The 72,089-nt window shown below is 38.3% G+C and overlaps 1 protein-coding gene across 2 annotated transcripts; it reads left to right on the forward strand.

Annotated features, from left to right (window-relative positions):
* Positions 1-39,845: 39,845 nt before the first annotated feature.
* LOC110776741 (E3 ubiquitin-protein ligase At1g12760) lies at positions 39,846-46,528 on the forward strand. Of its 2 annotated transcripts, none has more exons than XM_021981295.2 (5): positions 39,846-40,055; positions 41,036-41,876; positions 44,573-44,698; positions 44,789-45,062; positions 45,941-46,528. In XM_021981295.2, exons 2-5 carry the CDS (start codon positions 41,209-41,211, stop codon positions 46,154-46,156), a joined length of 1,284 nt encoding a protein of 427 aa, XP_021836987.1. In that variant the 5' UTR covers positions 39,846-40,055; positions 41,036-41,208; the 3' UTR covers positions 46,157-46,528. The 2 variants fall into 2 exon arrangements, with proteins under 2 accessions (XP_021836987.1, XP_021836986.1); XM_021981294.2 differs by having other exon boundaries at positions 40,036-40,208.
* Positions 46,529-72,089: the final 25,561 nt, after the last annotated feature.

The raw sequence follows: 72,089 nt of genomic DNA on the forward strand, positions 1-72,089 counted from the left end.
GCCGAACCCAGAATTCTCAAATTCGAAGCCTAACTATGACTTTTCGAAGGTTTTAGTTTTTCGAATGCAAAAATTTCGTAAATTTAAGATGTTAAATTAAATATTTGCGATTCTTGTTGATAAATCTTGAATTTTTGATTGACCTACTGCATATGTTTAACAAGTTTGAATGCCTAGTCTTGTTAATTATGCAATCTAATTTGTAATTATGATTAATTTGTTGAAAATTAGAATAATTTAGAATTAATTTGATTTTCATAATTAATTGTAATTTAATTAGAAACCTATGATTAAAAACCACCATAAAATTGTAAATTTATGATAAATTTTAAATTTTTATGACCTAGACTTGAATCCATAACAATCGGAAATCAATTGGATAATAAATTTTCGATTTTTCGCCCTAAAATTATGAAATTAATAATATTTATTAATTTGTCATTAATTTTATAAATTTTAAATTTTTTATGCGATTCGTTCATATAACTTGCACGCACAAAGCAATGGACGCTTCGTGTTACCCTTAAGGGGTGTTGTATAATGCGGGCATGCGACGACGAGCAAGGGAGCTCGTCGCCCGTGCGGCACGAATGCAATGAGCAAGGGCGTAGTGCACGAGCACAAGGCAGCAGCCCTGCCTTGTGTCGTGGGCCACGAGCAATGGACGAATGGGCATGGGCGAAGGGCGAGCCAAGGCAGTCGCGTGTGGGCAGCAAGCGAGCTGCGCCACAACGCGCACTGCCTCGCGCAAGAGCGCGCAGCCTCGCGCGCAGCGAGCGCAAGCTCGCGTGCCACGAGCGCTGCGCCCAGCGTTGATCGCGCGCAATTGCTCGCGCACAGCGAGCGATGGCTCGCGCGCACAGCGAGCGATGGCTCGCGCGCACAGCGAGCGATGGCTCGCGCGCACAGCGAGCGATGGCTCGCGCGCACAGCGAGCGATGGCTCGCGCGCAGCGAGCGCTGGCGAGCGCGCACAGCGAGCGATGGCTCGCGTGCGTCGAGCGCTGGCGCGCGCGCAGCAAGCACCACAGCGTGCGATGGCTTGCGATGGAAGATGCAGCAGCTATGCGACGAGCGCATGGGCTGCGCGCACATGGCCAGCGATGGCTGTGTGCGTGCGGCCCATGGGCGTGCAATGCGTAGGGTGTTTGCGTTACGATTAGATCGTTTTGAATGTTTAATTTGAAAATTTCAGTTCACGTAATTATAATTAATTTTAAAATAATAATTTAAATTATTTTCTTGGATTTTAATTTTGAATATTGTAATTATAATAAATTTTATTTATTCTAATTATTTTACTAAAATTAAAATCATGAATTAATTTAAACACGACTGAAATTAAATTAAACTTTTGGATTCAATTATAAATTCATATGAGCTTTAAATTTTAATTAAATTTGTATGTTTCCGGTTAGACTAGAAATACATTTTTATGTTTAAAATTAGTAAAGCATATGAATTTATTGGTTTAAGTGGGAGCGCTTTTAGTCATAAACTCTTGATTAGGTCTACAAATCCTTAAGGTTAAAACAACTTGATTAGAATTAATAAGGACTGAATAATTGGTAGATTATTGGTGCCCTTGATTAATTGCTGCAAATATTTACGTGATGCATAATGTGTTTTACTAACCAGCTAAGTGGGCCATTCATGATAATGAATGGGTGAATGGTATATATTGTATATGTACTGTTTTGCAGGTTATGAAGTGACTAGTATGGCCCAAATAGGATAGAAAATATGGTCTGCGTACCATTAATTTGAATGTAATTGGTCTAAAGTACCAAAGTTATTTTTCAATTCAAATATGGTCTGCGTACCATCAAATAGTTGTAATTAGTTATAGCTTATCCTATTTGAAGAAAATGGTGCCTCCCACGGAGATTTTCAAGACGGACTTTGAAGTTAAAGCTTCAAGATGAAGTCGGGCCATACTAGATCACAAATATCTTATGCATGTTTTAAGTTATTTATTGCTTTTAAATATGTCTTAAAATGCATGAGATCAAAAGCTTGATTATGTTGCATGATTAAGGATTTTAGTTCACTTAAAATCTAACCAACATAGTAAGAGCCTTAAGTTCCAAACTTAAAAATTGAGTTAAAAGGTGCCATGCCAAAATATACACTTGCTTGGATATCCTTTACATCAATCTAGTAATAGTTTTCGCTCAGCGAGGTGTTACTTATTGGTCCTAAAGGGGCAAGGTACACAAATAATTGTGAGTACATGTTAGTTTTGGTGAAACTCAACGATATAAGTAAGGAGTCCTTTTATGTCGTGGCAAAAATCGATAGGTTTACCTAATAAGTTCTTAGACGTACCTATCAACCAAGAATAGTTTCTAGACTATTAGCAAAAGGCTTTTGCTTACCTAAGATGTTCTAGGATTAAGTCGACAAACTGTGCTTAGTTCTTCAATGATTTTAGGATCTTGGAATCATTTTATTCACACCTGCCGGAACACATAATTTGAATAAAATGCTTAATAAACATTGAATTATGCATGTATGCTAGAATTTAAGTTTATTAAGAGAAACTGTGAATGGTTATTTATTTGTTTATTCTTTTCAATTGTAGTTTTTAATATGGCAAACAACAATTCATTCAACATTCGATCAATTCTCGAAAAGGAGAAGTTGAACGGGAAAAACTTTCTTGACTGGCAAAGGAACTTGCAAATAGTTCTTATGCAGGAAGAAAAGGAGTATGTCCTAGATGAGGCGATGCCCGAAGCTGCAGGCGACGGGGTCACTCAGGCAGCCCTCAATCGTTGGATTGATGCCAACAAGGATGTGAAATGTCTAATGCTTGCCACCATGAGTGCGGATCTGCAGAAAACGTTCATCAACTCAGATGCTTTCACAATCATCAGTGAGTTGAAGAACATGTTCCAAGATCTGGCTCGAGTCGAAAGATTCGAGACTCATAGGCAAATTCTTGAGACCAAACTTAAGAAAGGCGAGCCCGTAAGTCCACATGTTCTCAAAATGATTGGACTCATTGAGAATATGAGTCGGCTGGATCAGCAATTTTCTCAGGAAATGGCTATAGACACCATCCTCCATTCTCTTCATAGCGGGTATGATCAGTTCAAACTGAACTACAGTATGAATAGTCTGGACAAAACGCTCACTGAGCTTCACGGTATGCTGAAGACCGCTGAAAAGACGCTCAAAAGTGATAAGCAGGATGTGCTTATGGTGCGTGGGGGCAAGTTCAAGAAATCTGGAAAGAAGAGGAATGCTAAGAAAGGTGGAAACAAGGCCAGCCCAACTAAGCAAACTGGCACCAAATCTCCAAAGAGGAAGGTCAGTCAACCCACTTCTGAATCCGAATGCTTCTACTGCAAGAAGAAGGGGCATTGGAAGAGAGATTGCTTGAAGCTAAAGGAAGATCAGAAGAACGGAACAGTCGTTCCATCTTCAGGTATTTTCGTTATAGACTGTATACTTGCTAATTCAACTTCTTGGGTATTAGATACAGGTTGTGGCTCACACTTATGTTCCAATCCACAGGGACTAAGAAGAAGTAGAAAGTTAAGCAAGGGTGAAGTCGACCTACGAGTGGGAAATGGAGCACGGATTGCTGCATTAGCTGTAGGAACTTACTATTTGTCGTTGCCCTCCGGGCTAGTTTTGGAACTGGAAGAATGTTTCCATGTTCCAAGTCTTACTATAAACATCATTTCAGTTTCTTGCTTAGATGCTAAGGGATTTTCTTTTTTAATAAAAGACAATAGTTGTTCGTTTTATTTTAAAGAGATGTTTTATGGATCTGCTAGATTAGTCAATGGACTTTATTTATTAGATCACGACAAACAAGTATATAACATAAATACCAAAAAGGCCAAAAAGAATGATTCAGATCTCACCTATCTGTGGCATTGTCGATTAGGCCATATAAACTTGAAACGCTTAGAAAGACTTCAAAAGGAAGGAATTCTAGAACCATTTGACTTAGAGGATTATGGTAAATGCGAATCATGTTTACTTGGCAAAATGACAAAGCAACCTTTCTCTAAAGTTGGAGAAAGAGCAAATGAACTATTGGGTTTAATCCATACAGATGTATGTGGACCAATGAGTACAAATGCTAGAGGTGGTTTCAGCTACTTTATCACTTTCACTGATGACTTCAGTAGGTATGGTTATGTCTACCTAATGAAGCATAAGTCTGAATCCTTTGACAAATTCAAGGAATTTCAGAGTGAAGTAGAAAATCAATTAGGCAAGAAGATTAAGGCACTGCGGTCTGATAGAGGCGGTGAATATCTGAGCTATGAATTTGATGACCATCTGAAAGAATGTGGAATTCTATCAGAATTGACTCCTCCTGGAACACCACAATGGAACGGTGTGTCGGAACGGAGGAACAGAACCTTGCTAGACATGGTCAGGTCAATGATGGGTCAGGCCGAACTTCCATTAGAATTTTGGGGACATGCACTAAATACAGCTGCACTCACTATAAATAGAGCTCCGTCTAAAGCTGTCGAAAAGACTCCATACGAATTATGGTTTGGAAAGCCTCCAAATGTGTCTTTTCTTAAGATTTGGGGATGTGAAGTATACGTCAAACGATTAATTTCAGACAAACTTCATCCAAAATCTGACAAATGTATCCTTGTGGGCTATCCAAAGGAAACAAAGGGGTATTACTTCTACAATACATATGAGAACAAAGTGTTTGTTGCTCGAGATGGTGTCTTTTTGGAGAAGGATCACATTTCCAAAATGACAAGTGGGAGAAAAGTAGACCTCGAAGAAATTCGAGTCGAACAACAAACTCTAGAGAATGCTCAAGATGACATTCAGGATGAAACTCAAAGATCTTTAGAAGAATCTGGTGAGAATCATGGTCAATCTAGAAATGTTACCCCGCGTAGATCGCAAAGATATAGATCTCAACCGGAAAGGTACTTAGGTATTTTGACGAACGAGAGCTATGACGTTCTATTACTTGAAAGTGATGAACCTGCGACTTACAAACAAGCTATGACGAGCCCTAGCTCCAAGCAATGGCAAGAAGCCATGCAATCTGAATTAGACTCCATGTCTGAAAACCAAGTATGGGATTTGGTCGATTTGCCAGATGGCTACCAAGCCATTGGAAGTAAATGGGTTTTCAAACTGAAAAAGGACAAGGATGGGAAACTTGAAGTTTTCAAAGCTAGATTGGTTGCAAAAGGTTACAGGCAAGTCCACGGTGTGGATTACGATGAAACCTTTTCACCAGTTGCAATGCTAAAGTCTATTCGGATAATGTTAGCAATCGCTGCATATTACGATTACGAAATATGGCAGATGGATGTCAAAACTGCTGTCTTAAACGGCGTTTTAACAGAAACTGTGTTTATGACACAGCTTGAAGGTTTTGAGGATCCAAAGAATGCTAAAAAGGTATGCAAGCTAAAGAAGTCAATCTACGGATTGAAGCAGGCATCCAGGAGCTGGAATATACGTTTTGATGAAGCAGTCAGTGACTTTGGTTTCATCAAGAACGCAGACGAATCTTGTGTATACAAGAAGGTCAGTGGGAGCAAAATTGCTTTCCTAGTATTATATGTCGACGACATATTACTTATCGGAAATGACATTCCTATGTTGAACTCTGTCAAGATTTGGCTTGGGAAATGTTTTTCGATGAAGGATCTAGGAGAAGCACAGTACATATTGGGCATCAAGATTTACAGAGATAGATCTAAAAGGATGATTGGACTTAGTCAAAGCACTTATATCAATAAGGTGCTTGATAGGTTCAAGATGGCGGACTCCAAGCGAGGCTACCTACCCATGTCTCATGGAATGACTCTAAGCAAGACTCAGTGCCCAAAAACACTTGATGAGCGTAGACGAATGAATGGGATTCCATATGCATCATTAATTGGTTCAATAATGTATGCTATGATATGTACACGCCCGGATGTTGCGTACGCACTCAGTGCTACGAGCAGATACCAGTCAGACCCAGGAGAGGCGCATTGGACTGCTGCCAAGAATATTCTGAAGTACCTGAAAAGGCACAAAGATGACTTCCTGGTCTATGGTGGAGATGATGAATTAATTGTTAAAGGCTATACGGACGCAAGTTTCCAAACCGACAAAGATGATTTCAGATCACAGTCTGGGTTTGTCTTCTGCCTCAACGGAGGAGCAGTAAGCTGGAAAAGTGCTAAGTAAAGCACCATTGCGGATTCTACAACTGAAGCGGAGTACATTGCTGCACATGAAGCAGCAAAGGAAGCTATATGGCTAAGGAAGTTCATAGGTGAACTTGGTGTAGTCCCCTCCATTAAAGGACCAATAGCCCTGTATTGTGACAATAACGGAGCTATTGCACAGGCAAAAGAGCCTAGACACCACCAGAGAGTCAAGCATGTACTTCGTAGATTTCACCTTCTACGAGAGTTCGTTGAAAGAAAAGAAGTCGAGATAAGCAAAATTGGAACTGATGACAACATATCAGATCCATTAACTAAACCTCTGCCGCAGGCGAAGCACAACTCGCACACTGCAGCTATGGGAATCAAGCATATTGGAGAATGGCTTTGATGTCTCTGTTTAATGTTTTAAAGTTTTATAGTTTAAATCTTTGTAAAACATTTTTGGTTAATCATTCACAATAAATGAAAAGAATTCATTTTTCCATTTAATTTGTGGTTTATTAAATGATGAGTCCCTTCAATTTGACGATATATTCAAGATAGACTGTCAGGACCAGTCCTGTGACTAAGAAATGTCTATCAAGTGAACTTGAATGTCAAAGGTTGAAAATGGTCCCTAGTCGGAGTTTTCTATAAAATTGGACGCATAGAAAACGTTAGACGATTAGAATGCAAGATGACTAGTAGTTCTGTTTCTTGAACTATGTGGACATGGCAATGTTATAATCATTTGCATAGATACTTACTTTGGGAAGACTAGTATCGGACAAGACCTATGAAACTTTACTGTAAGAGATGAAAGTCTGTCATAAGTAAATTTCATTAAATTATTAGACACTAAATCCTCAATACCTGAGTGATTTGAGATTACTTGTTTGAGAACTGGTTGCTTTGACGTTGACCAACCGTCGCACCGTAAAAGGAGGCTATAAAGGCAACGCTCAGGTAATCACCTATCAAACGAAGTCTAATCTCAAGATCGCAAGATTGGGATTGTCCTCCCATAAATCGGGATGAGATGCTTAAAAGTTGTACAAGGCCACTCGGAGAGCTAGAAACTGTGAAATGCATGGCCGTGCTCGGATGAATCATAGGCTATGATTATCTGTTTATTTGATCAGTTGAACTCTGAAACCGAGGAACACCTCTGGACATAATAAGGATGACAACTCTTACCTTATGTTCAAGAGCAAGCATCGAGCGACAAAGGAATTAGGAAATGCACACTTGTCCCTAAGGACAAGTGGGAGACTGAAGGAAATAATGCCCTTGGTCCAAGTATGCATTCTATGATAAGTCTAATAAATGCGGTTCAGTATTAATTAACAAGTTAATAATTCAGTGAGATCAAGTGAGCTGAATGCCTAGCTAGAGGCCGCTTCAGTTCAAGTGGAATTAATGATATTAATCCACAGCTTACTCTTGACTGAACCCGTAGGGTCACACAAATAGTACGTAAACGGATCAAGTATTTAATGGCATTAAATACTCTATCTATGGATATTCGGAATCGACGGATCTTGGTTTCAGTGGGAGCTGAGATCGTCACAGGCAAGAAATGAATACTCCGGAAACGATGATATTACCGGAAACGGAAATATGGATCGTATCGGAAATATAAATATTATCCAAGTCGTAGATGTTGCCGGAAACGGAAACATGGTACGTATCGGAAAATATTATCGGAAATGGAAATATTACCAGAATCGGAAATATTGCCGGAAACGGAAATATTGTCAGAATCGGAAATATTACCGGAATCGGAAAATAATTCCGGAAACGGAAATATTAAATATTTGTTCGAAACGGAAATTAATTCCGGAATCGGAAATGTTAAATATTGTTCGTATCGGAAATGAATTCCGGAATCGGAAATTTAATCGGAAGCGTATCGAACGAATAAGCATCGGACGAGGCCTGCCGGACGAGGGCCCAGCACGAAGCCAGGCCATTGCCCAGCAAGCCAAGCGCGCCACACAAACAGCCACGCCAGGCCCAGCGCAAGGCCAGGCCCAGCAGGCCGTGGCAGCGCGCACAGCGCGCGCAGCGCGCGCGGATGCTTGCGTGGGCTTGTGGCTCGCGCAGGCCTCGCTGCGTGGGCTGCTGCTCGCACGCACGCATGGGCGGCCCATCGAGGCTGCCGTGTGTGTGTGCGTAAGTGTTTGTGTTCGTGCACGTTTCCTAAAACGTGCAGAGTTCGGTTAATGATTAAATTCCTAATTCTATTTGATAAATTAATTAAATTAGAGTTCTTGTAGGATTCTAGGTTTAATTAATTTGTATCTGAATAGGATTCCAATTCCCTTTCCATAACCCTATAAATATGTGGCCTGGGTTCACAATTTATAACGAGTTTAAAAAGTATTCAAAGTGAGTTTTTGAGAGAAAAATTCAGCCACACATCTTGCTCAAAAGTGCCGAAAATTCTAGTACCTTAAGGGCGATTCTAGTTGGTCAATCTTAAGGCGGATCCGGACGTGCTGTGGACTATCTACGGAGGGACGACACTTGGAGTCCTAAAGACTTGTTCTTGCTCGGTTCGGGCGCAGCTAGGGAGGGCACGCAACAAAGAGTATGCATCTAAATTATGCTATATGATTATGTGTAAATAATATGTAATCCTGGGTTAATGGTTGTTTCCGCATGATTTATGTAATATCATATGTATCATAACCTAACACTTCTATGGGTAGTATTTGCGCCGGCTCGGTACCGCTTCTATCGCAGATCCAACACATGCCCCGGTCGAGGTAGTGCCTTCAACAAATGAATTTCGCCCAAGAGGTCAATCACGATGTAAGCCAAGGGGGCATGCACCAATGAGAGGGACCTAGTGGGTGAGCGATTGGGTTTGGGACGGGTGTACTACTAGCGAAAAGTGCCGAGTGGACAACATTCGAAGCGTATGCACCCCCCGGTTGGCGATGGGTATCCTTAGTCCCAACTCCCGAGATGAAACATCCCAAGGGAGCCAAGATTCGTTATGCGGTTTTGTCCGTTCACATTCATATGCTGATTTTCAGGTCGTCCCAACTTGCTGGGGAAATAAAGGCGGGGTAGGATTGTTTCACCCTTCGGCTATTTTGATTACCTACGAGCACGAGTATTTCCTTCACTATCCCCAGTGGAGTCGCCACTGTGAGGGGGGTCGAAAAAGAACGAGGCTAATGCGTGACCTCGTCCCTCGTGGCGTGACGTTTCTTTTTGTCAAATCAAGTGTAATTGGATTTCCTGTGAGTTTACACCCAATCGACTAGTAATATAGGAGTCGCCATTCAGTTTTTAACGACAATGAGAAAAACTTACAAAATCCGGTTATCGTGACATAAAGGGAGTGCAATTATGTTTGACCACGACGGCCATAGGTTCCCTTGTGATCCCTGGTGTGGGGATCGCTCAACGTACACCCGCAGGGTAGAGATTGAGGGTTCGGGGGACTGTAACTACCGAGAGGAGTACTCGCTCTTCGATAACTCCAGAGGCAGGATATCCTTACTAGCTCAGCATAAATAATTGAAGGGACATGCGTTAACTATTAAACTAATCTGAATTGATTTTAGCAATATGCAACACATAATACTAGATCGATCGTGATTATCTTGTTTAGATTGATTTAAGGGACCTAACATGATAGTTCAATTTCCCAAGATATTATCTTTATTAGGCGTGATAGAACAATCAGATTTAATAGTTTAACAGTTTTATAAAAGGGCGAGGAAAGCGATTAAATCATGCGAATGGACACATTACGACGCACCCTTGAGAGGTGCGTCATGGTTCTTAGAAAACTAACCACTTTGGCTTTGCTATTTCTCCTTTTATTTAACAAATCTCAAGTTTCTGGGCTTAATTCTTCAGCTACAAGGGACAGGATACGTTCTGTTCGATTTTTGGATCGATTGCGACAGAACGAGAGATCAATTTCGCAACGTGAGGCTTAGGCTTAGGGGTTGGAGTCAATACTCGGAATATGAATTGTGTGTTCTTTTCACGTCGAATTTGGGGCTGTATTTATAGGGAAGAGTTCGTGGAAAGATAAAATTTTAGAGCTCTAATCCAAGGAGAATTAGGAGAGAACACGTACCCAGGTAATTTCAGCGCCCAGGGCTGGGCGCCGAAGATTTCGGCGCCCAGAGCTAGGCGTTGAAAATAGGGTCTGGGCCGTATTTCCTTGTCAGATTTGGACTCGTGGAATACGGAGTCTTTGAGACTTATCCGAGTCTTTTAGTGCTTATTAACTTTAGGACGGAATGCGTCTGGGCCCGTTACGAACTCTAGGCTCGTTAGGATTTTAATTGATACGTAACTGTTTATTTTTGAATTATACTAGGAATATGATTCCTCTTGCAAATTCTATCTCTTTTAGGATTTACGTTGGAGTGCAACACCTAATTCTGACAGGTTTCTATCTTTTATGTCTTGCCACTTTTAGCAACTACCCGTTACGGCAGTTACTATTTTTAGCAGGTTTCTATAAATAGCAGGTTTGGGTGAAATGAAAAGGGTGATCGAGATTCGTTATTTTATATGAGATGCGTTGCCAAGTGGAGATTTTATGTTCTCATCATCGAACCTTCCCTTTCGGGAATGGGGACAAAAGTAGCTAGGTGTCTACACCATCACATGGGGCGCGTGCACGCATGGCCATGGATGTTGGGTCGTGCCATCGTGCAGTGCGCATGTGAGCTTGCCTCGCCTAGCGTGCTTTTCGCCAGGGTTGGCTGGGGGGATGCTTGGCGCAGCGCGCACGCGAGCTCCCTTGCTCAACGTGTCGCTTGCCTAGCCCTTGCCTTGCTCGTTGCTCACTCGCACATTGCACACACAACACAGGCCGTAGCCCCCGCATGCTCGATGCAGCAGTACCACATGTGTGACGAGCTCCCTTGCTCGTCGTCACATGCCCACACCATTGTAACACCCCTTAGGGTAACACTAGGCTTTCCATTGCTTCGTGCTTGCAAGTTTGTGAACGATTTTATAAAACCAAATTTATAATTTTCAAAATTTTATGACAAATTAATAAATCATATTAATTTCATAAATTAGGGGAAAATTTGAAATTTTATTAATTAAACAATTTCAGATTACATAAAATTAGGGGTTGAAATTAGGGTTCATAAAATTTTAAAGATCCATGCTTTAAATTTTAGGTAGTTTTTAATAATAGGATCCCAATTAATTTATCTATAATTAAATAATCACATAAATTTGCAATTAGTTACACGAAAATAATTCACCCCTTTAGTTCTTTGCAAAATTATAAAATTTAATCCATGTTAATATAATTTATTAAGAAATTAATTAGAGGCCAGTGATACCACTGTAGGTTATAAACAATCTAATTGCCTGTGGAAAACCCATAAATTGCAAGAATCCAAATTAATTGCACATAATCAATTAGCATAATTTAGCTTACATACTATGTGATGTGTGCCTTCCCAAGCTGCTCCTGAACCGAACAAGCACAAGTATAGATCTCCAAATGCTGCCCTTCCATAGATAGTCCACAGCACGTTCAGATCCGCCTTATGTTCAACCAACTAGGATATTATCTAAAATATTATAGAATTGGGATCTCACTCTATGTGATAGGAAAATACAACTGATTTAGAGTGTATTGAAGTATGTTTGAAACTTCTGACCATGGGTCATATATTTATAGGAAAATAGGTAGTTGAATCCTCTTAGAATTAGAATAAACCAAAACACCTATGATTATGAAGTTTAGGATACTCACAAACTCTTAGGGTTTAGGATAATCCCAAACTCTTAGGTTTTAGGATAATCCCAAACTCCTTAGATTTTAGGATTAGGAAAACCGGCTATCTTATGGCCCAAGTTATTTGTCGTGAAAGTAGCATTGGCGCCCAAGCCTTGCTTTCCGCAGACACCAAGCACGTTGGCCAGCCGTTGGGTGTTGGGCATGGCGTTGCCGCTGCGCACGCTGGATAGTGCCTTGCGCGTCGCCGCTGCGCTTCGTGGGCTAGCTCGTCGAGCGATGGGCCGACCTTGCTTGTTGGCCTGTCGCTCGTCGTGCTTCCGATTTATTTTGCGATTTCGAAATTTATTCCTAATTTGGACAATATTTCCGTTGCCGGTAACATTTCCGATTAACACAATATTTCCGATTCCGGCAATATTTCCGATTCTGGTAATATTTCCGTTTTCGGTAATATTTTCGATTCCGGCTTTTCTATTCCGTTAATAATTTCCAATACGGACCACATTTTCGTTTCAGGTAATATCATTGAATTCGATAATATTTTTGTTTACGCCATGAACCATATTTTCGTTTTCGTCAATATCTTCATTTCCGGAAAATATTCTTTCTTTGCCGTTTGATGATTTGTTTAGCTCACACTAGAACCAACATCCATCATTTCCAAATATCCATAATTAGAGTATTTACTGAATATTAAATCCGCCTATATACTTGATTCGTTCACGTACTATTTGTGTGACCCGGGTTCAATCAAGAGTAAGTTGTGGCATTAATATATTAATTCCACTTGAACTGAAGCGGCCTCTATCTAGGCATGCAGATCATTTGATCTCACTGAATAATTAAGTTTTTTAATTAATAATGAACCGCATTTATTAGCCTTAACATTAAATGCATTAAATGCAAACTTGAACCAAAGGCATTATTTCTTTCAGCAAGTCTTTAAAATTGAGTTTTGCTGACAAGTGATATGCTCCACCTGATCATGTCAAGACAACACCATTTATAACGTTGCAATGGATGAGTGATAACAAAGTCTTAAATTGAGTATTGAAAATCAAACACTCAACTTAAGACTCAATGTGTGAATGAAATAAAATAAAATAGCATATAAATTTAAAGGTCTTAAATGAATTTGAGGGACGGGAAGGCTCCGTTCTATTGGACTTATTTTGACTGAACTTATATTATCTGAACTTATCTGAACTTAACTGAACTTATCTAAACTTATTTTATCTAAAAAAAACTTATTTTGTCTGAAATAAACTTAATTGTGTGTGAAACTGTGTGAAAAAAACTTATTTTTGTTGAACTTATATTATCTGAACTTATCTGAACTTAACTTATCTGAAATAAGTCAAAATAAGTCGAATAGAATAAGGCCTAAATCAGATTGAGTCTTATGGAGTCTTAACGATACCTTAATAAATTATTTTTATCAACGGAATGGTGACATGACATATGACGAAAGTATTAAGACAAAATTCTCTTGATCTTGCTCTTATACACCTTATTTCATGAACATATTACTTACTTTTATTAAAACCATATTAGATCAAAAAAGGTCTTGCACGCACCTACCCAGTGTACCAATAAATTTATTGTTCATCGGGATAACGTGTACCCATAGTTTGGTAACTTTTAACATGTTTTGATTAAATTTTATATTATGACAAAAAATTATGGACAAAAATTTTAAAAGGGTTTACATGGTTACCTTTATACATTATTATTGATTTTTAAGGGAATTTGTTTATTAAAGTGAAAATTTTTACCACTGAAAAGTAGATAAATTTTGTATTATATTGTGTTAACTTTTAAGAAAATTAAGTTCACTTTGACTACGATGTACAATATATTTTATACACCACCTTTATATAAGAATTTGTGATTTGATCAAATCTTCAAACTAGAATCAAAAAGATCAATTCAAATAACTACATAAATATTCTCATTTACGTTTGCTTATTGACAAACCTTTTTACTCCCTTCGTCCCGTTTTTCTGTACGTTTGGTATCATGCAGGCGAATTAACAAATAATTAATGTGAGCAATGATTCCTTTAAACATTCTAAATTATATTTATTAATACTAATATTTTCACTTTTATCCAAAATTTGACATTTGGGAAAATGAGAAACATTTAGTGGTCTAATAGAAAAGTGTGAGAGATTTAATGGGCTAATGAATTTGATTGGTTTAAATAATTACTTGGCATAATTTTCGACAGCATATTAGAAACTTTTTTTGATAAGGAAAGAAAAACCAGGTTAAACCCTTTGAAAGGGTCCACCTATAGCATCCTTACAGATGATGAGGGAGAGGGAATGTTCAAAAGACGAAAACCACAACGACATAAAATTAATAGAAGTTCCTTTTGCCGCTATAAAATCTGTCGCTTGAGTATCTTCCCTGTAACAATGGTTGATCATAAAACATTCGACCTTGGCTAGGTCAGCCGATATATCCTCTATGAGGCCACTAATTTCCCAAGGTACCTGCCAAACTCGTTTCGCGGAGTTGATGACCACCAAATTGTCTCCTTCAATGATCATTTTTCTGTCACCCAAAGCTAAAGCACACTCGAGCCCTTCTCTTAGAGTCGACACTTCTGCAAACAAGATGGAGGCATCTGGGTGTAAAGCTTTGGCTCCCGCAAGTTTAAGCTTCCCTTTTTCGTCGCGGATGACGAAGCCCAAACTCGTGGAAGTAGTACATTTTTTTGGCACCATCGAATTTGAGCTTTACATAGTTTGAGGGTGGGCATGCCCAAGGAACCTGCTTTGAAGAACCACTATTTTTCTTCTTAAGCATTGTTGTAGAAGACTCTTGATCATTTGTACTAGAATGTATTTGCAAATGGTAACAAAATGATTGTAGCTTTCCGTGATAGTAATGGACCCATTGCGAAATATCAAAGCGTTTCTTGCATACCTAATATGCCAGCATACAGTGGTAACTCTTGCTGCATCTTCCCCACCTAACGAATTTTCCAGTGGAGAAAATTATCTAGAATAGAAGAGTTGGGCATTGGCGAAAAACAAGGCCAACCTTGGGAGAGTGGAGCTTTTGAAGCGGATCTACTCCATAACGGCAGTGGAGAAATAGATGAGAGTTATTTTCAATGTGGTGAAAACTATTAGGAACTTTTATGTTATAATATAAAGGAAATATTACAAGTATAAATATTAAAATAGAAACTAAATACGGAAAGATTAAAGAAAAAAAAGGACGGAGGAAGTATAATATTTAAACAAATCTAACAAACAAATAACCCATTTCCCCTAAAAAAAACCTCATAACCCATTTAATTAACGTCCGAACTAATCAGTCTACTTCGAATTCAAAACATGTATGGAGTTCTGTATTATAACATTATGATGAAAACTAATCATCTTTATTGTATAACTGAAGAAGGGGGGTATTTCGGTAACACCAATTTTGGTATCCCTCTAGGATAAGACTAAATTACCCTCTAAAATTTCACAATTAAATTCAATTAAAAACCTAATTATTTATTGATTTAAAATTATGATTATATATTGATATTAAAAACTGAAAATTAATAACAAATCAGGAAATTTTTTTGGTGCCAACATTATGGGATAATCCCCATACATGTAAAATTTAATGGCCTAATATTTGGAGATCTTTGACTTTCTATAAAATTAGGAAATTATTATGGCATTTATTTTCCATAAGAATTGTAAGATATTATTATGTAGAAAAGACTATAAGAGTATAGTTGCACATAGTATGTACAAGATCTTTGCTTACGCCCATACATTAATATTAAGTAAAAATACAATTTTGAATTTTTAATAATTTCGCATGCATTGCGTGCATATAAGATATATATATATATATATATATCTATTTTATAAGGGAGTTTATGAGGTCATTTTAGTAAATGACATGTTGTGTCCCCTTATGGAATAGACTATAATACCCTTTGATGTGGCCTAAAAGAACGCCACTTGGCTGTACCATTAAAGCCCAGAAAGAAGGCCCAAAAGCCCATTAGCGGGCAAATCTCAAACTCACAGGGCCAAGGTCCATCAGTGGGTCGTGGGACCCACCTACTCAAGAAGGAGCCCATTCTGCTATTCCCCAAGGAATAAGGCCCAAACACTTAAGAGGCCCACTTGGTCTAAACCAAGTCTCCAAAACTTAGCAGGACACATGTCCTGATCTTGCATAACACCCAATCATGCAGGACCAGTTCCCGAGAAACCCTAGCACTATAAATAGTGCAGATTGTTAGGTTATGATTCATATGACAAAACATAAATCATGCGGAAAAACCATAAAGCCAGGAAAGCATATTATTTACACATAATCATTTAGCATAGTTTAGATGCATACACTTTGTTGCGTGCCCTCCCTAGTTGCGCCCGAACCGAACAAGAATAAGTCTTTAGGACTCCAAGTGTCGTCCCTCCGTAGATAGTCCACAGCACGTCCAGATCCGCCTTAAGCTTGACCAACTAGAATCGCCCTTAAGGTAGCTTAAGAATTTCGGCTATTAGGTGCAAGTGTATGGCTGATTTTTCTTCAAAATCTTACCTTTAGAATACTTCAATTGTGTCTATAAATTATGACCCTAGGCACCTATTTATAGAGGTATGGAAAAGGAATTATAATCCTACTAGTATTTGGATTTATTAATTAGAATCCAACTTGAACTCTAAATAATAAATATAATCTTATTAGGATTAGGATTTAATCAATACACGAATTCCGATAGGATTAGGATTCGTTACGAACATGAGCATCGTAAGGCCACGAGCATCGCACCACCGGCGCAGGCCTTGCGGCCCACACGAGCAGCCGTTGCTCGCAGCCCAACAGCACGCCTAGCGTGCGCGCGCCAAGGCCTTGCAGGGCCTGGCCTTGCGTTGGGCTTGGCGAGGCGTGGCAACTCCATGTTGGGCGCTCGGCTTGCTGGGCGCGGGCCTGGCTTTGTGCTGGGCCTTCGTCTAGCAAGCCTCGTCCGATGCTAATTCGTACGATGCGCTTCCGATTAAATTCCCGGTTCCGCAATTCATTTCCGATTCGAACAATATTTAATACTTCCGATTCCGGAATTAATTTCCGTTTCGAACAAATATTTAATATTTCCGTTTCCGGAATTATTTTCCGATTCCAATAATATTTCCGATTCTGACAATATTTCTGTTTCCGGCAATATTTCCGATTCCGGTAATATTTCCATTTCCAATAATATTTTCCGATACGTACCATGTTTCCGTTTCCGGCAACATCTATGACTTGGATAATATTTATATTTCTGATACGATCCATATTTCCGTTTCCGGCAATATCATCGGTTCCGGAGTATTCATTTCTTGCTTGTGACGATCTCAGCTCCCACTAAAACCAAGATCCGTCGATTCCGAATATCCATAGATGGAGTATTTAATGCCATTAAATACTTGATCCGTTTACGTACTATTTGTGTGACCCTACGGGTTCAGTCAAGAGTAAGCTGTGGATTAATATCATTAATTCCACTTGAACTGAAGCGGCCTCTAGCTAGGCATTCAACTCACTTGATCTCACTGAATTATTAACTTGCTAATTAATACTGAACCGCATTTAGTAGACTTAATATTATATGCATACTTGGACCAAGGGAATTATTTCCTTCAGTCTCCCACTTGTCCTTAGGGACAAGTGTGCATTACCTAAATCCTTTGTCGCTCGATGCTTGCTCTTGAACATAAGGTAAGAGTTGTCATCCTTATTATGTCCAGAGGTGTTTCTCGGTTTCAGAGTTCAACTGATCAAATAAACAGATAATCATAGCCTATGATTCATCCGAGCACGGCCATGCATTTCACAGTTTCTAGCTCTCCGAGTGGACTTGTACAACTTTTAAGCATCTCATCCCGATTTGTGGGAGGAAAATCCCAATCTTGTGATCTTGAGATTAGACTTCGTTTGATAGGTGATTACCTGAGCGTTGCCTTTATAGCCTCCTTTTACGGTGCGACGGTTGGTCAACGTCAAAGCAACCAGTTCTCAAACAAGTAATCTCAAATCACTCAGGTATTGAGGATTTAGTGTCTAATAATTTTAATGAAAGTTACTTATGACATATTTTCATCTCTTACAGTAAAGTTTCATAGGTCTGTCCGATACTAGTCTTCCCAAAGTAAGTATCTATGCAAATGATTATGACATTGCCATGTCCACATAGTTCAAGAAACAGAACTACTAGTCATCTTTCATTCCAGTCGTCTAACGTTTTCTATGCGTCCAATTTTATAGAAAACTCCGACCAGGGACCATTTTCAACCTTTGACATTCAAGTTCACTTGATAGACATTTCTTAGTCACAGGACTGGTCCTGACAGTCTATCTTGAATATATCGTCAAATTGAAGGGACTCATCATTTAATAAACCACAAATTAAATGGAAAAATGAATTCTATTCATTTATTGTGAATGATTAACCAATAATGTTTTACAAAGAATTAAACTCTAAAACTTTAAAACATTAAATAAGGACATCAAAGCCATAATATGCTTGATTCCCATAGCTGCAGTGTGCGAGTTGTGCTTCGCCTGCGGCAGAGGTTTAGTCAATGGATCTGATATGTTGTCATCAGTTCCAATCTTGCTTATCTCAACTTCTTTTCTTTCAACGAACTCTCGTAGAAGGTGAAATCTACGAAGTACATGCTTGACTCTTTGGTGGTGTCTAGACTCCTTTGCCTGTGCATTAGCTCCGTTATTATCACAATAAAGGGCTATTGGTCCTTTAATGGAGGGGACTACACCAAGTTCACCTATGAACTTCCTTAGCCATATAGCTTCCTTTGCTGCTTCATGTGCAGCAATGTACTCCGCTTCAGTTGTAGAATCCGCAATGGTGCTTTGCTTAGCACTTTCCAGCTTACTACACCTCCGTTAAGGCAGAAGACAAACCCAGACTGTGATCTGAAATCATCTTTGTCGGTTTGGAAACTTGCGTCCGTATAGCTTTTAACAATTAATTCATCATCTCCACCATAGACCAGGAAGTCATCTTTGTGCCTTTTCAGGTACTTCAGAATATTCTTGGCAGCAGTCCAATGTGCCTCTCCTGGGTCTGACTGGTATCTGCTCGTAGCACTGATTGCGTACGAAACATCCGGGCGTGTACATATCATAGCATACATTATTGAACCAATCAATGATGCATATGGAATCCCATTCATTCGTCTACGCTCATCAAGTGTTTTTGGGCACTGAGTCTTGCTTAGATTCATTCCATGAGACATGGGTAGGTAGCCTCGCTTGGAGTCTGCCATCTTGAACCTATCAAGCACCTTATTGATATAAGTGCTTTGACTAAGTCCAATCATCTTTTTAGATCTATCTCTGTAAATCTTGATGCCCAGTATGTACTGTTCCTCTCCTAGATCCTTAATCGAAAAACATTTCCCAAGCCAAATCTTGACAGAGTTCAACATAGGAATGTCATTTCCAATAAGTAATATGTCATCGACATATAATACTAGGAAAGAAATTTTGCTCCCACTGACCTTCTTGTATACACAAGATTCGTCTGCGTTCTTGATGAAACCAAAGTCACTGACTGCTTCATCAAAACGTATATTCCAGCTCCTGGATGCCTGCTTCAATCCGTAGATTGATTTCTTTAGCTTGCATACCTTTTTAGCATTCTTTGGATCCTCAAAACCTTCAGGCTGTGTCATAAACACAGTTTCTGTTAAAACGTCGTTTAAGAAAGCGGTTTTGACATCCATCTGCCATATTTCGTAATCGTAATATGCAGCGATTGCTAACATTATCCGAATAGATTTTAGCATTGCAACTGGTGAAAAGGTTTCATGGTAATCCACACCGTGGACTTACCAGTAACCTTTTGCAACCAATCTAGCTTTGAAAACTTCAAATTTCCCATCCTTGTCCTTTTTCAGTTTGAAAACCCATTTGCTTCCAATGGCTTGGTAACCATCTGGCAAATCGACCAAATCCCATACTTGGTTTTCTGACATGGTGTCTAATTCAGATTGCATGGCTTCTTGCCATTGCTTGGAGCTAGGGGTCGTCATAGCTTGTTTGTAAGTCGCAGGTTCATCACTTTCAAGTAATAGAACGTAATATATCTCGTTCGTCAAAATACCTAAGTACCTTTCCGGTTGAGATCTATATCTCTGCTATCTACGCGGGATTACATTTCTAGATTGACCATGATTCTCACCAGATACTTCTAAAGATCTCTGAGTTTCATCCTGAACGTCATCTTGAGCATTCTCTAGAGTTTGTTGTTCGACTCGAATTTCTTCGAGGTCTACTTTTCTCCCACTTGTCATTTTGGAAATGTGATTCTTTTCCAAAAATATACCATCTCGATCAACAAACACCTTGTTCTTAGATGTATTGTAGAAGTAATACCCCTTTGTTTCCTTTAGATAGCCCACAAGGATACATTTGTCAGATTTTGGATGAAGTTTGTCTGAAATTAATCGCTTGACGTATACTTCACATCCCCAAATCTTAAGAAAAGACACATTTGGAGGCTTTCAAAACCATAACTCATATGGAGTCTTTTCAACAGCTTTAGACGGAGCTCTATTTATAGTGAGTGCAACTGTATTTAGTGCATGTCCCCAAAATTCTATTGGAAGTTCGACCTGACCCATCATTGACCTAACCATGTCTAGCAAGGTTCTGTTTCTCAGTTCCGACACACCGTTCCATTGTGGTGTTCCAGGAGGAGTCAATTCTGACAGAATTCCACATTCTTTCAGATGGTCATCAAATTCACAGCTCAGATATTCACCGCCTCTATCAGACCGCAGTGCTTTAATATTCTTGCCTAATTGATTCTCTACTTCACTCTGAAATTCCTTGAATTTGTCAAAGGATTCAGACTTATGCTTCATTAGGTAGACATAACCATATCTACTGAAGTCATCAGTGAAAGTGATAAAGTAGCTGAAACCACCCCTAGCATTTGTACTCATTGGTCCACATACATCTGTATGGATTAAACCCAATAGTTCAGTTGCTCTTTCTCCAACTTTAGAGCAAGGTTGCTTTGTCATTTTGCCAAGTAAACATGATTCGCACTTACCATAATCCTTTAAGTCAAATGGTTCTAGAATTCCTTCCTTTTGAAGTCTTTCCATGCGTTTCAAGTTAATATGGCCGAATCGACAATGCCGCATATAGGTGAGATCTGAATCATCCTTTTTGGCCTTTTTGGTATTTATGTTATAAACTTATTTGTCGTGATCTAATAAATAAATTCCATTGACTAATCTAGCAGATCCATAAAACATCTCCTTAAAATAAAACGAACAACTATTGTCTTTTATTAAAAAGGAAAATCCCTTAGCATCTAAGCAAGAAACAGAAATGGTGTTTTTAGTAAGACTTGGAACATGGAAACACTCTTCCAGTTCCAAAACTAGCCCAGAGGGCAACGACAAATAATAAGTTCCTACAGCTAATGCAGCAATCCGTGCTCCATTTCCCACTCGTAGGTCGACTTCACCCTTGCTTAACTTTCTACTTCTTCTTAGTCCCTGTGGATTGGAACATAAGTGTGAGCCACAACCTGTATCTAATACCCAAGAAGTTGAATTAGCAAGTATACAGTCTATAACGAAAATACCTGAAGATGGAACGAATGTTCCGTTCTTCTGATCTTCCTTTAGTTTCAAGCAATCTCTCTTCCAATGCCCCTTCTTCTTGCAGTAGAAGCATTCAGATTCAGAAGTGGGTTGACTGACCTTCCTCTTTTCAGATTTGGCGCCAGTTGGTTGCTTAGTTTGGCTGGCCTTGTTGCCACCTTTCTTAGCATTCCTCTTCTTTCCAGATTTCTTGAACTTGCCCCCACGCACCATAAGCACATCTTGCTTATCACTTTTGAGCGTCTTTTCAGCGGTCTTCAGCATACCGTGAAGCTCAGTGAGCGTTTTGTCCAGACTATTCATACTGTAGTTCAGCTTGAACTGATCATACCCTCTATGAAGAGAATGGAGGATGGTGTCTGCAGCAATTTCCTGAGGCACCAAAGTTATTACAAACGCCTACGGCGTCATTCAAACCAACCACGAGAAAAGCTTCTCAAGGATGAGGGGCAATAGAACTCCCGTCCTGGACGTCTTGGCCTTCAGGGGAGTTCACCTCGTCTTCCTCCATGTCCTCCTCCCCGTCACTAACGAACTCAGGGGGATCTAAGTCTAGGCGCCTAGCCGTCGAAACGGCTATCTGGTAGGAGATACGGCGTTTGAACCAGGAAAAGTCTTTCCCGTCCATAGACTGATCCCACGCCTTTTGGGCACTCTCCAAAATGGACTCCTCGCCCAACGTGAAAGAGCTTGCAGCCTCCTTGCGCACTGCCTCAATCTTTTCCTGCATGGCCTTGAGCTGACCCTCAAGGACGTTCACCTTGGAAGAGAAATTAGTCACCCGCTCCGAGACGGAGGAATACTCCGTTCTCAGCACGGCCAGCCTCTCCTCATGCTCCAGCAACTTCTCTTTATACTTCTCGGCGTCCTCCTCGGCCTTCCTCAGAGCTTCTGTCTTCGATTTGATCTTCTTGTCCGTGTCCAAGTTGATCAATCTGGCCGTCTTCTCAGCATACTGCTCATGATTCTCAATCTGGTCCTTGTGCTTGAGCATCTCATTATGCATATCAAAGCGTAGTTCCTACTCTCGGCACAGCGAATGAAAAGCTGCCGAAGACAAAATAGAGTTAAAAAAGTATATATAATCATAAATACAGAGATCCAGGAGTAAATGTCTCACATCAAGGACGAGGGACTGAATGGACCCAAAGAATCCCAAGTCAATCCCGGGGAGTGACCTCACATATTCCTCAGGGATGGCCGCATACACGTCCGCAAGGATCTTATCCTTCGCCTCTGAGCTAAAACCGTCAGAAGGGGGGATGCTCGCCACCTCGGCCCGCCGCGTCCGCTTAAATATCTTGAAAGGTTATGATTCATATGACAAAACATAAATCATGCGGAAAAACCATAAATCCAGGAAAGCATATTATTAACACACAATCATTTAGCATAGTTTAGACGCATACACTTTGTTGCGTGCCCTCCCTAGCTGCGCCCGAACCGAACAAAAACAAGTCTTTAGGACTCCAAGTGTCGTCCCTCCGTAGATAGTCCACAGCACGTCCGGATCCGGCTTAAGCTTGACCAACTAGAATCGCCCTTAAGGTAGCTTAGGAATTTCGGCTATAATGGTGCAAGTGTATGGCTGATTTTTCTTCAAAATCGTACCTTAGAATACTTCAATTGTGTCTATAAATTATGACCCTAGGCACCTATTCATAGAGGTATGGAAAAGGAACTGGAATCCTATTAGGATACGAATTAATTAAACTAGAATCCTAATAGAACTCTTATTTAATTAATTTATCATTTAGGATTAGAAATTTAATCATATATCGAAACCTGATAGCTTTAGGATTCGTATAGCACACAAACACACACACGCACGCATAGTAGCCCACGAGGGGCGCCATGCGCGCGCGCGCAGCCCGCGAGCTCGCAGCCCATTGCCACGAGGCCCACACGCTGCCGCAGCCTTGGCGCGCGCTGGGCCTGCCTTGCGGTGGGCCTGGCGCAGCCTTGGCTGGTGCGTTGTGGCGCGCTGGCTTGCTGGACGATGGCCCGACTTCGTGTTGGGCCTTCGTCTGGCAGGCCTCGTCCGATGCTAATTCGTACGATACGCTTCCGATTAATTTCCCGATTCCGGAATTCATTTCCGATACGAAAAATATTTAATATTTCCGATTCAGGAATTAATTTCCGTTTCGAACAAATATTTAATATTTCCGTTTCCGGAATTATTTTCCGATTCCGATAATATTTCCGATTCAGACAATATTTCCGTTTCCGGCAATATTTCCGATTCCGGCAATATTTCCATTTCCATCAATATTTTCCGATACGTACCATGTTTCCGTTTCCGGCAACATCTACGACTTGGATAATATTTATATTTCCGATACGATCCATATTTCCGTTTCCGGCAATATCATCGTTTCCGGAGTATTCATTTCTTGCTTGTGACGATCTCAGCTCCCACTGAAACCAAGATCCGTCGATTCCGAATATCCATAAATGGAGTATTTAATACCATTAAATACTTGATCCGTTTACGTACTATTTGTGTGACCCTACGGGTTCAGTCAAGAGTAAGCTGTGGATTAATGTCACTAATTCCACTTGAACTGAAGCGGCCTCTAGCTAGGCATTCAGCTCACTTGATCTCAATGAATTATTAACTTGTTAATTAATACTGAACCGCATTTATTAGACTTAATATTATATGCATACTTGGACCAAGGGCATTATTTCCTTCAGTCTCCCACTTGTCCTTAGGGACAAGTGTGCATTACCTAATTCCTTTGTCGCTTGATGCTTGCTCTTGAACATAAGGTAAGAGTTGTCATCCTTATTATGTCCAGAGGTGGTTCTCAGTTTCAGAGTTCAACTGATCAAATAAAATAGATAATCATAGCCTATGATTCAACCGAGCACGGCCATGCATTTTACAGTTTCTAGCTCTCCGAGTGGCCTTGTACAACTTTTAAGCATCTCATCCCGATTTATGGGAGGACAATCCCAATCTTGTGATCTTGAGATTAGACTTCGTTTGATAGGTGATTACCTGAGCGTTGCCTTTATAGCCTCCTTTTACGGTGCGACGGTTGGTCAACGTCAAAGTAACCAGTTCTCAAACAAGTAATCTCAAATCACTCAGGTATTGAGGATTTAGTGTCTAATAATTTTAATGAAATTTACTTATGACAGATTTTCATCTCTTACAGTAAAGTTTCATAGGTCTGTCCGATACTAGTCTTCCCAAAGTAAGTATCTATGCAAATGATTATGACATTGTCATGTCCACATAGTTCAAGAAACAGAACTACTAGTCATCTTTCATTCTAGTCGTCTAATGTTTTCTATGCGTCCAATTATACAGAAAACTCCGACCAGGGACCATGTTCAACTTTTGACATTCAAGTTCACTTGATAGATATTTCTTAGTCACAGGACTGGTCCTGACAGTCTATCTTGAATATATCGTCAAATTGAAGGGACTCATCATTTAATAAACCACAAATTAAATGGAAAAATGAATTCTATTCATTTATTGTGAATGATTAACAAATAATTTTTTACAAAGAATTAAACTCTAAAACTTTAAAACATTAAACAAGGACATCAAAGCCATTATCCAATATGCTTGATTCCCATAGCTGCAATGTGCGAGTTGTGCTTCGCCTGCAGAAGAGGTTTAGTCAATGGATCTGATATGTTGTCATCAGTTCCAATCTTGCTTATCTCGACTTCTTTTCTTTCAACGAACTCTCGTAGAAGGTGAAATCTACGAAGTACATGCTTGACTCTTTGGTGGTGTCTAGGCTCCTTTGCCTGTGCAATAGCTCCATTATTATCACAATACAGGGCTATTGGTCCTTTAATGGAGGGGACTACACCAAGTTCACCTATGAACTTCCTTAGCCATATAGCTTCTTTTGCTGCTTCATGTACAGCAATGTACTCCGCTTCAGTTGTAGAATCCGCAATGGTGCTTTGCTTAGCACTTTTCCAGCTTACTGCACCTCCGTTGAGGCAGAAGACAAACCCAGACTGTGATCTGAAATCATCTTTGTCGGTTTGGAAACTTGCGTCCGTATAGCCTTTAACAATTAATTCATCATCTCCACCATAGACCAGGAAGTCATCTTTGTGCCTTTTTAGGTACTTCAGAATATTCTTGGCAGCAGTCCAATGTGCCTCTCCTGGGTCTGACTGGTATCTGCTCGTAGCGCTGCGTGAGTACGCAACATCTGGGCGTGTACATATCATAGCATACATAATTGAACCAATCAATGATGCATATGGAATCCCATTCATTCGTCTACGCTCATCAAGTGTTTTTGGGCACTGAGTCTTGCTTAGAGTCATTCCATGAGACATGGGTAGGTAGCCTCGCTTGGAGTCTGCCATCTTGAACCTATCAATTACTTTATTGATATAAGTGCTTTGACTAAGTCCAATCATCTTTTTAGATCTATCTCTGTAAATCTTGATGCCCAATATGTAATGTGCTTCTCCTAGATCCTTCATCGAAAAACATTTCCCAAGCCAAATCTTGACAGAGTTTAACATAGGAATGTCATTTCCGATAAGTAATATGTCATCGACATATAATACTAGGAAAGCAATTTTGCTCCAACTGACCTTCTTGTATACGCAAGACTCGTCTGCGTTCTAGATGAAACCAAAGTCACTGACTGCTTCATCAAAACATATATTCCAGCTCCTGAATGCCTGCTTCAATCCGTAGATTGATTTCTTTAGCTTGCATACCTTTTTAGCATTCTTTGGATCCTCAAAACCTTCAGGCTGTGTCATAAACACAGTTTCTGTTAAAACGCTGTTTAAGAAAGCGATTTTGACATCCATCTGCCATATTTCGTAATCGTAATATGCAGCGATTGCTAACATTATCCGAATAGACTTTAGCATTGCAACTGGTGAAAAGGTTTCATCGTAATCCACACCGTGGACTTGCCTGTAACCTTTTGCAACCAATCTAGCTTTGAAAACTTCAAGTTTCCCATCCTTGTCCTTTTTCAGTTTGAAAACCCATTTTCTTCCAATGGCTTGGTAGCCATCTGGCAAATCGACCAAATCCCATACTTGGTTTTCTGACATGGAGTCTAATTCAGATTGCATGGCTTCTTGCCATTGCTTGGAGCTAGGGCTCGTCATAGCTAGTTTGTAAGTCGCAGGTTCATCACTTTCAAGTAATAGAACGTCATAGCCCTCGTTCGTCAAAATACCTAAGTACCTTTCCGGTTGAGATCTATATCTCTGCGATCTACGCGGGGTTACATCTCTAGATTGACCATGATTCTCACCAGATACTTCTAAAGACCTCTGAGTTTCATCCTAAATGTCATCTTGAGCATTCTCTAGAGTTTGTTGTTCGACTCGAATTTCTTCGAGGTCTACTTTTCTCCCACTTGTCATTTTGGAAATGTGATCCTTCTCCAAAAAGGCACCATCTCGAGCAACAAACACCTTGTTCTCAGATGTATTGTAGAAGTAATACCCCTTTGTTTCCTTTGGATAGCCCACAAGGATACATTTGTCAGATTTCGGATGAAGTTTGTCTGAAATTAATCGTTTGACGTATACTTCACATCCCCAAATCTTAAGAAAAGACACTTTTGGAGGCTTTCCAAACCATAACTCATATGGAGTCTTTTCGACAGCTTTAGACGGAGCTCTATTTATAGTGAGTGCAGCTGTATTTAGTGCATGTCCCCAAAATTCTATTGGAAGTTCGGCCTGACCCATCATTGACCTAACCATGTCTAGCAAGGTTCTGTTCCTCCGTTCCGACACACCGTTCCATTGTGGTGTTCCAGGAGGAGTTAATTCTGACAGAATTCCACATTCTTTCAGATGGTCATCAAATTCATAGCTCATATATTCACCGCCTCTATTAGACCGCAGTGCTTTAATCTTCTTGCCTAATTGATTCTCTACTTCACTCTGAAATTCCTTGAATTTGTCAAAGGATTCAGATTTATGCTTCATTAGGTAGACATAACCATATCTACTGAAGTCATCGGTGAAAGTGATAAAGTAGCTGAAACCACCTCTAGCATTTGTACTCATTGGTCCACATACATCTGTATGGATTAAACCCAATAGTTCAGTTGCTCTTTCTCCAACTTTAGAGAAAGGTTGCTTTGTCATTTTGCCAAGTAAACATGATTCGCACTTACCATAATCCTCTAAGTCAAATGGTTCTAGAATTCCTTCTTTTTGAAGTCTTTACATGCGTTTCAAGTTAATATGGCCTAATCGACAATGCCACATATAGGTGAGATCTGAATCATCCTTTTTGGCCTTTTTGGTATTTATGTTATAAACTTGTTTGTCGTGATCTAATAAATAAAGTCCATTGACTAATCTAGCAGATCCATAAAACATCTCTTTAAAATAAAACGAACAACTATTGTCTTTTATTAAAAAGGAAAATCCCTTAGCATCTAAGCAAGAAACAGAAATGATGTTTTTAGTAAGACTTGGAACATGGAAACACTCTTGCAGTTCCAAAACTAGCCCAGAGGGCAACGACAAATAATAAGTTCCTACAGCTAATGCAGCAATCCGTGCCCATTTCCCACTCGTAGGTCGACTTCACCCTTGCTTAACTTTCTACTTCTTCTTAGTCCCTGTGAATTGGAACATAAGTGTGAGCCACAACCTGTATCTAATACCCAAGAAGTTGAATTAGCAAGTATACAGTCTATAACGAAAATACCTGAAGATGGAACGACTGTTCCGTTCTTCTGATCTTCCTTTAGCTTCAAGCAATCTCTCTTCCAATGCCCCTTCTTCTTGCAGTAGAAGCATTCGGATTCAGAAGTGGGTTGACTGACCTTCCTCTTTTCAGACTTGGCGCCAGTTTGCTTAGTTGGGCTGGCCTCGTTGCCACCTTTCTTAGCATTCCTCTTCTTTCCAGATTTCTTGAACTTGCCCCCACGCACCATAAGCACATCTTGCTTATCACTTTTGAGCGTCTTTTCAGCGGTCTTCAGCATACCGTGAAGCTCAGTGAGCGTTTTGTCCAGACTATTCATACTGTAGTTCAGTTTGATCTGATCATACCCGTTATGAAGAGAATGGAGGATGGTGTCTACAACCATTTCCTGAAAGAACTGCTGATCCAGCCGACTCATATTCTCAATGAGTCCAATCATTTTGAGAACATGTGGACTTACAGGCTCGCCTTTCTTAAGCTTGGTCTCAAGAATTTGCCTATGAGTCTCGAATCTTTGGACCCGAGCTAGATCTTGGAACATGTTCTTTAACTCACTGATGATCGTGAAAGCATCTGAGTTGATGAACGTTTTCTGTAGATCTGCACTCATGGTTGCAAGCATTAGACATTTCACATCCTTGTTGGCATCAATCCAATGATTGAGGGCTTCCTGAGTGACCCCTTCGCCTGTGGCTTCGGGCATCGCCTCTTCCAGGACATACTCCTTTTCTTCCTGCATAAGAACTATTTGCAAGTTCCTTTGTCAGTCAAGGAAGTTTTTCCCGCTCAACTTCTCCTTTTCGAGAATTGATCGAATGTTGAATGAATTGTTGTTTGCCATAATTAAAACTACAATTGAAAAAGAATAAACAAATACATAATCATTCATAGTTTCTCTTAATAAACTTAAATTCTAGCATACATGCATAATTCAATGTTTATTAAGCATTTTATTCAAGTTATGTGTTCCGGCAGGTGTGAATAAAATGATTCCAAGATCCTAAAATCCATTGAAGAATTAAGCACATTATGTATTTAGACTCAATTCTAAAATCTTTTAGGTAAGCAAAAACCTTTCGCTAATAGTCTAAAACCTACTCTTGGTTGATAGGTACGTCTAAGAACTTAATAGGTAAACCTATCGATTTTGCCACGACATAAAAGGACTCCTTACTTATATCGTTGAGTTTCACCAAAACTAACATGTACTCACAATTATTTGTGTACCTTACCCTTTAGTATCGATAAGTAACACCTCGCTATGGCGGAAAACTATTACTAAGATCGATGTAAAGGATATCCAAGTAAGTGTTATTTTGGCATGGCACCTTTTAACTCAATTTTTAAGTTTGGAACTTAAGGCTCTTACTATGTTGGTTAGATTTTAAGTGAACTAAAATCCTTAATCATGCAACATAATCAAGCCTTGATCTCATGCATATTTAAGACATATTTAATAGCAATAAATAACTTAAAGCATGCATAAGATGGATGTGATCTAGTATGGCCCGGCTTCATCTTGAAGCTTCAACCTCAAAGTCCGTCTCGAAAATGGAAACTTCGTCTTGAATTTCACCGTGGGAGGCGCCATTTTCTCCAAATAGGATAAGCTATAATTAAAACTAATTACAACTATTTGATGGTACGCATACCATATTTAAATTGAAAAACAAATTTGGTGCATTAGACCAATTACATTCAAATTAATGGTACGCAGACCATATTTTCTATCCTATTTGGGCCATACTAGTCACTTCATAACCTGCAAAACAGTACATATACAATATATACCATTCATCCATTCATTATCATGAATGGCCCACATAATTGGTTAGTTAAAACACATTGTATGCATCATATAAACATTTGCAGCAATTAATCAAGGGCACCAATAATCTACCAATTATTCAGTCCTTATTAATTCTAATCAAGTTGTTTAACCTTAAAGGATTTGTAGACCTAATCAAGAGTTTATGACTAAAAGGGCTCCCACTTAAACCAATAAATTCATATACTTTACTAATTATAAACATAAAAATGTATTTCTAGTCTAACCAGAAACACACAAATTTAATTAAAATTTAAAGCTCATATAAATTTATAATTGAATCCACTTATTTAATTTATTTTCAGTCGAATTTAAATTAATTCAAGGTTTTTAATTTTAGTAAAATAATTAGAATAAATAAAATTTATAATAATTATAATATTCAAAATTAAAATCCAGGAAAACAATTTAAATTATTAATTTTAAAATTAATTAAAATTACATGAACTGAAAATCTCAAATTAAAATTTAAAACTCGACAATCGTAACATGACGAGCACTTGGGCTTGCGCCCAAGCCCCGTCGATTGCTCGGCCTGTCGCTGGCCCATGGCACATCGTAGCAGCAGCCACGCGCAAACGCAGCAAGCCAAGCTACGCTTGCGCGCAGCCTGCCTGCTCATAGCATCGCAGCAGCTACGATGGTGCTCGCTCGCTCGCGCAAGCAAGCGCTCGAGGCCACGCGTGTTGGTGCGCTGAGCAGCGGTCGCTGGGCGACCAGCTCTCGCCCTCGCGCGCGCGCGCCTCTGCTCGTGCCATGCAATCGATGTTCGCCCATCGCCCACATGCGCGCAGCACTCGACACAAGGCAGGGCTGCTGCCTTGTGCTCGCGCGCCACTCGCCTTGCTCGCTGCATTCGTACCGCATGGGCGACGAGCTCCCTTGCTCGTCGTCGCATGCCCTCACTATACAACACCCCTTAAGGGTAACATCTAGCGTCCATTGCTTTGTGCGTGCAAGTTTTATGAGCAAATTGCATAAAAATTTAAAATTTTTAATTCAAAATTAATGACAAATTAATAAAACATATTAATTTCATAATTTTAGGGCGAAAAATCGAAAATTTATTAATCAATTAATTTCCGATTAATCATGGATTCAAATCTAGGTCATAAAAATTTAAAATTTAACACAAATTAACAATTTTTATGGTGGTTTTTAATCATAGGTATCTAATTAAATTATTAATTAATTATGAAAATCAAATCAATTCTAAATTATTCGAATTTCAACAACTTAATCATAATTACAAATTAGATTGCATAATTAACAAGGCTAGGCATTCAAACTTGTTAAACATATACAGTAGGTCAATCAAAAATTCAAGATTTATCAACAAGAATCGCAAATATTTAATTTAAAATCTTAAATTTACAAACTTTTGCGTTCGAAAAACTAAAACCTCAGAAAAGTCATAGTTAGGCTTCGAATTTGGGAAATCTGGGTTTCGGCGAATTTTTTTTATTTTTGTCAAAATTTTAGAATGCCTTTTACATGCGGAATTGATACAAAAATCACTCGATTTGGTTGAGTAACGAAGAAACTGCCGAAAAACTGCGTACATATAATTAAATAAACGCAATTTGCAATTAATTAACAATTACGAAAATTAATCACCCCTTTTAATTCCTTGCAAATTTTTAATATTTAACCATGTTTATGCAATTTAGATTATGAAAATAATAAGAGGCTCGTGGTACCACTGAAAGGTTATGATTCATATGACAAAACATAAATCATGCGGAAAAACCATAAAGCCAGGAAAGCATATTATTAACACATAATCATTTAGCATAGTTTAGACGCATACACTTTGTTGCGTGCCCTCCCTAGCTGCGCCCGAACCGAACAAGAACAAGTCTTTAGGACTCCAAGTGTCGTCCCTCCGTACGCACGTCCGGATCCGCCTTAAGCTTGACCAACTAGAATCGCCCTTAAGGTAGCTTAGGAATTTCGGCTATAATGGTGTAAGTGTATGGCTGATTTTTCTTCAAAATCTTACCTTAGAATACTTCAATTGTGTCTATAAATAATGACCCTAGGCACCTATTCATATAGGTATGGAAAAGGAACTGGAATCCTATTAGGATACGAATTAATTAAACTAGAATCCTAATAGAACTCTTATTTTATTAATTTATCCTTTTAGGATTAGGAATTTAATCATATATCGAAATCTGATAGCTTTAGGATTCGTATAGCACACAAACACACACACGCACGCACAGCAGCCCACGAGGGGCGCCATGCGCGCGCGCGCAGCCCTCGAGCTCGCAGCCCATTGCCACGAGGCCCACACGCTGCCGCAACCTTGGCGCGCGCTGGGCCTACCTTGCGGTGGGCCTGCCGCAGCCTTGGCTGGTGCGTTGTGGCGCGCTGGCTTGCTAGGCGATGGCCCGGCTTCGTGTTGGGCCTTCGTCTGGCAGGCCTCGTCCGATGCTAATTCGTACGATACGCTCCCGATTAATTTCCCGATTCCGGAATTCATTTCCGATACGAACAATATTTAATATTTCTAATTCCGGAATTAATTTCCGTTTCGAACAAATATTTAATATTTCCGTTTCCGGAATTATTTTCCGATTCCGATAATATTTTCGATTCAGACAATATTTCCGTTTCCGGCAATATTTCCGATTCCGACAATATTTCCATTCCATCAATATTTTCCGATACGTACCATGTTTCCGTTTCCGGCAACATCTACGACTTGGATAATATTTATATTTCCGATACGATCCATATTTCCGTTTCCGGCAATATCATCGTTTCCGGAGTATTCATTTCTTGCTTGTGACGATCTCAGCTCCCACTGAAACCAAGATCCGTCGATTCCGAATATCCATAGATGGAGTATTTAATGCCATTAAATACTTGATCCGTTTAGGTACTATTTGTGTGACCCTACGGGTTCAGTCAAGAGTAAGCTGTGGATTAATGTCATTAATTCCACTTGAACTGAAGCGGCCTCTAGCTAGGCATTCAGCTCACTTGATCTCATTGAATTATTAACTTGTTAATTAATACTGAACCGCATTTATTAGACTTAATATTATAAGCATACTTGGACCAAGGGCATTATTTCCTTCACATCTCAACTGAACCAAACGTCAAGATTATCAAACCTCATGTAAATACCGACTTGACACAACAGATATAAAGTATAGAAACACTAACCAATTGGCAAAGCTGCAGGAGAAGTGGAGGCATTATCAGTAGAAGGAGCCTCAGCTTCCTTGCCTTTACCCTTGTCCTCCTTGAACGAGGTGGTGGCGTCAGCAACCTCAGCCTGTTCGGCTGCTACTTCGTTAGCAGCTGCTCCGGCAGCGAAATCCCTTTCGGTGTCCACCTGGGGAGGGACCTCCTTTTGCTCAGGAGGAGGAATGAACGTCTGGGTAGGAAGAACCTCTCCCTTAGCTAGGGGAGCAGACGGTTTTGGTACCGACGGCTTTGCTGCAGCATCGGCCGTACCCATCTTCTTAAAGAAGGGCCGTTTTGGCTTAGGAGCCTCCGTCGAAGATGCAGGACGCTTTTCTTTGTAGCTGGCAAAGTGGGTTCCTAAAGATGTAGGAAGTCAACGACCAAATCATAATCAGAAAAGAACACAGAGGCAAAAACTTAAAAATAATAAATAAAAATTACCTTGGCGACGTCACCAGAGGCACCCTCGTTGGACTTCTTGGAGGAGTCCTTTTTCTTGGCCTCCACGGCCTTGAGAATGTCCTCAGTGTACACCTCGGACAGCCAAGCGGGTACGTCCACTACGCCCTTGTCTTCGGAGGATAGGCGATCCATGGCAGAACCTACAAAGCCAAGGGTTAGTAAAAAAAAAAAAAAAAAAAAAAAAAAAAAAAAACGATGTTGAGTGAAAATCTATGGGAAACTACCTCTACACAAATAGGAACAAAGACCAATGGCCGAAAGAAAGACTATATTGGTGAACTGGCCGACATGGGGAAGCCAAGCATTAGGCACCCAGGCATGGCTCTTTGACGACAGCCGATACATCTCGGCCTGGAACAGGGGCTTCACTAGTCCCCACTCCCTGGACGAAAGGCGAGGGTAGGCGTCAGCTTTAGACAAATAGCGGGGCCGACGGTTCCACCTAGAAAGACGTCTTGAAAGAGAGAGGTCTTCCATTCGAACAATAGACCACTTCTTCCTCCACCAAACCCAACTAGAAGTCTTACCCACCACCGTCTTATATCCCCGACGGCTGTAAAGGGTGAACCACCCCTGGGGAGAACGAGAGGAAGGGGAAATGACTACAAGACGAAGGAAAGCAAGAAAGGAAGGGGTGATGCCGCTCAAAGCACATTTGGCAATAAATCCAAAAACGTTTGCCCAAGAGTTATGCGTCAATTGAGCAAGGCCAATGTCATACCCCTCCAAAACGTCCATCACAAAGGGATGCAAAGGAAATCTAAGACCCAACCTAAAGGCAGCAGTATAGACAGCTACCTCTCCCTGGGAGAGTTGGTCCACGGAATCATGGGGTCGAGGGCTCCTAAGACTAAAACCTGGGGGCAGAAGCATAAAACGCTCAAAGTCACGTCCCTGCTACCTCAGGTACCTCGGCCATTTCATGCTGGGAAAGATATCGGAAGGAAATAGATTGACGTCCTCCTTCCCACGGACCATAGGAGGAAGGTTTTTTGCAAACTCCTCGTCTGAAGAGCTAGAGGAGTCATCTTCAAAATCCTCGCGTGGAACGCGGGGACGGCAAGCCACATTCTTCCTTCTTCTAAGAGAATGTGTCGTTCTTATGGCCCCGTCTCCTGTATTACGGGAGGAACGGACTCCACTCCTACTTCCTTGGGACGGGTTCGAAAAAGGAACCCTATCGTCCCCCTCTCGCGGTGCAGCCCATGCACGCACGTTGGCTGTTTGTCTAATTCAAGCCATGTCGTCCTGCATAAGGGACAGGACGTCTGAATTTAGCAAAAGAAAGAAAGAGATGGGCGTCATAACCCCCAGGACGCCTCCACAGAACACTATAAACAATAAAAAAGAGGGGGCCCATAAGCATGCAGAAAACAAAAGTTTTGATAGAGAACTTACCAGAAAATGATCAAACCAATGAGAAGTCTTGACAAATCCTCTAAATCCTCAAGAACACTGGACAACGAATCCAAGAACACTCAAGCGCAAACACAAGCAGATCTTTGGCAGAACGAAATTTGCTTTCTCTCTCTAAGAAAATTGCTCTGAAGTAACAAAAGAAAAATGAAAGAAGTACTGAAGGTTTTAAAGGAAAATCTAAGCTCTGAAAAGCCCTCACACGTGGCACTCCCTCAGATCAAGCAGCCTACCCCACAGGGACAAGGGGCATCCTCCTTGAGGGGAAAATGATGTGGCCTAAAAGAACGCCACTTGGCTGTACCATTAAAGCCCAGAAAGAAGGCCCAAAAGCCCATTAGCGGACAAATCTCAAACTCACAGGGCCAAGGTCCATCAGTGGGTCGTGGAACCCACCTACTCAAGAAGGAGCCCATTCTGCTATTCCCCGAGGAATAAGGCCCAAACGCTTAAGAGGCCCACTTGGTCTAAACCAAGTCTCCAAAACTTAGCAGGACACATGTCCTGATCTTGCATAACACCCAATCATGCAGGACCAGTTCCTGAGAAACCCTAGCACTATAAATAGTGCAGATCCCTAGGTAAAAGGCAATCAATTCATTCACACCAACCTAAGACTATCTTTGCTCTGCCTTCTCTCTACAAATTACTTCTCTCTCTAGCTTATACTTACTTAAGCATCGGAGGGAATATTCCTACGGGAATATTCTTGTTTTGCAGGTTGCCAGAAGTTCGTGTCAGGTCATACTTGATACCTCCGAGGAACGCGTGCCACGTCAGCACCGTAAAAGATCCCACAACACCCTTAATAAGCTTTAATTTTATTTAATTATAAAAAACTGATAATTAGTATCATATTGTAAAAATGAATTTTCAATGCACGTGACAAACAAAAGTCAACAACAATTTAATTTAATTCCTATAGAAAACATGAAAGCAATTATTAAGGCAATTAAAAACATTGGAATTCATCCCTTCAATCTTACATTTTTTATTAGAAAATTAAACTTAGTCTTACTCTTAATCATACCCTAATTTTATATGGTTATACAAGCACTTTGAGGCAAAAAAGGCAAAAAAATGAACAAGTAAAAAACACAATCTTTTACGTTCACTTTTGTTAATTTGTTATTACATTAATTCCTAAATATATTTTATTACATATATATATATATATATATATATATATATATATATATATATATATATATATATATATATATATATTAGTTTTAAATAAATTTTCTTACATGTTTTATTACATATATATATATATAATTCCTAAATATATTTTATTATATATATATATATATATATATATATATATATATATTAGTTTTAAATAAATTTTCTTACATGTTTTAGAAAACGTACATACTTTTAAGAATGTATAGCGTGTATATAGGACTATGTTTTAATTAACAAATTAGAGAAGAAAGTCATTGAAATATTATTTTAGTTCATTATGATATCAATTATCCTCTCACTAAGTTTTCTCTCAAAAACCCTCCCAGTAAAACCTAACCCACCTCCCCCCATAGTCGGCTCGCTGGTGGTCGAAGTTCGACGGCCTCCGACGAGCCCGCTCTTGTTGTGTGTTAGCTATGATCTCGTAGGTGTTATTTTAGCCCCAAATTTCAGATATGGGGTTGGGTTTTTTGTTCATAGTTAATTAGAAGAGATAAGGAGAAGCAATTTTCAGATCATTAGCTTCCTTGTTTATCTAATTTCAGACGACGAACCCAAGAAGAAAGCCCAAGTTTTTTCAAGAAATCTTCCCCGCCTTCTTAGAGTCTCTTCACCTCTCGTCGATTATTCTTTTTCGGTGGTGCCAACCAAGCCAAGTTGTGGTGGGAGGTTCGTTCGTTCGGGTTATCAACCGCCGGCGCCTAATTCCATATCTTCCCTAAACGCTGTAAGGTTATGAACAATATAATTCATGCGGAAAAACCATAAAGCCAGGAATCCAAATTAATTTCCACATAGTCAATTAGCTTAATTTAGTATGAATACTAAGTGACGTGTGCCTTCCCTAGCTGCTCCCGAACTGAACAAGAACAAGTACATGACTCCAAATGTCGCCCCTCCGTAGAAAGTCCACAGCACGTCCAGATCCGCCTTAGATTCAACCAACTAGAATATTCTCTAAGGTTTTATGAACTCGGGAAACTCATAAAAGTGATAGGAAAATATTAAATTCTCCCTTGAATTTAATGTCTTATGTGTTGTATAAATTGTGATCATGAACCACATATTTATAGGGTGGAAATAGATAATTGTAATCCTACTAGGAATCAAATAACTAAACCCATTAGGATTCTAGTTAATTATATTTATTAGAACTCTAGGAATAATCAAATACCTAGAAGTCTAATTATTGTAGGATTAGGAAACCTATGGCCCAAGTAACTTGGCGCCTAAGTTATGTATGTGGGCATTGGGCCTTGGCACGGAAGGCTTGCTTGCCGCCCACAAAGCGTTGCAGGCCACGCTGCCTTAGCGCGCGCTGCAGGCCTTGCTTGGTCGTTGGCCCATCGCTGCCTCGTCGGCCCATCGCTGCCTTGTTGCCTACGCTAGGCGTTGGGCTTTGTGCACGGTGCTGGAGCTGGCTTGTCGAGTTCGCAGGCCTTGCTCGTCGAGTGATGGGCTGGCTCGCTTGCTGGCATGTTGCTCATCGTGCTTCCGGTTCGTTTTCCAATTCCGGAATTTATTTCCGATTCGAACAATATTTACGTTTCCGTTAATATTTCGGATTCCGGTAATATTTTCTGATTTCGACAATATTTCCGATTCCGGTAATATTTCCGATAATATTTTCCGATACGAACCATATTTCTGTTTCCGGCAATATCTTCGACTTGGTTAATATTTATATTCCCGTTATTGACCATATTTCCGTTTCCGATAATATCTTCATTTCCGGCAAATATTCCCTTTTGCCTTTTGATGGTTTTAGCTCCCACTGGAACCAAGATCCATCATTTCCGAATGACGATAAATAGAGTACTTAATGAATATTATATTCACTTAAATACTTGATCCGTTTACGTACTATTTATGTGACCCTACGGGTTCAGTCAAGAGTAAGAAGTGGATTAATATTATTAATTCCACTTGAACTGAAGCGGCCTCTAGCCAGACATTCAGATCACTTGATCTCGCTGAATTATTAACTTGTTAATTAATACTGAACTGCATTTATTAGACATATCATTAAATGCAAACTTGGACTAAAGGCATTATTTCCTTCAAACACCGCCGCCGAAAAAATTGCAGGTGAAAGGTAAAGTTTAAGGTTAGGGTTTCTATTTTGGATTAGGAAACGCTAGGGTTAGGGTTGTGATTCGGATTGTTAGGGTTTTGGCTGTTATTCCGAAGATTTCCTTGTCGCCGCCGTCTTGTAGTGTTGTATCACCCCGATCTTGACGGTAAAGGTGACTAAGTTAGGATTTCCGTTTTGGTTAATTTGCCAAATCCTTTTCGTTTGAGTTTTCTTGTCATGGTTTGGATGGTGTGGCTTGATCTCTCTCTTCTTACCTCCCTGTATTTGGTTTGTTAGTTCTTTGGGTTGGTTTTCTTTCTTTTTTGTTGTTGTGGTGTTTTATTATGGTGATGTGTTGTTTTGTTAAGCTGATCTGGATAGCTTTAGTTTGGTCTCTTTGTAATTGTGTTGTAAAGTGTTCATTTTGGGTTTTGAGTATGGTGTTCAATTGTGGTTTTTATTTGTGTGGGTTGTTCTACTATGCTCATTGTGTTGGAGGCATAAGGAAGTGAAGAAGTGGGGTTATGTTTCTAGGTATGGAAATGTTTTGATTGGTGGAGTCCTCTCCGTCTCCAAGTCTAGTGTTAGGGGTTTAGGAGGAAATGTGATTGGGAGTATAATGGAGGATTTCACCTTCTTGAATTGTGGTCTTGGAGGATGTTGGTTGACGAGAGAAGGCGTAATGAGTGTTAGGAAGGTTTGCTCTTGGGGTGTGTTTGTTGTTGGTCTTGGGGATTGACTTTTGTTAATCCTCATTTTAGGTTAGTGTTGAGGTTCATTCTCAATGCTTTCAAAACCTCTTATTTCAGCGCTCTCCCCAGTTTTTGGGGGTTCATAGCATGATATCTAAGTCATGTTTATTAACTTCCGAGACTTGTGTGCAATACACAAGGTCTCACCACCTAACCAAGTGCATTGTTAGTCTTCCGCTTCTTTTCTTGTTTTTCGAGTTCCACAGGTTATTCAATGAGCTTCCTAGTGTGTACCGGTCCGGCTTCAACTTCGTCTCTTATAAGGAAATCACAACCATTGTTGGTCATAGTCCAATGTTGCCTAGTTGGTGGTGTAAATTAAGAAGGCGAGCTCAACAACAAAGTACCAACACGAGGGCGACCGACTACCCTTAAGTTTTTCATCAATTTGTACGATTTTTGTTTAGTAGGTTATGTAATGGTCGATAAAGACCTTAGTGTGTAAACTTTCTTTATTTATGCAAATTAAGCTTATGTAAAAAAAAAAAGATAAAACTTTAGTTTAATAACTTAGCACTTAGACATCCACATAAGATATCGATAATACACTTATAAAAATTTATTAAAAAAATTATAGAACATTAGAACATACTTGCGTATATATTAAATCAGAATTTTAAAAATATCAATGCGTGCATAGAATACTAGTATAAATATAACATATCCTTCTGATCCCAAAGAAAAAACAGGAAAATGAGTAGGAGCAGAAACTTCAATGAAATTTCTCTTTCTCTTTCTCTCTCCTCGAACTTTTTTTTTATCACATTAAAAAAGATGATTTTTAGACAAAGATAATGCTCTTGAAAAAAGAAAACAAATAAATTAAAAATATGCATCTCTTGCTGACTGACACACAAAGGCAGTCCAAGTATATTCCAAAACGACGCGGCCAAGCAAAATAGGTATGCACAAAGAATAATACTGCTGACGATAATAATACTTTTCAAATTTTCTTCGATTTTTTGCCATTTGTTGCTATTTTGTAAATCTTGTAAACCCCATAAAAATCACTTTGCTGCAAAATCATTATTCTCAATTTTCATCAATCTTTAGTGGTAAGTATTTATTTGATTTTGTTGAGCTGTAATAATGGTAGGTAGATTTATGTTTGTTAAGCTGCTTTGAAAATTTGATTATACTGTATTGAAGTATGAATTGGGTCGAATTTAGTTTTGAATTTTAGTTTGAATCTGTTTAATTCTTCTGGGGTTTGATTGAATTTAATGAGGTTTGAATCTAATCAGTGTAATTTGCTTGTTGGACTCTTTCTTGGGTTAGTACTGAAAGTTAGTCAAAGTCTTGAATTTAGGTTTTTTCGAGAATTGTCAGTGATTTTTGTAGATGGGTATTTATTTATTCTAATCTACTTTTGGGGTTTTCTTCCTGTTTATGAGTTTTCTTAAGTTGCATCTGTGGATATTTTGTGGGTTGGTGTAATCATTTGGGTTTAGGCATGTGATTTCCCTTATTGTTGATATTTATGATGGGATTATAATCTTTGTGGACTCCTTGATTGCATTAGTTTTTATGTGTTATGTGAATGTGCTGACCCTTTATTTCATCTAAAATGATGGGGAATTATAGAAAACTTGAGCTCTTCAACGCGCCTTTTGCTGGGTAAGTCTGTGGGTACGGACTCGTGGGGTTATTCGAGTGGTTAGGCATCTGTTCCTTGTGATTATACAGATTAGAATTAGGATTTCATTTTGAGAAGAACTATAGCCTAAACTTGGGGGAATTTGGATACTTGCTTTAACATTATAGTACTTTTGAGGTTTTAATAGACTTCTTTCCTGCTTTGGACATCTTAAACAGAATTTTCATTTGGAGGAGAACAAGAAAATTTCAGTCTGACTGTGCTGTTTGTTGTTTCTATGAACAGAAGGACCAGGGTTAACATATCAGTGTACCTTCACAGACTGAAGTCGATTGCTTGTCATTGGTGGTATCTAGTTATTGCATTTGGCAGGTTCATTCTAGTCAACAATCAGATTTCTACGGCCTTAAATCGATTCTCCATGCATTTGTTTTTCCCGTTCCTGTCATTTGTCTTGAATGGCTATGCGGTTTGCAGAATATCAATGTAAAAGCCAATCAGACAAATACCCATTATTGATGGAGCAACCAGAAAGAAGAAATGACAATGAACATGTTATTGACATAAGGAGGAGTTTAGAAGCTTCCTCTTCTGGTGCTGCTCATGATAGGATTTCTAATGAGTTGAACTCTACTCTACCTGAAGGCAGACCTTCAAGTACTTCCAGAGCTTCGGTTTCTCAGCTGTCACTTCCTCTGTCCAACATCTCAAGTTCCAGGAATTCATCTAGCAGGAGAGGGAATGGTCACAGCCGAAGGCGCAGAAGCCCGTTAAATTCAGGGGTATGGATATCTGTTGAACTAGCTCTCACCTTAGGTCAGATTGTTGCTTCTGTCATCGTGTTGTCTTTGTCAAGACATGAGCATCCACGAACTCCGTTATTTGCTTGGATTGTGGGTTATGCTACAGGATGTGTTGCAACTCTCCCTCTTCTCTACTGGCGTTATCTTCATCGCAATCAAGCCTCAGAACAAGATTCTTCTCCATCCAGACAACCTTCTTCTAGTGGTAATCCACCTGTTGGACATTCATCTTCTCTTACTACTCAGATTCTAGAAGATGATAACCATACCACTATTTCCAACAGAAGTGCTAGTGGTCTAAGTGTTGCAATGGGAAATGCCAGGTAATGATTTGAATTTCTGACAGTGGTCCTTTGTTTCAAGTTCTATACTATTCTTTGCTATTGCTGACATGCTTTACACATTATGAACAATTATTCCTCCAGTGTAATTTATTCAGCTGACTATCTATTCATTACGCCTGCTCTTTGCTTCTTTGTCTTGCTTCCTACACTTGCCCCCCTGTAGGCCCTATTGTGGACATTGTTTGAAGTTAATGTAAAATCTAATATTCTATAGCTGACAGGCTGTGCAATATTAGTATTTAATCTTGGTCATATCGAATTGTAAGAACCTCTCTTGTTATGTTATGACCCGTGTGCATGTTATTGAAACATGAATTCTGCTTGTGAATTTAGACCAGAGATAGAAAAAGTTGGAGAGCATGAATTCACTTCAGAGGACCTTTTATTGCGGTCTGCCGGGGGGGGGGGGGTTGATGTGTGTGTAGAGGAGGAGGTGCTTGATTTTGGACCACCTTGTAAGTTGTTTAAGGTGGTTGTTAAGTTCTCTGTTAGACAACATGGATTATACGTTTTCCACTGTAAACACTTGGGTGGGAGGGCGGTGGAGGAGGACAGGAGGTACTTGATTTTGTACCACCTTGGCACCTTGTAAATTGTTTAAGGTTGTTGTTAAGTTCTCTGTGAGACACATGGATTATACATTTTCCACTGTAAACACTTGATCTCCTTGCCGCGCACCCTAGTTTGGTTAACTTGTTGAATAAGGTCAAAATGTCGGCCATAAGCCCCATAAATCGCCCATTAAGCTTCTTCTTAAAGGACTAAAATTTAACCTATATAGCTTACTCACTACAACAACTTCATGATGTTCGTGATGGTCATATAAAGCTATAATATAGATTTAGATTTATCACCCCTTAGTTTTAAAAAGGGGCCCAAGGCGCGCCTAGTCTCAAGGCACAAATCATGGCACCTTAGCCGTTGCAGGCTCATTCCCCTATAAAAGGCGCGCTCCTTGTGCGCCTTTTCTTGGGCTCAAGGCGCCGCCTATTCTTGGGCTCAAGGCGCCGCCTATTCTTGGGCTCAAGGCGCCGCCTTTCTCGGTCTCAAGGCGCAACGCGTTATGCACCTTTTCTCGGGCCCAAGGTGCAAGGTCTTATGCGCCTTTTCTCGGGCTCAAGGTGCAACGCCTTATGTGCCTTATGGTATACGGCTCCAATGGCTAGTAAGTAATAATAATTATTTTTAAAAAAAAAGGCCAAAATCGCGTGACTTTAATGACTCCCCAATAGTTAGAGATCTTAGAATTTATTCTGTGATGAAAAGAGGAGAGAGAAACCCCAAATTTCTCCCTTATTTCTTATCTCTTTTATACATCAACAAGTCATGTAAACCCCTCCTTTTTTTATTTTTAAAGTAATTTTTTTATGTAAGGTGTGGCACACTTCTTCTTAGTTCTTTGAATCAAAATAAAGAGTCGGTGACTAGAAAGTTACGCAAACCTTCCTTAGTCTTTCCGTCCCCCCCCCCCCCCCTCAAAAGGCTCTTAATTTTACTGTAATTCCTGGTACCTTTGTGATAGCAAGTAATACTACTTTGCGCCTTGGGCCTTGCGCCTACGCTCCAGGGACTTTTGCGCCTTGGTGTGCCCCGCCTTTTAAATCTAAGATTGACCCTTTGATCTCACTTTTGAAATAGCATTGTTATTGACAAGAGTAGTTGCATCACATCCCTACCCAATAAAGCCACATGTCTGATGTGTTATGAACACGAAGTGTGATACCTCACAAGTACTTTAAAGATGTAACTGCAAATGTGCAGCTGACAACCAAAGATTTTTTTACCATTCCCTCATCTCTCGTGAGAATGTATGCTGCTGTATATCTTAAAATTCAAAACCCTACTTGAACGAGAAATTAAACTGGGGCCTAGAAGTGCACAAATTTTCATCAAAGACCGAGTCTCTTCTCAATAATGCTAAAGTTTGTCATACTGATCAATTTAGCTTCCTTTCTCCAGGGTTTTCTGTGCTATGCTTCTGACAATCATGAGAATTTGTCAGTACTCCATTTCATATTAGTAGGCCATATTTGTTGAGGAATAATGCCTGCTGTTCTAGTCCATTAGTTTGCATATCACCATGTTCAACATTTTATTTGCAAAAAACATACACTTGTATATGCAGCTACTCAAGTGTAATACTTGAGTGTACTGAATTCCCCATGTATAGTGAATTGCATACCTCTTTTATCTTAAGGTAGACAACCATACCTTGACCGTAAATTTATCAAAACACAAATGGAGTTATATAGAAGATATTCTTACTTAATTTCTCAGAAGTATGTTTGGAGTGTCTTTTTCTAGCTTTTACTAAGATATGATGATGGAAAACAATTTTCAAAGTTGACAAGGATTGACCACAAAATTCATATACAAGTACGTCCTATTATTTTGGAACAAAGGACATTTTCTTTTATTTTTTATTGTGCTCTATGGTGGAACGATTCCAGCTTACGACCCCTAGATCTATTTACCGTAGAACTCATTCATAAAACTAACGAGATTATGATGTGAACTATTTTGTGGTTGGGTCCCTTATGAGTTTGATAGTTGTTCTGTTCACTCTTCAATAATAGAAGTAACTTAATTACTTGGTGGTACTTTCTGATTTCTTTGTGTTGCAAATGATACTGAAGAGGAGTATAAGAAATCATGTGAATTTCCTTGTGCTACAGGCTCAAGGTCTCAGTTGAATACTTTAAGATGGCCCTAGATTGCTTCTTCGCAATCTGGTTCGTGGTTGGTAATGTCTGGATCTTTGGGGGCCACGCTTCTTCTACTGAAGCTCCCAACTTGTACAGGTAGTGGTTATGTTTGCTACTGCTTAATCTTTAAAAAAATTCTCCTCTTTGTATAAGTCATTAACTCAGTAGAAAGTTCTCTCTTATCAGGTTATGCATAGTGTTCCTCGTCTTCAGTTGTATAGGATATGCTATGCCATTTATACTTTGCGCGACAATTTGCTGCTGTCTTCCATGTATAATATCTGTGCTAGGCTTTAGGGAAGATTTAAACCAAACCCGAGGAGCAACAACAGAGTCAATTAATGCTCTTCCAATCTACAAGTACAAGTTAAAGAAAAACAGGCACAGCGACGGTGGTAGTGAAGCTGGGGTAGTAGCTGCAGGAACAGACAAGGAACGTGTGATATCAGGAGAAGATGCTGTGAGTGCTTTCTGGCCTTTCCTTTCCATCCATGTTTCTTTTTATTTTTCCAAAGATATTTTTGGGTATTGCTTTATTTCCTTAGCAGCTGCCAACTTGTATTACATGAAAACAGAACATGGATACATGGTGAGGAAAAGCTAAGACAGAACTTTCAGGAAAAGTAGGATAGTGGAACCTTAAAAATTACAAGGCTGGAAACATTCTAACACGTTTCTATGTCAGATTGAAACCGCTTGATGATAATATAGTAGAAATTGAACTTTGGTTACATTCTATGTATTAAAAGAAAGATTGATGGAGACCAAAATCGTGTATAGATTTCCAGAGGTTTGAAAATTCCTAGAAGAACCGTGAGGTAAAGGTTGTAAATCTAGAAAAAAAAAATCTTAAGATTTTCCTCAGTATTTCAGGAACAGGGGAAATGACCTTTCGTAAAGTTTCCATGTCAACGAAGTTGTATTTAATGGTTGTTTTAGAAATGTTAACCGTATATTGGACTGTATTATGCGAGAGTCAAGTCTAGATACTTAAACTATTGGCTTTTCACCTTGTGCAATGTCCGGCTATTGTTCAATATCTTTACAACGTTAATGTTCAATATCTTTGCCTATTATACAGCTTTCATGGGATTTATTGTCTAACTTTGTGGTTATGTGGGTTTGCTATACAAGGAGGTGGTTATGTGCAAGCCATAAATGGCACTCTGCACCTTGAGCTAGCATATATCAAGTTAGAAGTTAGAGATAAACAATCTACATGCTTAACCTCAAAGTTCCAATTTCTAGCAATTTGTCTGTCCCTTCCTCCATTAATCGGGGTCATTTAATCGGTGATTGTCCAATTATATGACTTTGTCCTCTCTTCTTACCTTACAGGTTTGTTGCATTTGCTTGGCGAAATATGCAAACAATGATGAACTTAGGGAGTTGCCATGTTCTCATTTGTTTCATAAGGAGTGTGTGGACAAGTGGCTCAAGATTAATGCTCTTTGCCCTCTTTGTAAGAACGAAGTTGGTGATTCCTTGCTTAGTTCACTTGCTGGAGCAACAGCCAGCCTACGACGCGCTGAGAGTAGGGTAGTTAGCAGCTGAGGAGGCACTGGTGTTGTGATATGACAAAAACACCCCTGTTTTCTGCAACATCAGCATCGTTATATTTGTGTTCAAGTATCAGAACCATTTGCAGGTATACTTTGTAGAATCAGCCCGTCAACTGGGTCTTGTATCGTACAGTTACGCTTATATTGTTGTCATACATGATGCTTTAATTCCTGAATTAGGTCAATACGAAACCTGAAAGAATGCCAGTGTTGATAATTACTGAGTTGGTTGGAGAAAAAGTTGAAATAGGGATGATTGTAATACTATTTTATATAATGTATACACCCTTCTCTGTTTTGCTGGGTGATAATTGGCCTTTGGCCCTGTTCAAAGTTATTTTTAGTTCACCATTTTGTTATTGTATCTGCAATCTATAAATTTACATTGTGTTTGGAGCAATCAAGTGTAAAAAACTCGAGCTTTTTAAGCTTGTGATAGTTCCAAAATTATCCATGATTTCGATTCAAATTTTCTGTTTTTTTTTTCTTTTTACCAATTTGCCTTTACGAGTTGCCTTTGTTTAGACAGTCTAACCGAACATTTTTGTTCAATCGAACAAACTTCTTATTAACTTGTTTCCAGTTTTAACTTTAAAAAAAAGATATTGCTAAATGCAGAAAATAATATCTTTATGCAAAATTTAAAATAACAAAATTGTCCTCAAAAAGAAACTCGCAATTTTCATCTCAATCGTTTCTCGCAATTTAAAATTGACCATTGTTTGGTAGGATGAATATGCAAACTGGTGAGCAAAATAGAGCTAAAGATCGGAGATTCAGAGTTGCAAGAACTGGAAACAGAAGAGTAAAGATATGGAGAAAGAGACTCAAATTGTAAAATTTAGCTCTACGCATGATTTCTTAGAGGTGCGCTTTCACGGTGGTTAGAGAAATTACAGACTCAAAATGAGCCGCCGAGTTGAGGTATTCATCACAGAAGAGTGAAAAAACGAAATCAGAAAACTTCCAAGGCCTCTACCTGCATCATTCTTCCATTTTTACAAAATTCAATATTTTGTATGTATAAGGAAGATGAAGAGGAGCTGGTAAACGAAAGAGCCAAAGAGAATTTGTTTTTCTTCTATTAAAAAAATAATAAATCGGGGGTATAATTAACCTTTCAAGTTTTGTATAAAGAAAATATATTCTGCATTTAGAAACTATGAAAAAAATTCCATAACAAATTGAGTCAAACAAAGGTGCCCTTCGTCAACACTAGACACGTTGGATTACGCAACATTTTCGGAAACACAATCTCGCACATACCGATTTGAAGAAACGATCTCACGATTTCACGTAGCCGCACGAGTGATTTCCATCCATCATCTGATTGCAAACGAATAATTGAAAATGTTGTGATCCCGCATAATTCTTTGTCAAGGAACCAATTTCATGGTACTACTACTCGGTCAAGTATTCCAAATTTACTCTTTTGCAATTAAGTCGGATTAAGTCCAATAAGTTCAGCTTAAATAAGTTTAGAAGATCTTGGATCAAGTAAAGATAACACGTCCTAAATTAATTAAAAAAACAAGTCTAGTGAATAGTCATACAATATGGAAACTCACTACCGTGAATATTATGTACTCGTAGTTTTTATAGAAATTAACAATAAAAACATAACCACCTTAAAGAGAAATAGTCGGATCTCGAAAATAGATAGATTTTCGACGACGATTTTTACAACAATATACCTTTTGGAGAAAAAAGAATTTTTCCGAAAAAGTAACAAAATACAAATAATATTAGACTTAAATTAAAGTTGAACGAAGTCCGGTTTAGTGCGGTTTGGAACTAAACCAAAGCGTAACTGTTCGGTTTGACATTTTTTGCAACCCAAACCTAACGATATTACATGCCAAATCGGATCAAATTCAGTGCGATTTGGTTTTCTGTTTAACTTAACGCATTAAAAAAATTGCTTGAGAAACTCATTATATTAGCAAAATAAATCACATAATTAATCAATACTAACTCTTTATACCGAGTGTATGATTAGAACTTAGAATACTTGACATAAAATTTACAAAATAAATATAGAAGAATATCTTATACACAAAACAATGTATTTGGATATGTTCGGCATAGTTGCAGTTTATGTTCGGCATATCTGCGGTTTATGGTTTTTCGTTTTATTTTCCAAAAAAAAAAAAAAAAAAAATTGTTCGGTAAATTTCATTAAAAAATACAATTTCACAAAACAAAACCGGAAAAGTGTAAACCACTTTTTATGGTTTTTACTTTTTCGTTTTCGTTTTATGAAACAAGATTACCAAAATTAATGCTTTCTCCATCTTTATCCTCCAAATCTCCAACTCTTCAACCTCGCGGGATACTGTGGATGGAAAAACATGAATCCCAAAACTCCGACGAATTATCGCATTCGAATACGGAAATCCAAATGCCTCTAATTTCTCTCATCGATCTTTATCGGGTTCTCACTCACAATCCAAAATCGCCTTAGTTTTTCTGACCAAAATTACCGTTTCTCCTTTACCAAGAGGAGCATGTTGTAGACCATGAACTTGAGAAATTGTTGAGATTTCAGAATTTTTAAAAAGAGGAATTAAAATAGTAAGATAGCATTAACTCTGTAATTGGGGATTACAACAATACACAATAATCATAATCAACATTGTGGGCAAGCGAAATATAGATTGTACAAATTCAGTGCTCTATGCAGGATTTCCATGATGGTGGAAGAAGCTACAAGAAGGCTGAAGGCTTAACCTTCTTTCACACTTGTCAAGAGAAATGTATATTAAAAGAAAATGGGCCATGAGAAGGAGATAGACAAATGGTGGGTTATTTGATTATATAGCATAGTTTAGATGCATACACTTTGTTGCGTGCCCTCCCTAGCTGCGCCCGAACCGAACAAGAACAAGTCTTTAGGACTCCAAGTGTCGTCCCTCCGTAGATAGTCCACAGCACGTCCGGATCCGCCTTAAACTTGACCAACTAGAATCGCCCTTAAGGTAGCTTAGGAATTTCGGCTATTAGGTGCAAGTGTATGGCTGATTTTTCTTCAAAACCTTACCTTTAGAATACTTCAATTGTGTCTATAAATTATGACCCTAGGCTCCTATTTATAGAGGTATGGAAAAGTAATTATAATCCTACTAGGATTTGGATTTATTAATTAGAATCCAACTTGAACTCTAAATAATAAATATAATCTTATTAGGATTAGGATTTAATCAATACACGAATTCTGATAGGATTAGGATTCGTTATGAACATGAGCATCGTAAGGCCACGAGCATCGCACCACCTGCGCAGGCCTTGCGGCCCACACGAGCAGCCGTTGCTCGCAGCCCAACAGCACGCCCAGCGTGCGCGCGCCAAGGCCTTGTTGGGCCTGGCCTTGCGCTGGGCCTGGCGAGGCGTGGCAGCTCCATGTTGGGCGCTCGGCTTGCTGGGCGCGGGCCTGGCTTCGTGCTGGGCCTTCGTCTAGCAAGCCTCGTCCGATGCTAATTCGTACGATGCGCTTCCGATTAAATTCCCGATTCCCAAATTCATTTCCGATACGAACAATATTTAATATTTCCGATTCCGGAATTAATTTCCGTTTCGAACAAATATTTAATATTTCCGTTTTCGGAATTATTTTCCGATTCCGATAATATTTCCGATTCTGACAATATTTCCGTTTCCGGCAATATTTCCGATTCCGGCAATATTTCCATTTCCGATAATATTTTCCGATACGTACCATGTTTTCGTTTCCGACAACATCTACGACTTGGATAATATTTATATTTCCGATACGATCCATATTTCCGTTTCCGGCAATATCATCGTTTCCGGAGTACTCATTTCTTGCTTGTGACGATCTCAACTCCCACTGAAACCAAGATCTGTCGATTCCGAATATCTATAGATAGAGTATTTAATGCCATTAAATACTTGATCCATTTACGTACTATTTGTGTGACCCTACGGGTTCAGTCAAGAGTAAGCTGTGGATTAATATCATTAATTCCACTTGAACTGAAGCGGCCTCTAGCTAGGCATTCAGCTCACTTGATCTCACTGAATTATTAACTTGTTAATTAATACTGAACCGCATTTATTAGACTTAATATTATATGCATACTTGGACCAAGGGCATTATTTCCTTCAGTCTCCCACTTGTCCTTAGGGACAAGTGTGCATTACCTAATTCCTTTGTCTCTCGATGCTTGCTCTTGAACATAAGGTAAGAGTTGTCATCCTTATTATGTCCAGAGGTGTTTCTCGGTTTCAGAGTTCAACTGGTCAAATAAACAGATAATCATAGCCTATGATTCATCCGAGCACGGCCATGCATTTTACAGTTTCTAGTTCTCCGAGTGGCCTTGTACAACTTTTAAGCATCTCATCCCGATTTATGGGAGAACAATCCCAATCTTGCGATCTTGAGATTAGACTTCGTTTGATAGGTGATTACCTGAGCGTTGCCTTTATAGCCTCCTTTTACGGTGCGACGGTTGGTCAACGTAAAAGCAACCAGTTCTCAAACAAGTAATCTCAAATCACTCAGGTATTGAGGATTTAGTGTCTAATAATTTTAATGAAATTTACTTATGACAGATTTTCATCTCTTACAGTAAAGTTTCATAGGTCTGTCCGATACTATTCTTCCCAAAGTAAGTATCTATGCAAATGATTATGACATTGCCATGCCCACATAGTTCAAGAAACAGAACTACTAGTCATCTTGCATTCTAGTCGTCTAACGTTTTCTATGCGTCCAATTTTATAGAAAACTCCGACCAGGGACCATTTTCAACTTTTGACATTCAAGTTCACTTGATAGACATTTCTTAGTCACAGGACTGGTCCTGACAGTCTATCTTGAATATATCGTCAAATTGAAGGGACTCATCATTTAATAAACCACAAATTAAATGGAAAATGAATTCTATTCATTTATTGTGAATGATTAACCAATAATGTTTTACAAAGAATTAAACTCTAAAACTTTAAAACATTAAATAAGGACATCAAAGCCATTCTCCAATATGCTTGATTCCCATAGCTGCAGTGTGCGAGTTGTGCTTCGCTTGCGGCAGAGGTTTAGTCAATGGATCTGATATGTTGTCATCAGTTCCAATCTTGCTTATCTCGACTTCTTTTCTTTCAACGGACTCTCGTAGAAGGTGAAATCTACGAAGTACATGCTTGACTCTTTGGTGGTGTCTAGGCTCCTTTGCCTGTGCAATAGCTCCGTTATTATCACAATACAAGGCTATTGGTCCTTTAATGGAGGGGACTACACCAAGTTCACCTATGAACTTCCTTAGCCATATAGCTTCCTTTGTTGCTTCATGTGCAGCAATGTACTCCGCTTCAGTTGTAGAATCCGCAATGGTGCTTTGCTTAGCCCTTTTCCAGCTTACTGCACCTCCATTGAGGCAGAAGACAAACCCAGACTGTGATCTGAAATCATCTTTGTCGGTTTGGAAACTTGCGTCCGTATAGCCTTTAACAATTCATTCATCATCTCCACCATAGACCAGGAAGTCATCTTTGTTCCTTTTCAGGTACTTCAGAATGTTCTTGGCAGCAGTCCAATGTGCCTCTCCTAGGTCTGACTGGTATCTGCTCGTAGCACTGAGTGCGTACGCAACATCCGGGCGTGTACATATCATAGCATACATTATTGAACCAATCAATGATGCATACGGAATCCCATTCATTCGTCTACGCTCATCAAGTGTTTTTGGGCACTGAGTCTTGCTTAGAGTCATTCCATGAGACATGGGTAGGTAGCCTCGCTTGGAGTCTGCCATCTTGAACCTATCAAGTACTTTATTGATATAAGTGCTTTGACTAAGTCCAATCATCTTTTTAGATCTATCTCTGTAAATCTTGATGCCCAATATGTACTGTGCTTCTCCTAGATCCTTCATCGAAAAAAATTTCCCAAGCCAAATCTTGACAGAGTTCAGCATAGGAATGTCATTTCCGATAAGTAATATGTCATCGACATATAATACTAGGAAAGCAATTTTGCTCCCACTGACCTTCTTGTATACACAAGATTCGTCTGCGTTCTTGATGAAACCAAAGTCACTGACTGCTTCATCAAAACGTATATTCCAGCTCCTGGATGCCTGCTTCAATCCGTAGATTGATTTCTTTAGCTTGCATACCTTTTTAGCATTCTTTGGATCCTCAAAAGCCTCAGGTTGTGTCATAAACACAGTTTCTGTTAAAACGTCGTTTAAGAAAGCGGTTTTGACATCCATCTGCCATATTTCGTAATCGTAATATGCAGCGATTGCTAACATTATCCGAATAGACTTTAGCATTGCAACTGGTGAAAGGTTTCATCGTAATCCACACCGTGGACTTGCCTGTAACCTTTTGCAACCAATCTAGCTTTGAAAACTTCAAGTTTCCCATCCTTGTCCTTTTTCAGTTTGAAAACCCATTTGCTTCCAATGGCTTGGTAGCCATCCGGCAAATCGACCAAATCCCATACTTGATTTTCTGACATGGAGTCTAATTCAGATTGCATGGCTTCTTGCCATTTCTTGGAGCTAGGGCTCGTCATAGCTTGTTTGTAAGTCGCAGGCTCATCACTTTCAAGTAATAGAACGTCATAGCTCTCATTCGTCAAGATACCTAAATACCTTTCCGGTTGAGATCTATATCTCTACGATCTACGCGGGGTTACATCTCTAGATTGACCATGATTCTCACCAGATACTTCAAAGGATCTCTGAGTTTCATCTTGAATGTCATCTTGAGCATTCTCTAGAGTTTGTTGTTCGACTCGAATTTCTTCGAGGTCTACTTTTCTCCCACTTGTCATTTTGGAAATGTGTTTCTTTTCCAAAAAGATACCATCTCAAGCAACAAACGCTTTGTTCTCAGATGTATTGTAGAAGTAATACCCCTTTGTTTCCTTTGGATAGCCCACAAGGATACATTTGTCAGATTTTGGATGAAGTTTGTCTGAAATTAATCGTTTGACGTATACTTCACATCCCCAAATCTTAAGAAAAGACACATTTGGAGGCTTTCCAAACCATAACTCATATGGAGTCTTTTCAACAGCTTTAGACGGAGCTCTATTTATAGTGAGTGCAGCTGTATTTAGTGCATGTCCCCAAAATTCTATTGGAAGTTCGGCCTGACCCATCATTGACCTAACCGTGTCTAGCAAGGTTCTGTTCCTCCGTTCCGACACACCGTTCCATTGTGGTGTTCCAGGAAGAGTCAATTCTGATAGAATTCCACATTCTTTCAGATGGTCATCAAATTCATAGCTCAGATATTCACCGCCTCTATCAGACCGCAGTGCTTTAATCTTCTTGCCTAATTGATTCTCTACTTCACTCTGAAATTCCTTGAATTTGTCAAAGGATTCAGACTTATGCTTCATTAGGTAGACATAACCATATCTACTGAAGTCATCAGTGAAAGTGATAAAGTAGCTGAAACCACCTCTAGCATTTGTACTCATTGGTCCACATACATCTGTATGGATTAATCCCAATAGTTCAGTTGCTCTTTCTCCAACTTTAGAGAAAGGTTGCTTTGTCATTTTTCCAAGTAAACATGATTCGCACTTACCATAATCCTCTAAGTCAAATGGTTATAGAATTCATTCCTTTTGAAGTCTTTCCATGCGTTTCAAGTTAATATGGCCTAATCGACAATGCCATAGATAGGTGAGATCTGAATCATCCTTTTTGGCCTTTTTGGTATTTATGTTATAAACTTGTTTGTCGTGATCTAATAAATAAAGTCTATTGACTAATCTACCAGATCCATAAAACATCTCTTTAAAATAAAACGAACAACTATTGTCTTTTATTAAAAAGGAAAATCCTTTAGCATCTAAGCAAGAAACAGAAATGATGTTTTTAGTAAGACTTGGAACATGGAAACACTCTTCCAGTTCCAAAACTAGCCCAGAGGGCAACGACAAATAATAAGTTTCTACAACTAATGCAGCAATCCGTGCTCCATTTCCCACTCGTAGGTCGACTTCACCCTTACTTAACTTTCTACTTCTTCTTAGTCCCTGTGGATTGGAACATAAGTGTGAGCCACAACCTGTATCTAATACCCAAGAAGTTGAATTAGCAAGTATACAGTCTATAACGAAAATACCTGAAGGTGGAACGATTGTTCCGTTCTTCTGATCTTCCTTTAGCTTCAAGCAATCTCTCTTCCAATGCCCCTTCTTCTTGCAGTAGAAGCATTCAGATTCAGAAGTGGGTTGACTGACCTTCCTCTTTTCAGATTTGGCGTCAGCTGGTTGCTTAGTTTGGCTGGCCTTGTTGCCACCTTTCGTAGCATTCCTCTTCTTTCCAGATTTCTTGAACTTGCCCCCACGCACCATAAGCACATCTTGCTTATCACTTTTGAGCGTCTTTTCAGCGGTCTTTAGCATACCGTGAAGCTCAGTGAGCGTTTTGTCCAGACTATTCATACTGTAGTTCAGTTTGAACTGATCATACCTGCTATGAAGAGAATGGAGGATGGTGTCTACAGCCATTTCCTGAGAGAATTGTTGATCCAGCCGACTCATATTCTCAATGAGTCCAATCATTTAGAGAACATGTGGACTTACGGGCTCGCCTTTCTTAAGTTTGGTCTCAAGAATTTGCCTATGAGTCTCGAATCTTTCAACTCGAGCCAGATCTTGGAACATGTTCTTTAACTCACTGATGATCGTGAAAGCATCTGAGTTGATGAACGTTTTCTGTAGATCTGCACTCATGGTTGCAAGCATTAGACATTTCACATCCTTGTTGGCATCAATCCAACGATTGAGGGCTGCCTGAGTGACCCCTTCGCCTGCGGCTTCGGACATCGCCTCTTCCAGGACATACTCCTTTTCTTCCTGCATAAGAACTATTTGCAAGTTCCTTTGCCAGTCAAGGAAGTTTTTCCCGCTCAACTTCTCCTTTTCGAGAATTGATCGAATGTTGAATGAATTGTTGTTTTCCATAATTAAAACTACAATTGAAAAGAATAAACAAATAAATAACCATTCACAATTTCTCTTAATAAACTTAAATTCTAGCATACATGCATAATTTAATGTTCATTAAGCATTTTATTCAAGTTATGTGTTCCGGCAGGTGTGAATAAAATGATTCCAAGACCCTAAAATCCATTGAAGAATTAAGCACATTATGTATTTAGACTCAATTCTAATATCTTTTAGGTAAGCAAAAGCCTTTTGCTAATAGTCTAGAAACTACTCTTGGTTGATAGGTACGTCTAAGAACTTACTAGGTAAACCTATCGATTTTGCCACGACATAAAAGGACTCCTTACTTATATCGTTGAGTTTCACCAAAACTAACATGTACTCACAATTATTTGTGTACCTTACCCCTTTAGGACCAATAAGTAACACCTCGCTGAGCGAAAACTATTACTAGATTGATGTAAAGGATATCCAAGCAAGTGTTTATTTTGGCATGGCACCTTTTAACTCAATTTTTAAGTTTGGAACTTAAGGCTCTTACTGTGTTGGTTAGATTTTAGGAAATTTTGTGCAACACTACCTTTAAGTTTGGACGTTTTTAGAATTACTACCTTATAATTTTTTTTTTAATTTTTCTACCTTATAAGTTTGTTTAGGTTGAGTAACACTACCTTGTAACAGTTTCTGTCAAATTCCTCCGTTTGTGGGCCCCACCTCCAACGGCTATATTCAACTGCTTAACTCCCTTTCCCCCTTATTTAAACTTCCTGTAAAGTTTTATCAACCACATTCAACCAATTTTTCGAAAAAAAATCAAGAAATCTGGGTAATTTTTTTCTCAAGGCAAGATTCGCAATTTGGTTGAGGAATCGAGTAACCTAAAGGTGAGTGCATTAAATTCGTTCTTGTTCTTCAATTTCTGGGTTTATTTTTTCAATTTAGGGTTTTTGTTCTTGTTAAATTTTATTAAATTCGAATCCTTTTGATAAATTTAGCGTTTGAAACCTTTGAATTGTCATGTGAAAACAACTACATTGCAAAATTGGGTTCTTGAATTGACTAAAAATGTGGGTATTCGTGGTTTAAAATTTCAATTTTGATCGTTATTTGCAATTTGGGGGTTTTTGATTGAGAAATCAAATACTAATAATTAGTTGTTTTAACTGTTGCAGGGTGTCGAGTGGGTCTCCTTGTGCTTCAAAAAAATGTTATTGTGGCATTCCATCCAAGATGTTGACATCGTGGACAACTGATAACCCGGGGAGAAAATTCCTGACTTGTAAGTTCTCTGATGTACACACTGGTAGGAAAGGATGTGGTTGGTTTTATTGGGTTGATCCTGATGTTGTGGAGTGGCAAAGAGTCGTGACGAATGAATTGGTAGTGGAGAAGAGATTGCTGAAAACAGAGTTGAGGGTCATGATGACAGAATTGCAGAAGTTGGAGGATGACAAAGCCCTTCTTGTTGCTGCCAATGAGAGGCTTGAAAGGATATGCAATGGTGGAGTGGCTGGAATGAAGGGGACAAAGGATAAGGGCCAAGAAATTGCCCATTCTGTATTTTGGTTTGTTGTAGGATTAGTTGTTTGTTGTGTGTTGAAGTTTGTAATGAAGTTCCTCTAGTGTAAACGCGACAATGGAACGGGAAATTGGATTTCATGTAATGTAATGTAATGTTGTTGACATTAGTTGACTCTAATCATTTAATAATGGTAATTCTAGCTTATGACAACATCTTTTTGCATTAACTTGTGTTCGATTATTAGCACCGTTTAATTGTGTACCGATTAAAACTTGGTTAGTATACGTGCTCGTTTCACCTATCATTCACCACAGAGGATAAATCTATAAATTAGGTAAAGTCCTTGAAGTCAACGGGAGTCAACTTTGGTCCATTGACTTAGTTTAAATGGAGGACAAATTTTTCTCAAATGAACCACACCTGAACATCATATATTCATAACAACAATTCAACAAGTGAACAACAAGAACAACAACTTGTTAAACCTGCACTTAACTGAAACGAGCCACGCGTGAGCCGAGCTCGAACGTCAAATATAATTAAGGGGCAAATGAATCTTTACACAGTGTTCCAATGTAAACCTTGCACCTAATTAGAATTGTCATTGCCAAAATGTAACCTTGTTGCTAATTAGAAACCTTAACTACTTGTTCAAAGGAATTACAACCAACAATACTTAAATATGCCACACTGGTTTCTTTGTTGTCTGCAATTTGGGTCTGAGTTTTGGAGGGAGTGATGTTTGAGGCTGATGAGTTGATGTTTGGCTGGATGGACCTGGATGCTGACTTGCTGTCTGACCTGGTTGCTGACTTGAGGTCTGACTGAGTGGAGGAGGTTGATAACTCCCTGTCTGACTGGATTGAGGTGGAGCATTAAATGTCTGTTGCATGGTAGATGCACTTGAGTTTTGTTGCTGTGGTTGAGTGACTGATTCAGCATTATACCTCTGTATACACAACAGAAACACATATTGTTAATGACAACAGAAACACAGAAACAGATTCAGCTCTAAACAACATAAACAATGTAAATACATGACAAAAACTCACCCTTAAAACTCTTGCAGCCCTCTTGTTTCTGTCAGCAACAACCCATGGGTTCTTGGAGGGATCCCTCCCTGGTTCCTTGGGCTGAATAACACCAGGTGGATTATTGCACTTTCTCTTGTTGTGGCCTGGTTGTTTACAGTTTGAGCAGTTATTCGGCTTTTTCCCTCGCTTCACAAACCTCTCCTCAGCATCCTCACCTGCTTCTTTCTTTCTCTTATGTGACTTAGGCCTTCCTGGCATTTTCCTTAACAGTGGAGGCAAAGGTCGAGGCAAATCTGTTTTCTTCCACTGCTTCATCCCGGGCATTGGCTTGATATGAGGCGAGTAAGTTGCTAAGTATTTGGCCTTTGAGTAACACTCATGAACAAAATCTTCAGGCCTCCACCTCTTCTTCACAATACATGCATAAGCATGTGGACATGGTATTCCCGTTAACTCCCACCTAAAGCATGTGCATGTCAACTCCTTGAAATCTACCACATGCCTATCAAAAGCAGTTTCCACCTCCCACTCATCTAATCTAGAAGGACAGACTATACAATTCAAAGATGCTTCATAAACCCAAGCTAAAACCTTCTCAACAAATGGCATAAACCTCCCCTCATACTTTTGAATACCCTCCCACTTCTCAGCATTCCTTCTCATTACGTACCTCCTAATCCAATCTAGGCAGGTTATTATTGGTTTATCCCTAGCTTCCCTTATCACAGCATTAAATGTCTCACAAAGGTTGTTGAGCAACATGTTAGACCTAGAATTCGATCCAAATGCATGTCTACACCAATGAACAGGAGGTATGTCACTCAAGTAGTTATATGCATCCTCGTTTAGCTCTTTGATTTCAGCCATGTAAGAATCATGCCAATGCTATACATTTAACAAACAAAAACAAGGATGACATTAACAAACAATAACAAATGCTATACATTTATACATTTAGTGCGATTAAGTCCCGATTCGGGTACGTGTCCAAGTCACGATTCGGGAACGTGTCCAAGAAGCATGCTTTACTTTTCTACCCTAAACACACATGCTTTTAAAATAAAATCACAAGTGCAACCAAATTTAAGAATACAAGTCGATTTCTAAAATAAAATCACAAGTGCCGCCAAATCTAAGAATACGAGTCGATTTCTAACATGAAAGCCTAAATGCAACTAAATCTAAGAATACGAGTCGATTTCTAACATGAAAGCCTAAATGCAACTAAATCTAAGAATACGAGTCGATTTCTAACATGAAAGCCTAAATGCAACTAAATCTAAGAATACGAGTCGATTTCTAACATGAAAGCCTAAATACAACTAAATCTAAGAATACGAGTCGATTTCTAACATGAAAGCCTAAATGCAACCAAGTTGAAGAATAGCAAACCTTAGTTGTTGATCTTGCTGCTGCCCAAAACAGGTCCTTATAGGCTGTGCCACTGAATTTATTCTTGAAGTTAGCCCATATGTGTCTAGCACAAAATCTGACCTCGGCTTTTGAACTCACAACAGATATAGCATCCAATAGTCCCTGAATTGAAACAATAAACAGAAACACAAGGTTAGTAAACCATCCAGAAACTGTACCTCATTGAACAAAAGAATAAAACCATATTACCTTTTGCCTATCAGACATAAGAGTCAATCCTTCTCCGTCATGGTGTCCTATGTCCTTCATCAGCAAATCAAGAAACCATGTCCAACTGTCAGCATTCTCAACTTCCACCACTGCCCAAGCTACGGGGAAAATATTGTTATTTCCATCTTTGCTCACAGCCACTAAGATCATTCCTGGATGAGCCCCTTTAAGGTGACAACCATCTACTCCAATTAGGGGCCTACATCCACTCTTAAAACCCACTTTGAGAGCCTCAAAACAGACGTACAATCTTTGAAAGAACGGAGTGGGGTTGTCTCTAATCTGGCATTGTACATAGGCTGAAGAACTAGGATTGTATTGAAGAATTGCATACCCATAGTCATACACATCAGCATACTCATCTGCAGCATCCCCATACAGAATCAATTTGGCTCTAGCCCTAGCAAACCATGACTTGTAGTATCCAATATGTAGCCCCGTTTCCTTGTAAACCCTTTCCCTAAACTTAACAAGCCTCCAATATGGTTCTGACCTCCACTCCTCCAAATACTTCTCAGCTAACCACTCCGATGTGATTTTAGAACTTGAATGAACCACACCACAAGTATGCTTTAACCTTAAAGACTTGATCTGAAACGTTTCTTCCATCCTTAGTTTCTTCACATGAATCTTAAACCTACACTTATGTGGATCATCACACACACACTTTACAAGCTTTGCATGCTTTTTATCCCATGGACAACTACATCTATACCTACAATACACACTCACCCTCTTCCTTCCATTATGAAGAAGGTAGTAATCGTAGTGGTTCTCGATCGAATGATACCTTATCGCTTTCCTAACAGCATGAACACTCGGGAACTTTAAACCCAAACTGAGCACAATCTTTTTCTTGAAGTCTGACTCTGGATTAAAGGTAGGGTATGGATCTACTTCATCATCTGAACCACAAAGACTTCTAAGCTCCTCTGAATCATAATCCACCTCATGTTCTAGATCCACTTGTTCTTCCACCTCAGGTGCTGCAACCTTATCTACCCTCTTATTTCCCCTCAACACAGTAAACAATGGCTCACAGAACAACTCATCCTCCTCTAGTTGTTTTCTGTCCTCTTCCCCTGGTTCAAATTCCACATCTATATCTGAAAAGTCTGAATCACTTTCAGACAAATCACCAAACTCATCATTTTCAAATAAACAGTCCCCAGGATCCTTTTTCTTTCCTTTCCCCTTTTTCTTCCCTACTTTTCCTGCTTTTCCTTTGACCTTTTTCCCCTTCTGTGCTACACTCTTTCTTCTTGGGGTAGAGGTCTTCAAATCTGGACTAAGAAGAGGTGGGTTTGCAGGCAGAGGTGTTTTTGAAGGTTTTGTGGGAGTGGTGGTGGTATGAGGAGGGATTTCTGTTGGTTCTGTACTTGGAGTGTGAGGATCAGCTGAAGATATATTTGAGGGAATAGGTTTAGGAACACTTGCTTTGACAGTGGCTGAAGCAATTGGGCTTCTCCTAACTGGGGAAAACTTTGACTGAAGTGGTTCCATTTTCACTTGTTTTAGGGTCACTGTTGATGGGCCAGCAGGTTTGGTTGTAATGGGCTGGGTCAGTGTTCTTTGTGGCCCAGAAGGATTGCTTTGTGTAGCTTGTTTCAGTGGTCTTGGTGGTTTAAAGTTGGCAGTTTGGTAGGTAACAGATGGGTAAATAAAAGCTGGTTTGGATTCCTCAATAATGTACAAAATCACCCTGTTAGACCCATCTTTTGTCTCCAATAACCTCCCTATATCATCATGAGTGTGTATAATCTTCCTACCCTTAGTCAAATTCATCCCATGTAGCCTAAACCATACACTGAAATTCTCAATAATCCTCCCTATAGTTCCACTCATCCCTTTCATTACAAGCTCCCTCAAACTAAAAACAGTTAACTCATGCAACCACACTGTCAATCTAGTATACAACTTCCCACCAACATAATCAGTTTCCCCCTTATTGAAAACAAACTTTCCCCCCATCCATATTGCATGATCAATGTAACCCAACTGCTCATTCCTACAATTTTAATTACCAAAAAAAATTAACTGCAAATCAACAGTGATTACAAAAAATCAAAAAAATCCCAAATCGAGTACATGTCCAAGTCCCGACTCGGGTACGTGTCCAAGTTTTCGACTTGGTTACACAACACGAACAAAAAAAGTAACCACGTGTAATCACTGTAAACTAATAAACTAATCAGTTATACTAATCTAATTTTTCCAATAATAAACAATTATTTCACAACACTAATCCAGAAACCCAATCCAGAAACCCTAGACATTAAAAAATTAGGGGTTTTTCAATTAAACAATCAATTAATCATTATTCACATTAAACAATCATTTAAACAATCATATTAAGGTTTCCAACAACATTAAACAATGAATTCGTGGATTTCAATGACAATAAAAAATTAGGGTTCTTGATTCAAAATTTCACAGTGCAATTAAAAAATTAGGGATTCCTAATTAAACAACTAATTAACCAATAATATCACATTAAACTACTAAAATCGCATTGTTTTAACTGTTTAATACCTGATTTGGGATCCACCTTGTCGGTTCGTTGGCATTATCCCCTTTCCCTTATCCTTTGGACCACTTCCTGTCGTTTTCATCTTTCCAAGATCTCCTTTTGGACCACTGCGCGTAAGAAAGAGAAGAATCTCTTGACTTGAAGAAGATTCAGAAGTGTAGCATCATCAATTATGGCTTTAGGGTTTGTGGTTGAGATTGAAGGAGAGAAGAATAAATGTGAAAGCAGAGGAAAAGAAAAATGACAGAGGAAGGAGAAAGGAGAAGATAGAAGTTGGTGGGAAAGTAAATGGGGGGACATAGGGGTAATTTTGATTCTGAAAATGGAGGGAAACGTTGGAGGTGGGGCCCACAAACGGAGGAATTTGACAGAAACTGTTACAAGGTAGTGTTACTCAACCTAAACAAACTTATAAGGTAGAAAAATTAAAAAAAAAATTATAAGGTATTAATTCACAAAACGTCCAAACTTAAAGGTAGTGTTGCACAAAATTTCCTAGATTTTAAGTGAACTAAAATCCTTAATCATGCAACATAATCAAGCCACAATCTCATGCATAATTAAGACATATTTAAAGCAATAAATAACTTAAAGCATGCATAAGATAAATGTGATCTAGTATGGCCCGACTTCATCTTGAAGCTTCAACTTCAAAGTCCGTCTCGAAAATGGTAACTTCGTTTTGAATTTCACCGTGGGAGGCGCCATTTTCTTCAAATAGGATAAGCTATAATTAAACTAAGGAAATTTAGTGAAACACTACCTTTAAGTTTGGTGGTTTTGTGAATTGCTACCTTTTAAAAAGGAAATTATATTTTACTACCTTATAAGTTTGGTTTGTTTGACTAACACTACCATTTGCCGTTTTTTGTTAATGTTTTACGTCTTTGGACTCCACTACAACGGTTATTTAATATGGCAAATGCACAAAATGACAAATGAACAAAGATATTTAAAAGAATAGAAGAAATACACGACGGAAAACATTAACGAAAAACGTCAAATGGTAGTGTTAGTCAAACAAACCAAACTTATAAGGTAGTTAAATTAAAAAAAGTTTTTATAAGGTAGCAATTCACAAAACCACCAAACTTAAAGGTAGTTTTTCACAAAATTTCCTTAAACTAATTACAACTATTTGATGGTACGCAGACCATATTTGAATTGAAAAACAAATTTGGTACTTTAGACCAATTACATTCAAATTAATGGTACGCAGACCATATTTTCTATCTTATTTGGGCCATACTAGTCACTTCATAACCTGCAAAACAGTACATATACAATATATACCATTCACCCATTCATCATCATGAATGGCCCACATAGCTGGTTAGTAAAACACGTTATGCATTACATAAATATTTGCAGCAATTAATTAAGGGCACCAATAATCTACCAATTATTCAGTCCTTATTAATTCTAATCAAGTTGTTTTAACCTTAAAGGATTTGTAGACCTAATCAAGAGTTTATGACTAAAAATGCTCCCACTTAAACCAATAAATTCATATGCTTTACTAATTTTAAACATAAAAATGTATTTCTAGTCTAACCGGAAACATACAAATTTAATTAAAATTTAAAGCTTATATAAATTTATAATCGAATCCATTAATTTAATTTATTTCAGTTGAATTAAACGAATTTAAATTAATTCAAGATTTAATTTTAGTAAAATAATTAGTATAAATAAAATTTATAATAATTATAATATTCAAAATTAAAATCCAAGAAAACAATTTAAATTACGAATTTTAAAATTAAGTAAAATCGTTCACGAACTGAAAATTAAAAATTAAATTCAAAGCGCATCAATCGGGTCAAGACGAGGCACTTGGGCTTGCGCCCAAGCCCCATCGAGCTACGAGGCCCATGCCCCGTGAGAATTGATCGTCGCACATCCCTAGCACAGCCACACATGCACTCCCACGCACAAGGCCACGCACACACGCACCCCTTGCGGGCTACGCTGCGCGCAGCATTGCTGCGTTGTGGCTGCGCGCTTGTCTTGGCGCGCATGGTGCGTTGTGGCGCAGTGTGCTGCTGCCCACACGCATCGTGCAGTGCCTTGTGTGCCTCGCCCTCGCCCACTGTGCTACGTGCATGCCTAGGCATTGAGCCTAGCGTGCCGCACACATCGTTGCTCGTTGCATTCGTACTGCACGGGCGACGAGCTCCCTTGCTCGTCGTCACGTGCCCGCACTATACAACACCCCTTAAGGGTAACACGTAGCTTCCATTGCTTTGTGCGTGCAACATTAATGAGCGTTTTTAAAAAAAAAATTAAAATTTTTATTTCAAAATTAATGACAAATTAATAAAACATATTAATTTCATAATTTTAGGGCGAAAAATCGAAAATTTATTAACCAATTAATTTCAGATTAACATGGATTCAAATCTAGGTCATAAAAATTAAAAATTTAAGATAAATTAACAAATTTTATGGTGGATTTTAATCATGGATACCTAATTAAATTATTAATTAATTATGAAAATCAAATTAATTCTAAATTATTCGAATTTCAACAAATTAATCATAATTACAAATTAGGTTGTATAATTAACAAGGCTAGGCATTCAAACTTGTTAAACATATATTGTAGGTCAATCAAAAATTCAAGATTTATCAACAAGAATCGCAAATATTTAATTTAACATCTTAAATTTACAAACTTTTGCGTTCGAAAAACTAAAACCTCCGAAAAGTCATAGTTAGGCTTCGAATTTGGGAATTCAGGGTTCGGCCGAAAATTATTATTTTTGTCAAAATTTTAGAATGCCTTTTACATGCAGAATTGACACAAAAATTACTCGATTTGGATGAGTAACGAAGAAACTGCCCAAAAACTGCGTACATATAATTAAATAAACGTAATTTGCAATTAATTAACAATTACGAAAATTAATCACCCCTTTTAATTCCTTGCAAATTTGTAAAATTTAACCATGTTCATGCAATTTAGATTATGAAAATAATAAAAGGCTCTTGATACCATTGTCAGGTTATGATTCATATGACAAAACATAAATCATGCGGAAAAACCATAAAGCCAGGAAAGCATATTATTTACACATAATCATATAGCATAGTTTAGATGCATACACTTTGTTGCGTGTCCTCCCTAGATGCGCCCGAACCGAACAAGAACAAGTCTTTAGGACTCCAAGTGTCGTCCCTCCGTAGATAGTCCACAGCACGTCCGGATCCGCCTTAAGCTTGACCAACTAGAATCGCCCTTAAGGTAGCTTAGGAATTTCGGCTATTAGGTGCAAGTGTATGGCTGATTTTTCTTCAAAACCTTACCTTTAGAATACTTCAATTGTGTATAAATTATGACCCTAGGCTCCTATTTATAGAGGTATGGAAAAGGAATTATAATCCTACTAGGATTTGGATTTATTAATTAGAATCCAACTTGAACTCTAAATAATAAATATAATCTTATTAGGATTAGGATTTAATCAATACACGAATTCCGATAGGATTAGGATTCGTTACGAACATGAGCATCGTAAGGCCACGAGCATCGTAAGGCCACGAGCATCGCACAACCCGCGCAGGCCTTGCGGCCCACACGAGCAGCCGTTGCTCGCAGCCCAACAGCACGCCCAGCGTGCGCGCGCCAAGGCCTTGTTGGGCCTGGCCTTGCGCTGGGCCTGGCGAGGCATGGCAGCTCCATGTTGGGCGCTCGGCTTGCTGGGCGCGGGCCTGGCTTCGTGCTGGGCCTTCGTCTAGCAAGCCTCGTCCGATGCTAATTCGTACGATGCGCTTCCGATTAAATTCCCGGTTCCGGAATTCATTTCCGATACGAACAATATTTAATATTTCCGATTCCGGAATTAATTTCCGTTTCGAACAAATATTTAATATTTCCGTTTCCGGAATTATTTTCCGATTCCGATAATATTTCCGATTCTGACAATATTTCCGTTTCCGGCAATATTTCCGATTCCGGCAATATTTCCATTTCCGATAATATTTTCCGATACGTACCATGTTTCCGTTTCCGGCAACATCTACGACTTGGATAATATTTATATTTCCGATACGATCCATATTTCCGTTTCCGGCAATATCATCGTTTCCGGAGTATTCATTTCTTGCTTGTGACGATCTCAGCTCCCACTGAAACCAAGATCCGTCGATTCCGAATATCCATAGATAGAGTATTTATTGCCATTAAATACTTGATCCGTTTACGTACTATTTGTGTGACCCTACGGGTTCAGTCAAGAGTAAGCTGTGGATTAATATCATTAATTCCACTTGAACTGAAGCGGCCTCTAGCTAGGCATTCAGCCCACTTGATCTCACTGAATTATTAACTTGTTAATTAATACTAAACCGCATTTATTAGACTTAATATTATATGCATACTTGGACCAAGGGCATTATTTCCTTCAAACCAGTCTCTATCTCTAGTACGTTGATAAAAGCGATTTTCGCGTCGTTGACGAACACCACTCAATCAAACAAAATTTATAAACTCCTAAACTAACCAACTATATTGAATGGCGGCAAGCGTAGGGATCGTCCCGAGTGAATGGATATTTCGACTTTTCAAACTAATTGTATTCACAAGCTAGCTCAAATGGAAAATGTTTGAATGTATGTATGTATTGAAATCGAAATGTATGTAATATGCACAAGTAAAGAAACTATAGAGATTTCGGGAATTAGCAAAGAAGTTCGAATCGGAAGTTCCGTATATCCTAAATGCTCATGACATGCAACGACCAAATTAATGAATGCAATGACTAATATACCACTCAGCTAATCCTAATCTAGCTCTCGCTACAATCAAGAGTCGAAGAAGAATTCATGAACGAACAAGCCAAAGTAATGCAAGCAATGAATCACGCTCTCGCGCCAATTCGAAACAAAACACTCCAGCATTCTAGCAACTTAGGTTAGCTAATCCTAAACGAACTAGACATGGGATCAAACATCATTTAATCAATTTAATCGCAAAACAATCTATTTCAAACGAACTTGCAAAAATAAGTTTTTTTCAGACATTTTCACATACAAAAAAATTTATTTCAGACAAAATAAATTTATTTCAGATAAAATAAGTTCAGATAAGTTCAGTTAAGTTCAGATAAGTTCAGTTAAATTCAGATAAATTTAGATAATATAAGTTCAGTCAAAATAAGTCCAGTAAAACGAAGTGTAAATTCAGATAAGTTCACACTTATAAGTTGAAGATAACACACAATCTATCTATATATCTATATAATATACTAAAAGAGAGGAAATCAATGTGGTGATGACAAATGTCACTCATTGATTGGCCTCTCTTTTAATTAAAAATAAATAAATTATTGGTCAAAATTACTTTGCATTATTTAAGGAAAAATATGCACAGTGAAAATACTATAGATTGTCTTTATAAATCTTAAAGATTATGTGGATAATAAGAATCCTAAAAATATTAAGAAAAAGTATAAATTACCAAAATTTGTATTGTCCAAGATTTTTCTACACCAACTCGATGAACTTATATTGATAATACTAAATATTGATAACATTAGCTACTTGAATGGAAATTATTATACAGATGGAAATGATTAACTCGCATAGCAAATGTTAGTCATTTCCATGTGTATACTTTTCCTTGATAATAAACAAAAAAATTGATCAGTTTAGTTATGTGAATGAAAATATTGTCATAGATTAATTTTTCTACACCAGCCTATCTATTTATTTATATCTATATACTATACTAAAATAAAAAGAAATTAATGTGGTGATGACAAATGTCGTTCTATATAAAAATAGATAAAACTTCACATATTTTAATTTTAGGTGTGATAAACTTCTCCAAAAAATTGTTCTTACATAGGCATATTCTATGGTAACAATAACTGATATGGACCCCTCATAAAGAATAATCGATTCATCAATACTTTTACTAGCAATATTTCCCATATGTGTATAATGAATATCCTGTAAATCTATATATTTATGTTTATTCTATCATCTATATATACTTTATACTATACTTTTTGTCAGGACACTAACTGTTAGGCAAAGCATGTCCATAAGAAATCTTTTGTAACCTCGACACGCTCATTACCTCCATTTAAAATTCGCATTTATAAAACCAATTTATATCTATCTATCTATCTATATACTATACTATACTGAAAGAGATGGTACCTCAATATGAAGCTGACAAATGTCATATATTGGACGCAAATATGTATGTCGAACATTTACCTTTGATCGTTTATTATTTGTAATCCAATAAAAAATCTTTGCATGTAATTTCTGATAATTGATATAGAAAATATTTTAATAGTTGAATTTGTACTATCAATTAAGTTATTATAATATTATCAACTTTTTAAGAATTTGTGCCATATAATGAATACGGATATCCATAATAAATGTTAACCCTTGATTTAATATATAGCCATATACTTTTTTTTATGACAGGTCCTATCCTATACTTAATTTTAAATATCAAAAGTAACTTTTGCCACATTCTCATTGTCGTAATATATATTTTTACACGGAGCACGAATAATAACTTTCTAATTACTTGTGGTAATAAATCGATTATAATGCAAATACTTATTTCCTTAAACTAATAATCAATTATGCTACCAAATATTTATTTACGTATGGAAATATAATTTTTAATTTAAATATACCACTAATTTAACATGCTTCGAAATATACTTAGTATGCATCAAGATAATTGACTAAATAATTATACAGAGAATCAACTTTAATATCACAATATTCACAACCATATGACAAAGATTTGTCTAAAATGTAAATAAAAAATAATTTAACATCGATCTGTTAGCATGTATTAAAATAATTAACTTTAGTTTATTAATGACTAATTTTATGTAAACTTTTATATAGAAAACGTTTACCTTTGCATTAATATGCGAAGTAATTTTATGATTGATTTTTTTAGTTTTTATTATTTATTCTTTGCCTTCGATCATTTGATACATGGGTAATATATTTACCTTTCTTTTACATTTAATCCGATGAAAAACTTTTGCATGCAATTTCTGATAACCGGATTTTTTGTACATAGTATGATTTATTCTTTTTATGAATACTTGAATTAAACATAGTACCATTTTTAATTTTTTTTTTAATGAATACTTGTATTGTACTACCTCCGTTTAATAAAGATCTTTACCGTTACTATTTGCACAAATATTAAGACAAAAGTAGAAAAGTTGGTTGAATATAATACAATATAGAAGAATTAAGAGAAATGTGATAAAATGTGGGTGGGTGTAAGAATAAATGAATAAAGTAAGAAAAAACGAGTGGAAAATTGTAAATATTGCGGGGTAAGAAGGGTAAGGTAATAAATTTTTATGTCCAAAAAGGGAATAAAGCAAGGTGTAAAAAATATTATGAAACAGACTAAAAAGGAAATTGTAAAGATCTTTTTAAAACGGAGGTAGTACCCAATATGATTTATTCTTTTTTAATTAGCGTAATGAAGTATATTATATAGATTTTCAAAATTCTAAATCCTACTATCACAAAATATTGTGACAAACTTTGTGAATTTTTTTATCTTTATTAGAAAAGTATAATCCTATCAAATACATATGGCTACCATCAACCAATTTTGCTACTAATATCATACTTCCTCCGTTTCTGAAAGTTCTTTACGCTTTGGAATACGTGTCCATAACATGAAAACTTTGACCGTAAATTCTCACTATTATATACATCAAAACGTTACATGTAAGATCTTGTTAGATTGTTCTCAGTATGTATTTTCAGAATATCAACTTTTTATAATTTTTCCACATACGAAATTGGATATATTAGTAGTTAAATATTGCATTGGAGTCCGTGCAAATAGTAACTGTAAAGAACTTTATGAAACGGAGGTAGTATGTCATATATTTATATTTATTAAAAAATATATTTTTATTATGAAGAATATAATAAAATAATATTATTACACACAATTAATGAAAAAGTTATAATAAGATGTCAATTTTTACAATATTTTTATTTACATTATAGTTAATACATTCAATTTTAATAATAAACTTGATGTCAAAAAAAAAATTTAATAATAAACTTATGCCAATATGTTTAAAAGTATGCTGAAAAATAAAGTGAATCGTTTTCCGTATATAGGGATGTCAGATTGTCAGTTGGGCGTGTTTTTTGGGAGATCCCCGCACGTCCGCCCCAAGAGGTTGGGATATGGAGGAAAGTTTAGTGGGTGATTGGGTTAAACAATGTATTCGCCACGGGCGGGACGAGGATGGATTCTGCGTTGGGCCCACCTACCTCGCTTATCTTTTATCTAATTGATTATAAATATATCAACAATTTTTTTACTACTAACCTATATATTATAATGTTTTGTTTATTTACTCAACTACTATAATTAGACAATCGATCGATTTGTTGAAGACTCTAGAATAGAGTTTTAAATTTCAAAACTGATTTATCAAATAAAATCTTGAGTCCAGGGTTAGGTTTGAGGCGGGTGTAGATATAGAGGTGTGTGATAGAGCGAGGATGGATTTTATTTATTTACCGCTTGAGACGGGATTGGGAAGTGTGAGTACCATTCCTACCGTGGGTGGCGTTGTAATACCTCGTATTTTTCATAATTTATAAATATATTTTTATTATATTTATAAGGATTTTTATGAATTTAATTGCATTTAATAGGAATTAAATGTATTTTACTTTTAATTAATTTAATTATTTATGATTTACAAAAACCGGATTTTATTAAATAAATTCAACGAATTTATTTAATCGGGAATTGTTGGGTCGTGTTTTGAAAACGAATTTAATTTAATCTAAGCCCAGTTCAATTTCATGGTCAAACCCAACAAGGCTTGCAAGGAATTAATATTAATTAAGCCCGTAAGCAAGCCCAACTTTAAAACCTAAGACCTAGCCCATGAAGGGATGAGAACCTATAAATACCCCCTTCCCTTCATTAAATCCCCACTTAAATTTTCATAATTTTTCTCTCTCTCTCTCTCCTCTCTTTTTCATCCGCCCCTTTCCTTCGGCCCCAAGGCACGAGCGTGCCTTTGCTCGCTGCCTGTCCCGAGCTCGTGCGTTGCCTCGTGCGCGCACCATATCTTCCCATCCCTCGCGCCTCACGCGGACACTCACTCCCTCACTCGCCCTCACCCTCGCAACCAGCGCGCACACGTCGTGCGATTGCTGCTGCTGTGCCGAGCGCCTCTGCGCCTAGCTCTCACTCGCCTCGCCCCCGCTGCTCGTGCACGCTGCGTGTCGTGCTGTGTTGTTGCCCACGTCGCTGCCCCACATGCAACGCATCAATTGTTGCGTGTGTGTGTTGTTGGTGGATAATCAAATCGTATACTTTTAAACTTTTCAAATTTCAGTTTTTAAATTGTTTTAATTATTTAATTGCGATTATTTAATTATTTGGATTATTTAAATTGCTGGGAACGGTTATGAACACTGTGTTTTAATATTTAGTATTTGAATTGATGAGATTGATTTTAATTCAAAAGAATTATGATTTCAGATTTAAGGGTTAATTAAAGTGTCAATTTTTAAGGTCAAAACATGATTTTATTAATGACCTATATATTAGTAGGAATTCAATTTCGATTGTTCAAGCGATAGATTCACATAATTTAATGACGATTTAAATTATGGGAATCAACTTAAATTTTCAGATTTATTATTAAGCTTTACAGTGTTGATTTTAATGAATTTTAAAGCCAAAAAGTCAATGTTTTTATGCTAGGACTTGAGTTGACTATTTGAGACTATTAAATTAACGAATAACGATTAATTCCTAAATAAATCAAGGGTTTTAGATTCTTAAATAGTTCCTGGAAATTTAGTAAACATGAATAATAATTGAGTTTCTCCTTTGTGTTTATAGGAGTTGATTTCTAGTGAGTCGTGATTCGCACAGTGGCCTCCGTACTTAGATATTCCAGGTACGTACAAGACTAGGGTGACCACCCATCCCTTGAGGACTTTATGAAGTATATTGATTGTGAATCATGTGGACTTTGGTGTTGTGAATTCATGTTGATGTGTGAACAAGCATGTGAGAATTGTTGTTGAATCTATGTGAATGAGCATGCTATGAATTGATTAATGCTTTATAGATTCTGTTGAACTATCATGTTATGAACTTTTATAATCAATGAATTATGTCAAGCATGTTTTTCAAATTAATATGCATGTATGAGTGTTGCGCATGCAAGTTATTATGATTATGCTATAGTACAGGAT

The sequence above is a fragment of the Spinacia oleracea genome, chromosome 1 (genome assembly GCF_020520425.1).
Source record: "Spinacia oleracea cultivar Varoflay chromosome 1, BTI_SOV_V1, whole genome shotgun sequence".
NCBI lineage: Eukaryota > Viridiplantae > Streptophyta > Magnoliopsida > Caryophyllales > Amaranthaceae > Spinacia > Spinacia oleracea.

Bases quoted from the DNA above. Each gene is read 5' to 3' on its own strand.
- LOC110776741 (XM_021981295.2), top strand. From the start codon at position 41,209: ATGGCTATGCGGTTTGCAGAATATCAATGTAAAAGCCAATCAGACAAA. The intron at 41,877-44,572 runs GTAATGATTTGA...CTTGTGCTACAG, and splicing joins GTTGCAATGGGAAATGCCAG to GCTCAAGGTCTCAGTTGAAT. The intron at 45,063-45,940 runs GTGAGTGCTTTC...CTTACCTTACAG, and splicing joins TGATATCAGGAGAAGATGCT to GTTTGTTGCATTTGCTTGGC.